Source organism: Dufourea novaeangliae, unplaced genomic scaffold, assembly GCF_001272555.1.
Source record: "Dufourea novaeangliae isolate 0120121106 unplaced genomic scaffold, ASM127255v1 scaffold64, whole genome shotgun sequence".
NCBI classification, from domain to species: Eukaryota; Metazoa; Arthropoda; class Insecta; order Hymenoptera; family Halictidae; genus Dufourea; species Dufourea novaeangliae.
In genome coordinates this window covers 920,968-993,056 of record NW_015373954.1, presented here as the reverse complement: position 1 = coordinate 993,056, position 72,089 = coordinate 920,968, and the positions used below count along the sequence as shown (strand labels likewise).

Genomic DNA, 72,089 nt, shown 5'->3' with positions numbered 1-72,089 from the left:
TTCTTGTGTAGTCTCAGGGTCATTTAGAGTGAGCGTAGAAAGTTTGGTAGTTCATTCTGAGTAGAAAATCCCACAGGATCCATTTCAAATAGTTAAAACAGTTTAAAAATCAGGGAATCCTATTACAAGACTTGATTGTTTATCAGTGGAAATAGATATGTTAGAAATGTTACATTTCTCGAAATGGAGTTGATCAGATAGACTTCTGGGAGGTTCAGTTTGAGGAAAAAAAGGTTCTCGGTGGGAACCCCATGGAGCCAACAGGACCCGACCGATCGAGAGATTGATCAGAACGGTCCCTCCACCTGAAATGTGATCGCGTAGCACGCGAAAATGGGGTCTGTGGGCGCGAGATCTGCGAGGAGGCAGAACCGGTCTGAACCGACACCACCTCGTGCCCTTTCTCACGTGGCTCCGAGACCTGTAGTGCAGTTCGACTCGATCTTGCGGCCGGATCACCGCAAAACCACACGAGCCTCTAGCTTTACGACGATCCTCTTGCATCGTACGCTGGGCTCTCCATTGGGCGGATAGTTGCTCTATTTATCGCCAGTATCGTTCGTCACTCGCCGATCCTTTTGTCCGCGCAGGAGCTGCACAGAGCCCTGGAAACCCGATTTCCTGCTACGATTGGTCAGCATCTGGACTACCGGGCTTTTAGCTGGACGTCTCTGGGACTCGTTCTGTGAGGACGAGTCCCTGTTTTGAATAGAAAGCTGCTGGTGGTTCGAGATTATTGGAGACTACCGAGGAGAATTGCACTTTTATTATCGGATCGTAGATTTTGCGTACCTGTGGCCGATACAGTCGAGTAAAACGGAATAAAATGGAAACTTTATAGGCTATATTTTCTCACTTAACATGCGAAACTGTTTGTCAGGTAATAAATTTCTACTTAAGTCCAGTTCGTAATAATTATTCCATTGAAATGTGATAACAGCTTTCAGGTTCTAGTTATTATTAAAAATAACATTCTTTGTAATAGTGATTTAAAGATTGAAGATGGTTAGAAAATTACCTGTTCAAGGGCGAAATTTTAAACAAGTTCTCTATCTATGAATTGTCATATAAATATGAATGTTCGCACGTTGGTGGTGTAAGTCGAACGGTAAATGAATCCCTCGCGACTAATTGCGAGCACAGTCAGGTGCCATTTGTTACCGTAGCGAACCCTGAAAATAATACCCGGTCGTGTAACACCTGGTCGCTGACTGGAACTTCGAAATGGTGCCTTTTCCGACCGGAACTGGCTAATTGCGAATTGGATCGCCGGCGCTCGTTACACCGCGCAGAAAATCATCGATGCGCGAATCGCTTTTCGTCAAAAGCAACGTGGTCGACGAAACAACGTGAAAATTTCCATGTACTCTTGGTACACAAAACGCGTTCGCTTTTATTTTAACGAACATGGTCAAAGAAGATACATGTTTCTCGTTAAATAGAATATCTATCTCAATTTTTATTTAGATCGACACATATATGGTTTCCTTAACCCTTGAAACGTTATGATTTCACAATGAAAGTACGAATTTTTAAAATTTTTCTGCTTAAAAAATTGTTTTGCACGTTACGAGAAAAGGGTAAAAAATTTGAATACTGTTATTTCAAAGGAATTGAAGAAATCTGTATTTTTAAGAAATCATTATAAAAAAATGTTGACTTTGGTCATGACGTATATGTATATAGGTACGTAATAACCGTCTAAGGGGTTAAAATCTGCAGAAATGTCACGATGTCGAGTAGTTGTTGGGGATGTTTCTGCGTTAGAATAACGATTCCGTGGCTTTCCTCGCTCTTTAAACGCGCCCCCCGCGTCGCCATTTTAATAAAACGTGACCCCGACGCTGAGAGGACCCTCCAACTATGTCAAATTAGCTTTTTCTGCGTTAAAAACCCGTCTCGACAAGCTGTCATACCACGGGTCAATATGAGCCGGCGAGCGCCGTCCTGGGAATGGAAGCAGCATTTTTACCCGAGGGGGTGAAAACGGTCCGCGAGGGTTCGGATTAATTACATCGAACCATTTTAATACAGACCACGGATTATTTTCACACAACGGACGCAGACTGGCCGGGATGCTGACCGTCTCAAGTTCGTTTCTTAATTTTAACGAGATCCAGTTTCGTTCAAATTAAACGAAACTCATCTCTTAAGATCCTACATAGTTCTGCCTAGGAATTTCTAGAATTTCTTAAAATATATAAAACAAGTGAACTACGCTTTTTATTTTAATATTGTAGGGATATATAGTACATCGATAAAATAAACTAAAACACTAATATTAAATGCGACGGTCGTTACTTTTGTATATATTTAATATTACTGTGTTCTTTAATGAATTTCTTTATGAAAATCCACCATGAAGATCCATCGTATAGATCATCAGAAAGGAAAACCAAAGATCTTCGCGTCGAATCTGGTTCTCATTCTTGGAGTTTCGTTTAATGTAATACGTTTGGTGCCCATAAGAAAACATTTCGACAGGGAATTTCGAAACAAGCCATCCCCTGGCGGGTGTTTTGAAAATCTCGGGTTACTCTTATGCAAACGACCGGTTGGCCCGCTTCCTAAGTGTTCCCCATCCCTTCGACCGACACCATAAAATCAACATTAGAAGCCCGGGTTACTCGGCGAAGAATAATTGGACATTATTTTTATACCCGAGTCGCTGGCTCTCGTGATCTCGGCGTCCCCGACGATAAATATCTTTTCGTCGTTCGACAAGGAATAGTCGTCTGGGGAGAAAGCCGGGAAGGGTTGCGTGGGCGGACGAATTTTGGTCAGGGAGCTCGTAAGCAACCCCATGAATCGTACGTGCTCCGTCGAAACCCCCGGGCTCCGTTGTCAACGTGTATCAAGCTTACTGTGGTGTGCGTGTAAGAGCGTCTTTGTGTACCGGCTGTTCCACTGTACGTGGTCGTACTGCTTCATGTGTGCACTAATAGTCAGTGATTTTTCCATGATTGTCATAGAATTTTATTACGGACGGTGGTGGTTGCATAAATTTCATATCAACGTCGCGCAAAGTTCGGATCAATGTTTGATTCTTCATTGGATTTTTTATTATAGAAATTTGGAAATTAATTTGACGACAGCTTGCATATATTCGACTCCAGCGATAGGCTAAATATATGTATATCCTTAATTCGATTTTAATAGAGGCCTAATTTAATTCAACGGATCGTGTAATACTTGGATTACAAAAAAAGTGTACTATAAGTGTTGTTGTAGACTACAAGTTACAAGGTACAGTGTTTATTAAACAATGCACGAGGGTTAAAACAAAACACTAGGATATTTAAAAAAAATATTTATCATAAAAATAAAAGGGTTGCTGTTAAATCATTTGGAAATAGAGGGATCAGCATTACTCGTTTTCTTCTAAGCCCTGAAACAAATTTCTTAATCCGCTTATGAAACAGCCTGTAGGTCGCGGAACCGCGGTGATTTCTGTCCTCCTTTTTCTCCCCACGCCGCGAAAATCTCTTGTCACGAAAACACTTTAGTTGTTCCCCGGAGAGTGTCGCCAGACTCTCCTTCTCTGCCCCTCCATACCCCTTAAGATCGTCCACATCGCCGGCCATTTTCACCGCAAAGTGTTGTGCCACCGTTCGTACCGTTGTTATTAACAGCGACGACAAAGAGGCCTGAATAAATCTTGATAACGCAGCTGAGTTCTAACGCAATTCTTTTCCAGAATATTGTCGCTCTGATTCATGGGTGACGCGAGGTCCTACGGGTGGTCCAGCCGCCATTTTGAAGTCCCTCGAAAAGGGAAGAAAACGCAATCTTTCACTTTAAGCTTGGCGTTAATTAACTCCGCGAGAGGCAGACAGTTTCTAACATTTCTTCGCTGTCAGGATATAGAGAGAATGAATCTATCGTTGATCCAAGTGATTATAATGGTTTATTTTAAACACTTGCAATAGTATTCTTCTACTTTTCCAATACTTTGAACCTAGGTCATTTTAGTCTAACATCCCCTCACTGTCAGGACGTAGAAATTGCAAATCTGTTGTTGAACCAAGCGAGAATATGTCTTCTTTTAAACATTTGCAGTAATATTCTTCGATACATTGAACTTCTGGGTGATTTTAGTCATCACTGGAAGGCACACCTGCCACAGAGGTATCATTCTATTCACATGAAAATGACTATGAAAGTAATACCCTATCGCAAATTAGATTCCCGAATGTATCACCGTAATGAACAAGACAACTGTTGCTCCCCCGATTGGCTACCCTGGATCTCAAAAACCTCTTCGATACCTTCGTGGGGATGGTCCTTGAAACTTTCGTTGGTCGATAGCATCGGCTGCTTCAGCACTCGCCTGGCCTAATGTCCTCGAACAATAATGCCAGAGTCCACTTCCCCGTGGCGTCTGCCCGAACGGAACCGGTGTGCTCGGTCCAATTTCAATTACAGGCGCGCACCGACTTATTCAATCGGGACACAGAACCCGCGTATCGTCGGGATCCAAAGCGGGGTTGTCCGACGAGCTGACAGCTCGGATGCACGCGTCGAATTATCTCGTTCCAGCACGTTGAGAGACTGAGAGAGAGAGAGAACCCCGGCTAGGCGCATGTCTCGACGCGAACCAATTACGATGTATTCAACTGTGTGGAAGGGCTAAAATTCCGGCCGAGTGGTTCTTGAACCTCATCCGCAGATGCGGATAATCGTGTAATCCCCGGCAGAAACGTGCACGAGTGGCTGCTGCCACGACCTCCGTTGGATCCTCAGTTCAGATCGTCGAGCCACCTATAAACGTCTCCGTAGGTTTCGCGGCCACGAGATGCTTGTCAGGGACATACACACAGTTGCAGAGGGTAGGGAAGGGTCGAATATGACAATACTAACGCACGCAGACAGTTCCAGGGGCTTAGGGGATACGGATGATCACGGAGAATCATTTGGAGGATAAGTGGGGTAGGGGGGACCGATGAGAGCTCTATTGGAAAGCTTCCCTCTGGTGTTTGTGACTCTTTCGTTGTGGCGAAATGTGAACTCTTTTTGACAAGTTAAGATATGTATGGTACAGACTCGTTTCGATTATTGTCTGGCTTGTTCTACACGATTATTGTCCAGGCGTTTGCCCACCACTGGGGAGGCCGTGGAACCTGTCAAACGTGTACTCTGTTGGCCCTTTGCGTTTGTTGCCGAGATTCGGGCAAAAAACGAATTTGCGAGGGGTTGAAGCATTTTTTCCTATACGATTATTGTCCCGGGGCGAATCCCAGTTTGGGCGATAATCAAGGGGAGTCTGTAGCGTCAATGGGTTTTAATTGGAGTCGAAGACCTTCGAGGATATGTGATGGGATTTAGGATACCTAAGCCCTAGAATCTCGATGGTGATCTTTAGGAATAATCAAGGCCTTCAATGAATATTTCTAACATTTTTTAATCTAATCTTAGTCGCACTCTGAATAAAAATATTTTCTGTTCATAGGTAAGTCCCTTGTGCAGCAGTAGATGGTGGGATTATAGAACCCAGAGTCCATTTGGTCGCAGGAATCAGTGAGTTTATTAATATATATATTATTGTTTTTTTTTAATCTGTACGTAGCTTAAGTATGTACGTAATATCAGTGTTCTTTTTTTATTGTATTGGAGGCAGTTTGGTGTGATACGTTTAATCCATGTCTGAAGAGTAATTCTTTTCATGTGTCCACGACTTGTAGCTGCCTTGTCAGCCTATCTGCTGGCTGCCAGGCACTCCGACACGCTGGAACGTATGCAAATCACGGAAATGCGCGCGGTGCACGCTACTCCCCGCGATCAAGTTCGTGTATTACCGGCTCTTCTCTAAGTAGATTTTCGGCTGAGAGTGTCGAGCTCTCAGGTGCAGCTATCGATTTCCGCAAGGGACTCGTGACGCGTCACAGCGTTGACAATTTGAAAATTTTTCCTTCCCTCAATCATTTCTTAAGGATTTTATAATTCAGATTGATTACGTTATTATCCAGAATTATTCTTGTAAATGTTAAATCCGGGAAAAGAGATACGAAATTTGGTATTTTTTCATTATTTTTGTATTCTGGAATTTCTTTCGATTTGCAAAGTCACAGTGAGAAACAAAGTAATCGAAGCAGTATCGTGTTTTCAGCAACATTCTATTGTTTAGACATTCTTATTTTTCAGTAGATTCGAATTAATATCCCAATTGTTATTTCAGTGTTTTCAGAATTCAATTTTCCTTCTTTTATTCAATTGAAAAATGGAAAATCGATAAATTGTAATTTCATAGCTCTGTCAGCGAGCATTTTATTACAGTTGTTCCCCAGCGAGGGGAACATTTTATCGAGAACAATAATTGATTGTCGAAGCAAAGAACAATCGAATGTTAATTAAATAGAGGCCGCTGTCTAATTTGGAGCAAGCTCCCCCGTGTTGAATTATTCGAAATTTCTCGTGCGGATGGAATTTTTGCTAATTAACTGGGCGCGCAACGATCGAACAGAGAATATTTTCCGTAGTCTTCCATTGTCATTCATTATTACGATCGGCATCCGGGCGGCTCGGAATTCGGTATGAGGGTGGTTCTAACATGGCCGCGGGTTTCACATGGAACGCTTTAAGCCAGATTTGAATGGCGACCTATCACGAACGTTAAATTGATACTGAGCCACGGTTTAGCCCTATCAGTAGCGAACAGACGACAATAACGTTGCTTTGTAATGTTTCCCATTGTATCTGGATATCCCGGGAGAAGACGTGCGGCCCCGGCGAAATCCATTTCCGTCCTCTGACGTTTCTCGCCAAAGAATTTCAGTTCGCGATTGTTTCTGCTTTAATCAGAGACGCTCTCGTTCGTTGGTCGTGCCTTTAATATTTCGAGGATGAACAGTGCCGTTCGAAAGTTTCAATAATTGGGAAACTAAACTGCGCTGCTGCAGGCCAAAGAATAATTAACTCACTAATTACAAGATAAATTATAATTTTATTTAATTACGAATAATACAATGAATGAACAAAGTACGTACATGTATCCACTTTTTTTTTTTTAAATCCGTGCCTCCGTAGTTTTGTCAGAAAAATTTCAATCATTGCACTGTACCTTCTAGAAAATAGATTTCATTATAGTCTCGAAATATTTTAATCAGAAGATTCCAATTAAGTTAAGATTTTATCAGGAGGATAATATCTACCAGGAAGTCATTCCAGAGCAGATTACTCGTTTATTCACCGACAAACCGCTCGATTTCAATACACCACTTACATCGTCCGTGAATCCTCGTTGTACCACGTTCGACTGGAACGCATCGAGATAAATCGAAACGCTCTCCCAAAGAAATCCCGATAAGCCCTCTGTCGCTTGATACGTGACATCGTCCTGCCCGATTGATATTTTTTTTTCCTCCCTCTCCTTTCTCGCGTGTAGGTGCGCTCCCGACACGCACGAAAATGGATTTAATATTTCCATTCGTGGCGTTCGGATCGATATAAATGCAAATTAGGGCTCGAGCGTGCGGGGTAGGGGAAACTGCTGCGATTCTTCGCGAAGGACGAGGCGAAGAAGACCACGCGGTGAAGGAGGAAGAAAATGTGGTCGATGAGCCGAGGTCCCGATCCTCCAATCGGCCGTGTTACGCAGACAACGGGATTATGATCGAAAATGGATTCGTCGCGACGACCGGATTAATGGATTTCGATGGGGGCGGGCTCGAACGGGATTTACTCTCCTCCTAAGGGAGCAATGCCGAGTTTCTTTTTTGGCGAGTGGATGTAATAATGGTCACGGTGTGATTTCTTCGCCCATTGTCATGGAACAGCCCCCTAGTCGGTTCCCATTCTCGTAGTAAGAGTCTTTTTCTGGCATCATTATTTAATAAGAATACGGATATCAATCATAACATGTACATTTGAGTTTTATAAATGAAAATACAGAAATGGTAACCAATAGGAAAAATCTGAGGGTTAAGAAATATCGGTATTGTTCTTTGTTACTACACAATCAATTTAAAAAAAAAAAAAATGAAAACGAAATCACACATTTAGGAAAAAGACAAGAATTACATATTTAGAATTTAACCCAGTTGTAGAATTAAAAGTGACGGCGCCTCCAATGGAGTGAAACTCAGAGAACAAAACCTGATTTTCGTTAAAGCTTCCTTTTCATCGAACGAACTTTCGTCGATCAATTGTTCATTCGAGCGGGATCTAAAATTCACCTATAGTCGTCCGATTAAAAAATCAGGAGACGAAAGTTCAACACTGTCGGAACGCACGTAGTACCTCCGCCAGCAAAAGTTACTGCGACGGCGGTAATTAAATCGCGAGCTCGGAGGCCGGGACGCGCTCGCGAAACGTCGAATTAAATTAATCGTGTCGATGCCGCAGCCGCGGCCTTCGTTCTTCGATAAATTCGACGTTGCTCCCTGGGCAATCAAATTAATCCCGTCGCGCGCGCAGACTTCAATGAAAACGCGCGGGGGGCGGTTCGAGCCTGTGCGGACCCTTTTTTTTGTTCCTGTTATTTGTTGATATTCAGTGCTCGTGTACGCTCTATTATTATCGAAGCTGCAGACAATTCCGTGGTACGACCGAACGGCAAATGATTTTTCATGAAAAACTACGTCGAAACACTACAATGATGTTTGGCCGGAATGATTTTTGTTTTCGAAATAAAAATTACTTTGCAAACTGATTGGGTACAGGTGCTATTGAAATAGAAGTCGCTACCATTGAATCGATCGTAAAGCTATAATTGAATTTTTTGCAATAGACCTTCAATAATTGATTGAACATGCGTGATACGCAGGGTGGTCCACTGGAAAAGGGATAACGTAACGTTTTTTGTTGTACCAATTTTATAACAATCTGTGTTAGTGAATATTTTGTAAGCACGAGTTATGAAATGAATTTTAAAATTGGATTTCCTAGGAAACCAAACCTTCAACGAACAAAATTTTATTCTGATTTTTCGACTTATTTTACTATTTAGAATAAGTATACAGACTGTGGACGCATCTTTAATACTCTGTCTTCAAGATTGTGGAAAAGACTGGCAGTCTTCAAATCTATATACCTTCAAGAGCCATTAGTGCGAGCAACTCTTTAGCCACAAAAGGTATCTTCCAGGTTGGCAAACCATTCTATTCGTCTGATTTGGCTCCCTGCCATGTTTTCTGTTCCTCAAATTGAAAATTAAGACAAAAGCAAGACATCTACACAGTACTATTTTAGTTATTCAGAAAGGACAATTTCGAAAGATACGTATCAGAGCTGGGAACGTCAAGGAAATTCAGACTGCATAGGGCTGACTTGTTACAGCCGAGCTACTCCCTTTATCCCGACAGGACACTCTATCGTGTATCTTATTTTTGCTCATCCTCCGGCGCTCCCCGCGGAGTTGCATCGACGTTTCCAGCCAGTCTTTTTTCCTTTCTTTTCGTCTTGCGCCCATCGTCCTTGCCTCCTCGTCGACCGCACGCTGCTTCGTGACACCTAATTTTCGCTTGTATTCCGACGCCGTTACGAGAATATCTTCCGCTCGAAAGGGACCGTAAGCGTGAGATGTTAGTTTCGAACAAAGTGTTCCGTTCCACGTAAATTACCGGAATTTTTTCACGTCCAATATGTCAGCCACCACGAACTACATTCTCAATTTAATTTTCACAAGATCGTAAATACAGCAAATTGTTTTAAAAACCCGAAATTGTTCGTATTTTCTATATCATCAATTAAATTAATTGTTTTCACTCGCATTAAACAGGCCCACTTCCATCAATCTATCTCACGCAGAAAAATTCACGTCTCAGTAGGATGAAAAAAACACTTTCAGGCTACTTCAGCCCGTAACAAGTTAGTTAATTAATTAAACGACCGTTTACTGTCCTATCTGAAGACGTTTATCGCCGTTCTTCCACCTCGCTGTTCCCCGTTCTCCACGCCTCTACCACGAAATTTTTAAGACCGCCATTAGCGAACCGACTTCGCAACACTTTCAACGCACTATACGTATACACTCCAGCTCATAAGTATTAGGACACCTGTGGTCTGTCTTAAGAAACTGCGATGTTTCATAAAAATTATATATTGTGTTGAACAGAAAGTTTTCCTTTTTTTTTTGTTAGATAGAGTGGAGTGTTTCACCTACACTTAATTAGAATGCATTAAGCTGTGATGAGTTATGGCACTTATCGCCATAAATCATTTGCACATATTGCCTTTAACTGTACCAAAACTACTGGTGGCTCAGGCAAAGGGTTAAATAAATGTAATATACTTTTTTATTTTTCATTCATTATTCGAAACTCTTTATCCAGCTAATGAACTCGCTCATCTCTGGCCCTGATACTTATGAACAGGAGTGTATACACGCGTCCCCCGAATCCCTTCGGTTTTTCGGCTCGCGCGAGCAGAGACGCGCGGATAGGGGCAGAGGGGCCTCATCGTGGAAACGAATGAGCGTATAAATCAGCGTTAACGATCGCTCTGCAAACAACTCGGGAGGCCGGGGGGACTGGTCCCCAAATTAAATAAGTCCACACCGATCGCTATCGGTTCAGTTTTGTACGTATACATACGAAGCATAGAGAGACGATATCCAGCATCGATTCCAATACGGAACGCATTTATTCTTTAGGTTCCTGGAGCCTAGTTCCTACGCCGTCGCTGCTTTGCATATAACAGCAATAAAGCGTTGATTTATGCATTTGATACAATAACCAAGGCGATTCCGATCGGGTCGTGGCAGCAACAGCTGCCTCCTCTCGGTCGGACAGCCTCGGAAGAGTCTTCGCGGTGTCACGTGGTGTGGCCACCACTCGAACGGTTTGCAAGAGGTGTATCTATGATTAGACGCCGCGCTGAGGGTTGCTGGGGGATTTATTTCTGAATGGAACACTCCTGAAACGCTGTTCCTTGGGATTGGTGCTGTTTTGGAGTATAAAGAATCGATATAAATATCGACTTTTAAGAATATACATGTTTTTTTTATGATTCATTGCAGGGGATGTTTAACCCCTTCGATTAATGTTTACGACTATTAGGTCTCGAGGTTGTTCATCCGATAGTAATGGTGCCTTCTTATCCACGATTGACACAAACCGTGTTAGTGGATTTACATCTGAATGGAATGTTTCTGAACCGCAGTTTATTGGGGTCTTTTGTAGAGTACAAAGAATATCGATTTTTCACTAGAGTATTCTGTCTTTAAAGCATGCTTTTTATGATCTGTTCAGAGGAAGGTTTCACTCCTTTGATTAATCTTGTCATCTATTAGGGTCCAAGGTAGCACATAGCTCAGCCATTGGACACTATTGGTGCGTCGTTATCGACGGCTAGCACAAGTGTCGGAGGGTCTATTCTCTGCCATTCCGGGATCGAATAATTGAATTAAGAATCCCTGGTATCCATCATGCAAATAACCCGACCGTGGTCCGGATTCTCTGCTCAGATTGTCACGATTGCTATCGACGCCGAGGAAGCAAATTCCATCGGGGGTACGCAATAAAGCATTCCGCTTGGATTTCCTTGACAATGCAGATTTATGAATAATAGGGGTGTTTCAATGTCCCAGTACAATGAATATTCAATTAAAAAATGCTTTCTAATTATTATACTTATCTACATTACAAGTTATAGACAATTCTGTCCTCAACAATATTTTGAATACACGATTGAATAATAAATCAAACAATAAGGCAAAAGTAAATTCCTTATTAATCTTCATAAATTTTTAGGAAAATTTATCTTGGAAGTTATTTGTTAAGAATTTTTTTTCATAAAACTTGCGTTCAGTTATTTTACTTTTTTCATTTCGTGTGTCGATGATCGCGAAAGTTCTCGAAACGAGCGTAAACGGAGAACGAGGATCGATCGTCAGGATATATTTTTCCGTGGAGCACTTTTCAGAAGTGGACAGGTTTGACAGAACACTCGAGCCGGGGATCGCACGTGGTCCCTCTCCCGTCCATTAACGAGGAAAGAATTCCCATTTCCGGAGTAGTTTTAAGCGGTTCGACACTCTTTTAGCGGCGGCCTCCGTCGAACAAAATTAGACACCGGGAACGTCTCTGCGTCCGCGGCATTTATGTCTCGTCAGCCTCCGCGTTAAGTATACACGCTCAGTCGGTGCATTTGCGTTCACGTGAGCCCATTGCGCAGAGATAAATGAATCATTATGGAGCAGGCGTTGATATAATTCTGCACACATACGGATAAATTGACAAATGAACGTACAAGGTGTTGAAAAAAGTCGGACTAAACTTCAGAATAATACTATAGCATACGCTAATATTAAAATTAATACGTTCGCTACCACTACATATTGTTTCGATAATATTCGTCACAGACCACGCTAGGTTTCCATCCATTCTATTAGTGGAATGTTCTTACCATCTTGATTAGGCAGTAAAAACATGCAATCGAGATAACGAATAACGTAAAGTAAAGGTGAATATTGCAAAATACATTCTGTTTTCATCTAATAATGTACGCTGAGTTAAAAATGTAGTTTGTACTCGATCATACTATTTGACTTGTATTTCTCAGGAAAAAAAAAAGTTCTAAACGTAACTCGTATACATGTGTCGGTGATAATGAAAGCGGTGTCAGTCATGTATGACAATGTAACATAAAATGCGATAAAACCTAAATTTCTTTACCTTTTAACTTGCACCACTTTTATAATCAACGCCACACATGTGTTTCGTAGGCTGTGTACATGTTCACCGTATCAGTTTTCTATTTCTTCAGTGAAAATAAAGATACTGAATATAAAAAGACATGAATTTTCCGAATGACCTGATAACTGCCATTACTTCTTCATGCTCCGAATAAATCAAACGTCAGCGAATATGTTAATGTTCCAGTCCTGCAATATATATACCAGAAAGAGAAATCAATTGTCGGTATCGTACAACACGACGCAAAAGTCTGGCAGCTTTCACGTCGAACGCAATTTCCTCGATCACCCGTGGAACCGAACGCCGCGTCGCAATTCGATCGTCGAGACATCTTCGCCGAGCTTTCGACTTTTATCGCGGACTCTTGGCACTCAGTTTCAAATTTCCTGCGATACCAGGAGATGTCAGAGGGGGTGGGAAGCGTAGAAGAGAAGCTCGAGTGGAAAGTAAGCGGATCCGCGAGTCGCGAAATAAAAAGTGCCTCCGAAGTTCCGAAGTGTGACGAAGCTTCGAATTCTCCCCCCATCCTCGATCCGATCGAAAGTTAATCCTCGAAGTTGGTCGTGTTCATAGTTCGCGATTCTAACTGGAAAAATGTTATTTCTTTTCCGATCTTTAGTCATTAGTAGACTGCGGATGTTTACGGAAATATAGAACTTTTTATGGAGTAATTTCTCGAAATTGGACGCGAAGAAAATTTTATTTATCCTGTTAACGGTTCTAATAGGTTCGAAATAAAAATGAGACCTAGATAAACTTTCTGAAACTTTCTATTATACTAAATTTCAGATAATTGGATATTCTATAAATTTATAAAATCCGCAGTCAGTAGATCTTTATGTATTTATAGCGTCTCCCCTGACTTGTAAAACGTGGCGATATATTAATTCTAGTAAAATTTATACTTTTAGTAAAAAAAAGTTTATTTTGGTATTGTTGATCGTGATATGGTAACTCGGTGATTATCGGTGATCGAAAATATCGACAAAGAGATTTTCACGGTCCAGCTGGTCGCGGAGTGCTGCTCGCTCGTCTTTTCAGGCGCACGAAATCCCTGTATCTCGTTTCACGTGCCGGCGAAATTCGCAAATATTTGCGCGACGAAGGATATTTGCAAAAATGCAGAATTCCGGCTGAACCGGTTGGTTGTCGGCCCTGTGCAATACACTCGAGCTTAGGTATAACAGGATATTGGACGTTTCATGTAAATGAAACATTTGTAGAAATTGAGTCCCGTTCAAACTCAATTTAAAAAATTTTGTTATTTGCCCCGTTGGATGGTGTGTTTGTCGGATAAAATATCGAACGGTGACGCACTCGAGACTCCATCTGGTTTTCGTTTACCTTAAACACATTCGATTCGGTTGGGTTTTTCATTCCGAAGAACGATCAAATTTCAGCTGTTGTGAGATATTAGAACTATTATTGAAATTAGAAGTAAATTTTTCTTCTTAAATATTTATGAAACATCAAGACATTTTTTATTTAAAAATCAAATATGATGGAAGCTATCAATCTGTAGTATAATAACAGTAACAGAAAAGTATACATTACACAAAATTTATGAACGGACTTCAAAAGAGCATTTAACGTTCTAAAAAAGATTCGAAAACCCATTATAAAAAAGAATATTAAATTTTTGTATTGTCTATAGTTAGAGGGAGTTTACAAAGTTTGTTTTTCGAATACTGAAAGTTTTACTTCTACCGACTATGATCGTTTACTCCTTGAACTCTTCATACGTTTACCGAACTGAAGAGTACTGTATGCTTCTATTAATTTCCGTAACAGAGATTGTGCTATCTTTTTTTTTATATACATAATTTTTATCATCCCCTAACAGCGGGAGAGAGCGCCGTCGAAAAAAATTTCGAAATATCCACGACGAAAGTTTCAGCCTCGATCAAATATTCCTCGTCGGCTGTTCTGGGCGTCTCTAGGGCTTCTAATAAAAAAGCAGATGGAAGAAGAAGCGGGCTGCAAGTTTCTCCGCTAAACAAATTTCAAACACTCCGACGTTCCTCGAGCCTCCCGCGGAAGCTCCCAAGAATCCGTCGGCCTCCCCCGGTTGTTTTCTCGTTATTTCATATTACACTTGCAGCCGTTTCATTACTCTTTCGCTTGAACCCGTCGAGTCCCTACCCTCTTTCGACGGAGAATTTTCGCCGAAAACAGGAAGCTTTATTACGTTCCCGCGTAATTTCCCCCGCTCGCGGACGTAATATAATCCCGTATGGTCACTCGTGTGCTATCTGCGAATTGCGTAAGGGCATCTCGTGTGTCAGGCGGAAATATTTCATTTAGAGAATTCATTATTTATTATTCTGAACGTTGAACGATCACTGGACTATGGAAGTTTATGCAGATTGGAAATTTTGGGCATAAATATATAAAAGTTAAAATTGGAATTTTATATCCTCTACTAGAATAAGGCACAAATAACATTAATCTTTATTAATATATTTATTTGATTAGGTTGTATCATATGTTTTGGAATAATATTGTTAACCCTTTCCACTCTAAAACTCTCTTATTATAAACGACTTCTGAAACGTATGTTTCCTAATAATAATTTGTAAGATTCACAAAATTTAATTTAGCTATTTTAGTTTGCGTTGTAATAAACACCGTAACACCGTGACGATTAAAAAAGCTTTTGTCGAATGAGAACTATTCGAATATCAGCAATTTCATGTGGTACAATTTAATACTATGCTTTGAAAATTGGGAGATGTAATGTAAATGTATAAATATCTAACATCGACGTATGTCTTGTGTCTTTTCAGGTAATTACGAATCCTCATGGTACATATTCAGTTTGCCTGAATTTCAGTCGCGACAACATCCACTCCTCGGATCGAGTAAAGGGTTTACGAGGTGCGTAATTAAACCTGATCATCTTAACGGGCATTGTGGCGGGCAGATATCGTCCCCGTCTTTAGACTATAAATACTTACGATAGCCTTTTAATTGGAATTCATGGGGTCGAGTGCATACTATTCCCCATCCGATAATCTTCGGGCTTGTTGCGTGATATCGGGCCAGGCCGAGCTGTGCGAACGATAGACGTATCTCTTGCAGCCTGTTGCTCAATTACTGTAAATTTCGATCCGGCTATTAATTAAAGTCCGAACTCGACTCGCCTTCGTTCGACTCGGTTCGTCCCTTCTTGAAACTGGTCGAGATCATCGACGTCACTAAAAGTCGGTCTCCACTTGGAAATAATGCGTCAGGTTTCTGACCATAAAATGTCTGATTTTACTGAGTGGTATCACTGACTATAGGCTGGCCATTCCATAAATAATATATTAGGTATACCAATAAGTGATCCACTATTTCTTGACGAAATTGGTATTCGTTTCTACATATAGAAGTCAAGGATCTAGAGTCTAGATTTTAGTCTATTCGGTTTATATTCATAGTGGTTTACTTGCAGGATATATTTATATTATAAAATATATTTTCTCAGAATTTAAAAAATAGTGGATCATTTATTGGTTTACCTAATAGTTTCTCCTCTTATTGTTGGTGTAAGTATACTGCAATAACGATCCATAGATAGAACGTATATTTATGAGTTACATAAGCCTAAATTACTCTTAGTTGAACGTTCATTAGCTGAATTAACATTAATCTTACTCATGCCCAGTTGCTTCACTGTCTGATTGATTGACCCGCCGAGATCAGATTGTCGGATCTTAATAGTTCCAGTAATTGTTAGTCCTCTGTTTTTCATAACAACGAAACAGTTCCAGTAAGTCTTAATGAATCAATCGTCCATTAGTCTTCGAACGGCGTCGTTTAGGTCCATTTTCACCTTGGATTTCAGAAATGTCGTTCACCTATTCAGCTTCCAAACACCATGCAAGTTATTGCAGTTGCTTGTATTAGCATTTCACAGGAAGGCCTACATATTTCGAAGAAACTCAATTCAAAACAAATCTAAAGACAAATGAATAATGGTCTATCTAGATCCCGATATCGTCATCTTTTCAACCATGAAAAACATCCACTCTTACAAACAGAGAGAAGGTTAAACATGTTCTTAAGCTTCAGTCAATGTAACTCAATTTAATCTATATCAATCTCTGCGCAATTTTCAACTGGTACAATTTTCTTCTCTTTTCGTATCTGCGCTGGATAAAGCAAGATTCTCACGTTATATTATCACAAGTAACAGCGCAGGACCACCTATATCTCACACGCGAGTTTCTAATCGGCAGGGGCAAACTCCGGGGTACCCATCGCAATTTCGTCGTATCCCTCCGTCTCTCCAGCAACGGCGGAAATCACGGCGTGCAGGGCGAAGAAACTGGCCCCGACTGACATTTGCAAATGACATTAGCTCCGTATTAACGTGCCGGCTCTATCTGGCTCGAGACAAAACGTCTTCCTCTGACTTGGCGGCGGAGTCGTCTCGTAAATTAGTTCCAAGTTAATCGGTGAAGGCGTAGAGTAGCGGCGGGGCTCTTCTGGAAATATGGCCGTGCGAAAAGAGATAATTTGCATTTTAATTGCGCCAGTCTGCGCCACGCCGCCACCCCCAACGCCGTTCCTCCACCCCCCTTCATCTTTCCTAACCGTTGACACCCTTGCAACCAACTCTCGCGCCTTTTCTCCGCGAGCTGTCCCGTCGCTGAAAGCTTTACACCCGGGGCGTAGCGGCCATTGTGCGCCGATACAGCCTCCTTTTTCTTTGAACTCTCTCGCCCCCTCGTCCAGGGTCGCCGTCGGAATCGCCCTGGACCGTTTTCAACCCCCTGTTCGCGGATCATTTCTTCTGAACTCTGCTCGAAATAATTGGAAGACCTTTTTAGTCCACGCACCGTATAGAGGGGAGCCTCTGATGATTCTCGGAACAGGGTACATATATCGCGATCGATGCGTAAACTGTGCATGGTTTGTCAGGAAACTTTTCAGTGAGTACTTCTTTTTTTACTTCTATTTTTCAGGGAAGATTGTTCGTAGTTTCGGTTGAATCATCTTTCAGCGAGTGTACTCGTAGTCTTTTCCTTTTTCTTGAACTTTTTTCTCGTTCCTGCGGTTTCTCATCTCAGTTCCAGAAGCTCCGCTCCCAGGGAACGTAAGAAACCGAGCGCGTTTAATTATAAGTGCATTCAATTTACTCGGACGAATCCTTTCTACGGACTTCTTTAAATTTTCCCCTCGGTGCTGGTTTTCACCCCTTTAAGCGGAAAGGGGGCGAGGGATAACCGGAACACAGACACGCTTCAGAAGTTTACGCGGAGTGAGAGAGGATGCCCGCGAACTTTGCCTTCGGGCTCCACCCCTCAGCGGGGCCATTAATAAACGGGAGGCTCTTAGAATAAGTTGCGTAGAATAATCAATAATTCGATGAATTATAGAGCGGAGCGAATGACTCGCGCCAAAATACGACCGACTGCGGTAATATCTTACCTTGGCCGATGGTGGTGGTTCGCGGAAAGTTTTACTGAAATTGTCGACCGTTCATGCTGAATCATTCGGATTACGGAATGATCCGATGAGGGAGGACATAGCGTACGTGGGACATGAAAACGTGAAAATTATTATTTGTTATATTTTCCGTTTTTTTTTATACACAAATAAGAATACGAACAATGAATTTAAGTACATCAATAGGAACAACTAGTTAAATATACAGCATGTCAGTATTATACTCAATCGTAATATGTACACGATACAACATTAACGCTAAGTAAATGCATGTACGTTTGTATCCGGTACCAGCCACTGTTACAGTGAAGGATTACTAGTCCGACAAATATAATTAACTAATATTTCACTTAACCGATAGAAGATCGTCCGATCGAATGGTTACATCTATGGGTCGTTGAGTATCTATTACACTAGCCAGCTTAGGTCCAAGATACTTTCCTGTTAAATATTAATTTTCAAATTTAATTCTATCCACGTTCACCTTAAATATCGAGGGCAGAATGTGCTCCCGTATTCCTGGCAGGAACCTCCTCCGTTGCAACTGTCACCTGAACAGCAACGGGTTTATGGTGTCCCTGTTCTCTGTCGCTGGTACTTTTACGACCCTTGCTATTGGCTGCAGCGGTTCCCCTAGAGGGAAGGTCGATACTGGTCCTCGCGGAGTATATCGCCGTCTGGTTAATATTTCATTCCTATAATTTTGATCTCTTGGTCAGTTGTCCCTGTGCGAATATCTGCGTAGCCTAAACTTCGTCGTATACTCGACACGGAATAAGTTATTCAGTTGGATAATTGTTTGAAGCTTGTCCACATTATGGAGTTTTCATAGCACCTTTAAAGTTTCACCAAGTTTACGACCGTCACACTAAAATTCTTAATGGATGTCTTTCAGGCAACAGTTTATAGTCTTACACCAATGCACAAGATGCTTATCGTGTCCTACACTGTTCACTTAACTCTCACATAATGACGATGCATATAATTGTTTCAGTATCCAGTCCCATTCAAACAGAATCAGACTTAAATACATCCATTACCCCAGCAAGCACACCAGGGTACACTGCCACTGCTGGTGCTAGCTTTTCTCGATTTGGAAGGAGTATCTCTACTGCTGATAGAGTTTGTCCTTTCCCTTTCCGAACTCATCGCCGTGTCCTTATCTTTCGATATGTCCACGCTCCCACTCCTGGTAGTCTTCACGGAAGTCAGAGAAGGTCTTTTCTTAGTATTGAAGTACAACGATACCCTTCTCATCTGATCCTTCTTAGGAGAATCTTGGCCAGAAGAAGAAGATCTGCTCTCGTGTTTATCCTCCTGGCCTTCTGACGTGGTGGTCGTGGTTATACTTAATCTTCTGGGTCTCTTTCCGGCCACCTTTACGCCGGGGGATTCAGGAACATCTGACGACGTCACGCTGATCTGTTTCTTCAGCCTCTTTTGAGCTAACGGGGAAAGATTCTGTTCCCTGGCCAATCCGATTTTTTCCTTTCTGATCGCCTTTTTCCGACGTTGGCCAGCTGGTGTACTTGGTCCACTCTCCTCGTGCGAACACATTTGCTCGTCCTCGTGATGGGAATCTCCGTCGATCGAGGTTTGCGTCTGAACCGGCACCTTCAGTGTTAAGTTATTGTAGTACATCATCCCCCGCTGTGGATACAAGCCTCCCCTCGGAACGAAGGGCATGTTTTGGTATAAGTTCTGACTTTGAAGATAAGGGTTGGTGTTCAGTCTTCGTAGAGTGTTCAGTTCGTACGGAGTTGTCGAACCGATTAGGGTGTGTGGACTTGGCTTCTCGAAGGAGGTCACTTGAATATCGTGTTTGTTAGCCGGCGATGCCAGTTTCCCATTAAGCAATTGATTCGAAGGGATCAGAAGGCGGTTCTGATCGGGTTGGACAGGTCTGTATCTCGCGCCTAGTTGGGTTCCTTGGTGAAAAGGGGCGATGTTAGGCTGTGGCCGATAATAACAGACATTATCATCGTTTACTTGAACCGATAGAGGCCTCGTGACGTTGTTCTGGTCTTTGTAACTGCACGTTGGATCGAAGGTTCGTAGAAAGGGATTTTTGAACAGTCGATAATCCATGGAAGGTAGCTTAGGTATTTCTGGTGTGTCGGGACTGGCCGTTTGTTTGAACTGTGGCCTCTTTAGGGTGACACTTAAATGAGACCTGTACGGTTTGGAGTCGGATATGTTGTCCAAAGTGTTGTCGCTCTGAGTCATCATCTGTGGTCTGCCTTCGGTGCTGATCGAGGTAGGCTGGGATTCGCTGGGCAAATCTTGGCATGACATGGATTTCATAAGTTGATTGCCTGTATTACTTCTCTCATCAGTGATCAACAGATTTTCCGTGCTGAGGAACGTCCTCTGTTCAACCTTATTCCTGTGAATACTGTCTTCGCAGGGCACAGCTCCATTCACGCATATATCAGCCGATCCCTTTTGAAGCATCAACTGGCTTTTAGACACCACTGTAGACTCAGTTTTACCGCTACAGGAACTGCTTCCTGTTCCAAAATGGCTAACCGTTGGCGATGGTTCCTCAGATTGCTTCTTCATCTTCGACGGCAACGGAGCAAAGAAGTGCTTTGGTTTCCCCTCTGCATCTTTCGTTCTCAAGTCGCTGGGACTTTGATCCTGTAGAGGATTCAAGTTCAACAAATTAACGTCGAAGCCCCAGCCATTCTCAACGACCATTTTTTCGGGGTTAAACTGATTTTCGAAGGGTGTCGCGTTGAAGGGACTATCTGATTGCTTCAGGCCAACGTTCCTTCTCTGAATTGTTCCAGAATAGTTCGGAAATCCGGTTGCAGAGGGCGCAAACCGTTGCTGATCTTCCCGATGAATTCCTCCGAACGCTTCCAATCCTGAAGGAATAGCAACATCACCGTATTCTGTCATCTGTTTCTGAGGTATTATCAGATTGCTCTGCCAGCCTGCCGGTGGGGCATGCAGAATCTGATCGTTGACCTGGTCCAGGTTACCACCAGTTAGGGTTGGGAGCAACGGTTCGGTGTGCAATCTGGGACACGTGGTAGCTACGTCTGGCACACCTGGAGCCATCATCAGATTCAGGGTGCTCGGAAATTTAAAGGGACAGTCGGCGTAGTAACTTGGGCCACTCAGTCCGGGTGGTTCGTAAGTGCCCGGGTAAAATGGGATGTTCTCGTGCAGATGTCTTGGCTTCAGAAACGTGAAGGGACTCTTCTCGTCCTTCAGTTGCTGGCCATCTTCCGAGGACGTTTTATCCTTTTCTTTCTTTAACTCTTCCTCCTCCTCGACCACGGATAGGTCGTCGAAGTCCACGTGTAGTCTGTGCAGGCTGCTGGTCATCTTCTCTGAGGAGATTTTCTGGTTCTCCGCGTTCTCTAGCTGCTCAGCTTTGTTGAGCTCCTTGCTGGAGTCCTGAGTGGTCTTGTCCTCGTCGAACTCCTCGTCCTCCTCGAGGGAATAGTCCGACTGCAGGCCGTCATCTTCGTCGGAGCGAATCTGAAATACAGGATTCTATTGAATTTCGCTTGGGCTGATAATAATAGAAAAACACAAGTCCATGGAATTGGACTGCGTAAATATTACGATTGTTTTAAGTAACCACGAATTGATAGATACTACGATTAAATGATACAATGGTAGCAGGAACATCGGAATCGGATGTTTTCGGTATACATTCAATCGATTCACTGGGGATAAACGAATCTCGCAACAAGAAAGCTACGAAAACCCTCGACACCGAATTATCGATCACTCTTCACCCTTATTATACCCACAGTTTCCCAGAAAGTTTCTCCAACTACCTCGTATTCTTCGCTTTCTCCGCGGCTCTTCTGCCTCTTCAGGATCTCCTCGAGTTTGTCGTACTCGTCCCTGAGGCTCCATATCTCCCTACGCAGCTGCTCGTTCTCCTTGCGCAGCTTCTTGATGTCGTTCTGACCTGAAAATCGAAAGAAAACTCTATAACGATCTGCGAATAACGAACTCCCACACCTTTCACCCATACAGACACACATATGTTCTTGCCCTTCACGATGTTTTCCCCGTGGAAATCACTTAATCACGATCCCAGACCGACAACAGACGGTCTGCCCGGTGCACCTATCGAAACGATCGATCATTGGTCAAGCCTTGGCAACAATTTCTGCCCTCTAACCCCTTCGTCTTTCGTTGCGTCAAGGAACCGGGTGATAAATCACCCCGGGGCCCAGACCTTCCAATTACTTAACCGGGGAGATACGAATGAAGTTCGGAACGCGCCTAATCTCGCCGACGAAAGGCCAGTCTGGCGCGAAACAAATGAAAAATCGCGATGGCCATGGCACTATGTATGTGTGTGCGTGTGCGTGTGTGTGTACTTTCCTATCCGACACTGTTTTTGATCGATCGACCCCGTGGACACCGGAGAGATTAGAGGACCGATTAACCGGACTTCCAGTTTGCTTCCTTTGTGCGTTCCTGCCTCTTTCGCGTGATTAATGCCGTGTTCTTTCATGGCGACAGGAAAGGAAACGTGGGCTTTAAACGCGAACGCTCGAATACAATGCAGTTCAGAGATTCAGGATTTTGATTCGCTAACATTGCTACATCCGTTATACTTTCCGGTTTCTTTATTATTTCTCGAGGAAATTGATTTTGTTTATTAAAGTTATTACGATGTTAACGTAGTAGTCGTAGGGTGATTTCATTTTTATAGTCTTGTGTTGGATCTACTGTTATCGCTGTTCGAAGAATTGTTGTTTAACGATTTTCTTGAAGATTATTAGGTCGTCTAGGAATGACGATCGATGACATTTCCACTGTTAGTAGATTTATAAGGATTCTACTTGTGTATTTGGTCGTTTTATTTCTAACAGTTGATATATCTAAATCTTTTTTTGGATCTAAGGTTCTTATGATCCATGATGCATTCACTATCATTCGTAGGGTTATCGATTGTAACACTTCCAATTTACTTATATGACCGATGGCTACGATTCCCCATAATGGGATCCCATTGAACAATGGTGCAACAAAATTCCATTCCTTCTTCATCTCAGGTATCCTCTTCCGGAAATGTCACTACTAAAGTTCGAAGACCCTTTTGTCCAGTTTCCTGGGACGCTTATCGGGCCGCATGAACGCGGTGCTCTATAAGCAGTCGCGCGATAACAGGTCGGTTAATCTGCTCGGCGTGCGCGCGAGCCCTACGTGTGTAACAAGAAAAGCCATGTGGTAAATCAGGATTAAAAGTGGGAGGGCGCTCTCCTGGCCGGAAATTTAAATAAATTAAATCCTTCCGGAGGTTCATAAATTCGGATTTTCCGCGTGGACACCGACGGCTATTTGGATCGTATTAAACCTCTCTATATACCCGGCCCTCCGTTCCTGTTTCCCTTCTTTTTTCTCTCACGTGTCGAGAATACTCTACCCCCGCGGAGGAATCCACGGAATTAGCCGATATCTCGCCTGACCCGATGCTGATATTCAAAGGCGTATTACGAGCGGCTACAAATTAGGCGGATCGCTCTTTCGTCTGAACAGATGCGAATTCTTGCTACACTTTTTGTGAACGTGGTATTTTCGATGGTATTTAAACACATCATAGACGATACGATTTGTCGTAGAACTGATAGTATAACCTAGGTCGTTTTAATCATTTGAACGACAGTTGCAAACGTTTGTGGCGCTGTCGTATCGTATGGCACTATAGCAGGCGAAAAATCTGTCGTCCCAACCTTCTCTCCAACTCTATATCGTTTATCGTCTATGGGAACATTTAGCTGAAATGTTGTGGTGTAGACTACAGTAAATCTTCGATTAATGCTCGAAACCCGGGCCTACTTTGGAACAGTTATCGTAGAGGGATACTATTTCGGCACCTTACAAATTTCCTTCAAGATAAGCACTCCTCCTCTTCAAATAAATAATTCTTTCTTTTAATAAACATTGTCTTTATTTATTGGAAGTCGTGCCGCGCCCACGCAACAATATTTAGGTATCGAATTGTTTGAATGTCATTGATAAGCATCGTATCAGTCCCATCACTGACCAAAACACACACTGAAAAAACACGTTCGTTTTCAATCGTAAACAGCCTTCAAAGTACTATCTCCCCTGCTCGTTATGAGTTCTCGATATTAATTATTTCGCCAGCAAGGAGTTGCTTTCCCCGGAAGAGGTGTACATAAACAGAGACGACGTACATTAACCGGGAGAGATTGGTAGTAGGCGCGACAGAAAAAGGAGAGGAAACGTCAGTGGTGGGCGCTGCGATTTCACCCTCTTTTTTTTCCGTAGCAAGGAGCTGATCAAAGCGAACGTCGTGGCGAGCCGCATATTTGGTTTCGTCAAGTTCCCCATCGGTTGCTCGCGTTGGCCCCTTTGAAAAATGGAAATTGCTTCCGGGACGCAAACGAACCCGGCGGAGGAGACCGCCTGGCCCCTCTCCCCCGTCTTTCCTTTGAGCGGGGAAAACAAGAAATCGCGCGTGAGCCCCGGCTGATTGAACCCCGGGCGCAGAAGTTCGCGCCTGTTTGCCCGGCGAAGGTGAAAATATTTACGGGGGCACGATATTAACGAGCCTCTGGAACTCTCCCTGGTCCCTCTCCCTTCCGTCTGGCTTCTGCCTATTGGTTCTTTCCATCGCAAGGATGTGTTCAGTCGGTGAGTTTCATTTTTCGAAGTAATTTAAGTTCTCGTTCGAGCGATGAATGTTGTAGGAACGGCATGTTGGGAGTGCAACATTTTGAAAAATCTCGAAGAGGTTTATTCGATTATATTTAACAGAGTTAGCTAAACGTTTCGGAGGTTTTCAAGTACAGTGACTCAGAAATTTGTTCACATTCATAATTTGAATGTAAAAAATCACTATTATAGATCGATCATCGAGTCCATTATAGAAATTTCATCAGACTGATCAATCTTCCGTTGAAAATTGCAACCACTCTCTCATCACGTTCATGAAACATCCACCGGCAATCGCTGGTTAATTACACGGTCAATCGTAAGCTGTGCAAGCTCATAATCGAACGCGACAGGGTGATGCCAGGCCACCGGCCAAAATTAGATCACGCCAATATCCACTGGCAAATGATCACGATCGAGCTACAGGGGAACAACTCTGTCAGCGGTGGTTCGATGAAACTCGAGGAACCGATTACCATCAACGCCTGGATCGCCTTTCGTATTTATAACACTCGTTTAATCAACACGTCGTGAAGATTAACTCGCTCGACCGAGCATCGGGAACGTTCATGTTTCTGCGGGATCGATGAACGATAAATCGGGAGGATCAGACCTTAATGGCAGCGAACCATCGTAGAATTTCACCCTTTACAACACAGTGTTGCGCGTTAGCAGCTCGCACGGGGTGTGTTACGACACGTGAGGACCATTATTCGATTAATTTATTAGGCGTATCGATAAGTAGGTAATCTACTATGGTTCCACTATACTGGGAATATAGCTTAATTCAGGATACCTTTCTGATTTCCTGTTTTTGGTAAAAATTGCGGATAATGATTTGTTAAGATGGCACAGAATTTTTAATTGTTTCGAAATAAATACAAAGATTCACAAGATATAGTGGATTACTTACTGATAGAATTAATAATTTAATTCTTGAATGGAAGATAAAATATTTTATCGAGTTCTAATTAATAACTCGTAGATATATCAATTATCTAAGTGACGATTAATGAGAGTAATTTGTTATTGAATAAAATTAGTAATGGTGAAGAACGTGTAGTAGATTAATGTTGATTGTACAGTGCTTTTAATAACTGGAACAGTAATATTAAGTGAGAACCATTTTTCCAAGTTAAAAATAGTCTGAGTCTTTTAGCAGAATGACAGGGACAGGACTATCTCTCCGGGGCAACAGTTCCATGGACAGAATAACTAATGTTCCGTGTAGTCACTGGTTACTCCCAGGCCGTGTATATCATAGGGTATTTCCTGTTTCGATGCTCTCTCGAAGCCATCCAGTTTCCTGCCTCCTGGGATTCTCATCTTAGACTTTGAAATTGAGCTTTAAATTTTTATGCCCTGATAGATAAACTTGATCCAAACGACACTTCTCTGCTGGGTGAATTATTTTCCCGTGACGAATGCTGTATTGTCATTTACAGCATGTGAAATAAAATTAAAATACCAATGATATCTACGAATGTTTTTACTAAGTTTCTGATCGTTTTTTCATTTTGTTAATCTATGAAAACACGTTTCTATATACTTTTACAGTTTCTGGTCGTTAGAGCAAACTTTGGGTCCAAACTTCACTTAAACATGGTACTAATTTTGACTCTACTTTTTTTTCTATTTGTCTACCAATAGGAATATTAATATTAGGCAGGATTCGTGTGTGGGCTCGGTATTGGGTTGGTTACACCTGTGAGAAAGGGAGCTGGAACCGACAGACATAGGCGTAGCCAGCGTCGTCGAAATAAGAGATCGTTGTTTATGGTTTCGAGCAGCGGACAGGCTTCGAGGTATTCCTGCGCGCGCTGAGTTTTACGGCCACTAGACTCTGACACTAAATTATCGCCGCCGTCGCGGATATACTAGGTGTCCTGATAGAAAGGTGATTCCTTCGACGGTTCCTTAGACTTTGTGTCACTCACTTGGACATTCAGTTACGATGAAAGTTAGTTTGCCTGTCGTTTGTTTCATTTATGTTTATACAACAAAATAGAGAATTTGTATGCAAACCACATTGACAGAGTGAATTTTGGTAAAACCTGTTCCATTATCAACTGATTATGGATTCCATAAATCTGCCATTTTTATTGAAGAATCATTAGTACATATTCATTCAGTAATTGGATGTAATATTACGTCTGACGACTTCGATAAGTGAATTCGATCGAGTAAGTTAAATAAATTCCAGTTTATGTAAATTAATCCATAAAAAAAGGAATCTACATAAATATCTACAATTCACTTATTTCGTATCGTTTCATTTAATGACTGTGATATCTGACTGTCATTATCCTTCATCAAAATTTTTCTCTGATAATAAAACAAAATATCTAATTTTCTATACGTTCAAAAAGTATGTTTTATAATAATCCCAAGGACTCCGAATTTTCATGTAAAATGAAATTTTATAAAATAATTCATAAAGTGTGAATTCCTACTTCTTTCAAAATTGACAATAAAGTAATTCAGTTTATAAGAAACAATTCATAAAGACAAAAAGAAAGTTATGTCTTTGATTGCGTTCCATATGCTCTACAAACTGTAAATGCATAAATCCAAAGTCCAACGACCTGTTCAGCAGTTTCTCGATTCAAGGGACACCCTGTGCATGAGACACGTTGTATTCCCAGACACGAAGTTCCATAGAACGTTGGATGACGTCGTTCCTGTGCATGACCATGTCAAAATATCCACTTGCATGCCTTTGAATAATTACCATCGACGTTATTTTTAACCCCTGAGAAGCTGGCGTTCAGCCGACCGAGACGTTTCGTTCACGGGGAAACGTTTGTAAAGTGTCGCGACACCAAGCTCTCATTGAAACTTCAGCTCGTGTTTGCGTTGTGAAGATCAGGTAGAAGTCTCACGAAAGATGAATACTTTTTCTGTCTGTAAAGTCACGCTGTTATTTTCGCCACTGATCACCTTTAACGATTGGACATTAATAATTTGTAATATCAATTTTCCGTTGCTTGTTTAAACGTCCACGTATATATGTTGAACGCAGCGTACTCATAATTAATGGATTTTCAATCAGCCTCTTTGTGTACACTGTTTTCAAACAAGTTATGTTTTGATAGTTCCAATATTAACTGTGTGATATGCTTTCATATGTTATTTTGCAGTAAAAAATTGTAATAGTCAATTAACTCAATTAATCATTGTTATAATAAGCGCTGGTAACAATAATCCCTTTATTATACTTCATCTATTTTCTAATTGATATACTAAGCAACGGCGTGTATTGAAAACTCAATTAAATTAGCTATAACATTTTAGAATTAACCCTCCGTAGAAAAACTGGTTCGTATACGTCCAAGCCTAATTTTTCCCATTTTTTAGGCTTCCAAAAATCCTGTACCCACTAAAAATCTGTAACACTAAACACCTATAAAATGAAAAATTTTAATTCCACGTGTCCAATTGATTAATCATAAAATCAGTACGCACGCAATAAAACATTTCTCGACCAATAAAAGTTAATTCGACGTTTCAAAGGTCTAAAAAACCGTCCAGTCTTTCTATAAACTTACTCACGCTAAAAAAAATTCCAAAAGAAACCGTGTATTCCACAGTGGCAACACGAACCATGAACCCGAGTCCCGAAAAAAAAAAATTCGACTGAATTCCACCGTTTCACAGACACCCGTCGAAAAACGCGGAGGTATCAAAGGCAGGTCGTTAAAATGCTGTTTCGAATGCAACGCCGGGAACACCCCCTGTTTCGTTTGTCCATCTTCGGATCGCGAGTGTGAAGCGATACCCCCTCCCTCCGAATCCTCCCCCGACCATGGCCAGAGACAACGTTTTCCATCGTCGAGTGGCCGCTGCTTTCGGTGTTTTCCCGGTCGGTTGGTCTCGAATCCGTTAGTAAAAGCTCTTCGGGGGCTGTTTTCACGGTTGACGCGAGCCTAGTGCGCGCACGCTGGATCCGGCGGGAATTCAAAAGACTGGTAAAAGGGTCACGTTGCACCGGGCGCGTTTCGAAACGTTGCTTCTTCGTCGGGTAGGCGCATCATCGGCGAGTTTAGGTTTCCAAAGGCCCACAGAGCCCCCCCCCCCAACACCCTGGGTTCTCGAGAAAAACGCGACCCGTGAAAATAGAACACGATGGTTCCTCGACGGCAATTTTTTTCCCCTCTTTTTGTCTCCACCGTTTCCCTCCCCTTCTGACGTTCGCGAACAGGGCGTCGAATTAACAACGTGGTCTTCGAGGCCGACGGGGATATTCTTGCACGCGGTTTTCTATTTGGGAAAATTGCGCGCGACCGAAGTGCATGTATTTTTGCGGATGACGTTCCGGTACGAGGATTTACCTACTTTCCAGCGGTGGAAATTTTGTCGCGAAACTGTCGAGCGCCCTTTTTTGGGATGTTCGTTGGTTGGATGGTAATTCTAGTTGGGTGAAACCACAGACTTCTATCGTATACAGGGTGTTCGCGATAATTTGTACCATCGTTTTTTTCGTAAACGGTCAACATTAGAAAATAACCGAAGAAGAGGAAGTTGTAGTATATTTTACGTATTTTAGTACTTCGTAGTTCGTAGTCTTATTAGTAAATACAATATTACGAAATGTTGAATTTATTTCTTTTATTTCTGGCCTTGTATGAAAAAATTACGATTTTCGGTTTCTGAACAATTTGCGGGGTGTACTTAAATTCTGCTAAGAAACACGTAACACCTCGACAATTCTCTCACTCGTAACGCGATGACTAATCGCGTTAGGAGAAAAACCCATTCCCATTGTCGCTAAAATTAGTCACCGGGTTGCAATATTATAGCGTTTCCCCGCTCTTGGCAAGATTACAATCGCGCTTCTACACGGGGACTACAAAGACCTTCAATTTACTAGTTCAGGCTCCGCGACGTTCCTCTGGAACAATTAACGAAACCTAATCAGCTACTTCGAAACGCATTGCAAGGGGTGCCTGCGAGTCTGAATGATGAACTTTTGAAGGAAGAAGTTGTGGAAATTATTCTAATAACTCCAGTTGATCGTATTCTCGAAAACTTTGTGATCTTTTAGTACGAGATCATTTGTATTTTATTAATGGAATGTGTTATTAAATTATTATCTTGGAAATATTGTTATTAACTTGAAGCTGGAACGAATTCAGAATTTCGAGTATAATTGTTCAAGGGACATTGAGTGTCAAAATTTATTGAGCTTTAGGTGCTTTTGAACGCGCCTGACCATGGCTAGTTTATTCTACTTGGAATATACGACGGTGAATGGTGCAGTGTTCTCCACAGATTTTATTGTAGTTATAAAGTTTCTTCCCATTGAATGATCGTGAGAAACTAATGCATGATGTCATGACGATAATAATAATGTTTGTATAAATTAATGCAAGTAAAAATGATCGGTAACTGCAGATGTATAAGTCTTGAAAACAAAAAACAATATAGAAAGGATGTTTCCACGAACGTTATAACACTTGGACAGTATTCCCATGGCGATTGTTTAAATATTTTACGTAAGTAAACAGTATGGTATCGAAGAAATAGTTTTCCAATATGAAATTATTACGTATACCAATAAATGATTATTTCTAGACGAGATCAGTATTTTATTCGTCCTAAGTCAAGGATCCATATCGTTGAATTCCTTTTCATAATGAGTTTCCAAGAGCCTACAAGATTCTTACCGAGTGAAATGTCGGTAATATATTTTATATTGAACATATATCACCTTATAATTATAAAATACAGTTCATGACTTGATTGTACACGTAGTAAATTAGGTCATAGCAAAGCTGAAAGAATTTATTTGAATTAAGATACGAATTCTTGGATTAGTCACGATTTCAAAATAGTGTTAGAAATATTTTGTTTTCAAAATTTTACCCTGAATACCCGAAATTCGAGTTTCCCGCGCATACGCGCGTTTGTTTACTCACTGTCCTGCATCCGTCGCGTTTGAATCACTCGCGAGTTTTCCCGCGGATCGACGTTAGGATCTATCGATTGGTCCGACAGGGATCTCTCCCGTCGATCAGAGACACAGACCCCTTCCAGCGCTTGTCGAGGCTTCTTCTTCAGGAGTGGCGGTTCATTGTCGCGATGTCAAACCGCGTTTCTGGCGATTCCCGGCGTCGGATCGCTTTTCCCGACGTATTCTAATTTTGCTAGTACAGTCACGTGCCTTCGAAATACGACTGCATGTGCAGCGGGACGGCCGCGTGCATCGCTCGGGAGTGCACCGTTGCGCGTCCTACACACCCGTCCTCGTCAGAGTAAGTGTTAGTTTAACGCGAATGATTTGTCGTATTTGTAGAAACAGCTGAGATTCTACGAAATTATTTCAAAGAAATGTATATTAGTCAAAGTGGACATGAGTGAATTCTGCACAACTCTTTTAACACTAGAACTACCAACGATAAACGCATATCTTTTTCGATCGGTCGATAAATATGGCAAACTTTTGAAAATTTACTAATTTATAAATTAACTAATTCCTTTAATGTCATGTCGCAATAAAAGTTACAAAAGATCTGAGAAAATGTATTGTTATAACATTTTAATCGTCGTAGATTTATACGAAGTCATTTAAAAAAAAAATGTAAATTAGTCGAAATAGTCATCGGGGAATTCTGTACAGTTTTTTTTAATAACGTCTTGAAGTTAAGATTCATAATTAAAATACAAATACAGTAAGAAAGAAGTTGAGTGGAACTTTGAATCCTTGAAGACTATAAATTTTAAGTAATTGGACAAGAATCTGAAAACTTGAATTAAATCGTTGATCTTGTTAACCTCGATCTATTTTATATACTTCATTCGTGTTTCATTTATGTCAGTTGTATTTATTCATAAATAATGACTTCAATTACAGCTTATTATTTTAGACGTAAAGCAGAAGTTGTTTATGAGTTCGCCTTCATAATCGTCAATTACAAGTTTAGTCAAAGTTCTTTCCTGCGAATCTTTGTACAGCTTTCACTTCAAATTAGAATCAATTTTACTTTAGAACCCGGTGATTTTCATGCAGCCTGGGTGGGAAGTTACCTTTCGCCACTTTCCTTTAACGATTTCCAACCAAGTTAATTGCAGTTGATAATTACGTCCCGATATTATTACATCGTCACTCGCTCAAAGAATCCTCCAATATTTCGTCGGTCAGGTTATCCTTGATAGTTTTCTAGTTATTGCAGCATCTATTAAACGCGCAGAAGTTTAATTAAAACAGCGTAATTACTGTTTGATGGAATATTTTCATTTTTAAACGATAGTCTGGATCATTCGTCATTTAGTATTTTATTATTTCCATGAAAATATAAAAATATAGATAGTTAAGCACCAATCGAGTGCCTTGCCACTAAATTTTTGAAAAAATTTAAAATGTGGATCTAATCAAATTGGCCAATATTTAAACAAATATAAGGAAGAACTAGCTCGAAATATCCCCTCAAATATCCCTAAGTTAAAATGAACACATTCTGTTATTAACAAGTTGCGAATGTTTATACAAATATAGATGTTTCCAAAGACTGGAGTCGAATTGAAATGATTCTGCCTTATCAAGGTTCCTCTGCGGTTAAACAGAAAATAAAAAGCTCAGTACACTTTATTAAAAATTTCGCCCTATTGACTTTCAGAGAATTCTGTATAAATGCAGAAAATCCACAGTCTAGTAACAGACCGGTGTACGAATGAAAAATCAGAGAAACTGTGCGAAAAGCGAAGGTACAGGCTATACGCTGTTACGAACCAACCATAGAAAATATTCGCCCGAGAATTTTAATATCGCGAAATAAACGATAATTTCACCGTGAATCCTTATCCATGGGCCTGGTCGACACGCTTCTTATTTCTCTCCTCAGGAAATTTGCCTCCCACCCCTTCCATGTTACGATCGAATGATATCTCCTTCGTCGCGAAAAGAAACGAAAAGCTTTCGCAGATTCTATCAACGAGAATCATATCCACCTGTGCCCCGTGGTCATTATCGTGTCTTCGTTCCTCTCTTTTTTCGCCTCGCGATCTCGTCGAGGCTCGAGCCGGAGCGCGAGGCAAGAGAATATTAAAAACTTTTTCCATAAAGCGTCTTCGCGGGCCGAGCACTGTTAGGCCGAGCATGAAAGCCGGTTTCTTGCAGTTTCAAGCGTATCCCCGGCAGTTTTGCGGAATTAGTTCAGATGGTTTCGCGTTCTCCTGTTCCCTTTTCTATTCTGTGGATCGCCGCGGGGAAAACGAGCGCCGAGGGATCTTTTCTTACGTCTGTATTTTGCACACTAACCCTTTTCGGTAACTACTACAAAAACATAGCTTTACGAATTCCTATTAACCGGTATACATCAACGCAATGTAACATACGAGAATATTGATCGAGGTTCATTAAATCATTAGAATTTGGAATGTCCTAACTTTGGACCATAAAGGGTTGACCATATGGGTTGAATCCGTCAACCGTTTACTACTGAAACGTACTCCCTTTACCATCCTTCCTGCTTTGACCCCTTTCTCTTCTCTGCATGATGACCACCCCCGAGTCGTCTGTCCATCTCTCCGCTCGAAAATCGCGGTCGTGTTATCCCCGAACGCTCGGCCGGTCAGCGAGTTATAATTCTGGCCCCGTGACGGCGGCGAGCACTCGCGATCTAGGACGAGAAGACACACTGGCCGGCCGTAGTCATTCCGGCGGAGAGTCATCAGATAATCCTGGGCAACGGTTCGTCAACAAATAAACGCGCACCTGAACGTCATCGCGACGCCCGATTACCGAGAATCGTCGCCGGCGATGGAAACGCGGCCGTCCCGGTTTGATGGATCGCCGTGCAACGTGCAACCCATTCATTTCCACCGACGTCGAAACACAGAGCCACTTTGTTGGCTCTATGTCCTTGATCCAGATCCCCCAAGCAGTTTGCTACCCAGTGTGTTCGACATGTGCTGGGAAACTTCGTTTTCCTTTCGTCCACTCCTCCCGAGGGCGACTTTGAATTCGGAACATCTTCTCGGGGGACGATATTGGTCGATCCAACGGACTCTTTGACGTTCGCAGAAGTCCTTTGAGCTTGAAATGTCCCAGTTTTCTGACGGTTCTCGCTTTGAAATGCGGCGATCCTCTAGACTCCACGGCTTCGAGTATTTGGGTCCCAGATGTGAACATGTAATCTGGGTGGTCCTGGTTGGCAATTTTATGAATCTTCAGGTTAGAGTTCCCTCACGTTTTTCGATATTTCAACGATTATTTGCATTCTTTTTCGAAAAATTTCGTGATTGTAGGTTTGACCTGAGAGCCCAGTGTTCTTGATCTATTCTTTACGAAATCGTTGACTGATCCAATTTTTAAGGGCTACTCAGAGATTCTTTAGTCGAGTTTCGAAATATTCTCATCGGTAATTGAAATTGTTCAACTAGATCCTTCGAATTCCAGTTTTCCAGTATCTTTCCAATTACTGAATCTTGTCAGTCTGTCCACCCCTAGCACAAAGGAACTGAACAGCAAGTTAAACATTCACCTTCATGTACAGACACTATACTTTCGCCACGAAGATCAGGTATTAACACTAACAAAGTCTTCTTTCAACTTTCACTTGTGTCAGCTAATCTCTATCATTATTACCACTTGACACAAATCGATTCAATCCTCAGTGGAATTTGTCAACAACACCCACATCCTTTTACACGTAACACGCTCGATCGAGATTCTCGAATCGATTGCTTGGAACTGTCGTTTCGCGATCCACCGGTGAATTACGGGCATCGTGACGTCGCGAAGCGTCCCACACGCACGAAAAACGAAGAGTTTCCGGTGAAAGACCGCGGCATTGCTGGTCGTTTTGAGCCGCCAGAGAAAACTAGTCCGCGGACGTTACATCGTTCGATGCCTGACGGCAGCCCACACTCCATTGGAGCCGGCGCGGCTTCTTTCTCGCTCGCGCCCGCGACTATTTAAATCTTTTGTAGTGGCTTGCTGGCCCGTCGAGCCAGCTTCGAGGAAGATTCTTTCGTCACACGTGGACCAGAAATGTTGGAGGTGCCTGAGATTCTTGGTCTGGCCCGTCACGGGAGTCTCTTGGAATCTGGGGGGGTGGGGGAGGGGTGGCTGTGTAGGTTTCCCCCTTGGTTTTAGTACTAATTAGGAACCGAACGAAGCTGTCGAAATCGTGAACGTTGAGGATTGGTCGAGCTTTAATTTTTAGATTGCGAAAAGGGTAATTGTCTACTGGTATTCTGGATTTTAGTACTAATTAGGGATCGATGGAAAGTGCTATTTCGTGAACATTGTGTTTTAATTTTTACGTCATGTAGAGGATAGTTGTATAGAGGTGTTGTTGATTTTAGTACCAGTCAGGAATTAAACGAAACGATTAACTTGTGAATTTGGGGAGTTTTAATTTTCAGATCGTGTATAGGTCGGTTATTCGCTAATTCATGAATGCTGACTTTAGTCTACTGGTTTAGTCTAATGGTCTAGTTTAACTAAGGTATTCGAATGTAAAAAGGACATTTTTCATTGATTCGAATATTTGCGTTTAGAGCCTACTAATAGTAGCACTTATCTCTTAGTTGTCGAGTATTTTAAAAACGCCTTAAAATAATCTGTGACGCAAACGGCGTCTGGCTTTCGCCAAGAAAACAGACCCCTTGAAGTTACGTCGTTGATATAAGTGTAGATGGGATTGAATTGGTCCGAGTTATTCATAAAAACTGTGCCGAATACCTAAATACATACGTATATACTTCGAATAGACGAGATGCTACGTAATTTATAGTAAGAATAAGGAACCTTATTCAGTTAGGCTAATATTAAATGCTAGATTTTAAAAAAAAAAAAAAAAAAAAAGAATTGATTCATTGTAATGTTGAAACGCTATTTTAGCTGGATCAGAGTTTAACAAAAGGATAATATCCAGTGAAGTGTAACTTGTTCAGTTATCAAAATTTAAAAATTCTTCCCTCCGACAGCCATTGTCAGTTTCGAGTACGAATATTTAAAATAATTCATAATTTTAATTAATTTTTCGCAAATACCGGTAAAAGACGTTCGACTGCACAGTTAGTGGAACCGGAAATTCACGTTTTATTCCAACGTTCGCGCACTTTTTTCCTTCAGACGGTCATTTAATATGTCAGTGCGCCCCTGCCACGTCTGTCAAAAGCTCGAGGAAAAAAGCTCCGGCTCATGGCCAACGAAATATTGTTGTTTTTGCCACTGTTTCTCTGGAGCTGATTTAATTACTCGGCTATCTGCACGTGTGGAAGGTCTGGGAATGAATTCCGAGAGAAAATTGCAGCTCATTCTGGTGGTTGGTAAATGTAGAAAAGGTACAATATTTCGAAAATTCAAAGAACTTTTGTAACATATAATATAAGGTGCATCAGTAAACAATTCACTACATTTTGCCAAATTTTATGTTCATTTTTCCGAATATCGAAAAGCCTGTGCCACACAAGTGATATATTGCATCTTTGGTCTCGATCATTTTCCGTCACTTTTACAAAAAATGAAGTTGGAATATTATCTAAATTCAAATTGTACTACAATTGTATTCAAACAGAACGATTCATCAATGACTTATCGACAATTCTACCAAACTATGTAGTAAAACTTTTCAAATTTTCACTACTTCAGTGAACGAGATAGAACACTATCGCAATACGGAAATTTCAAATTACTATTCATCGAATTTTCGTTATTCCCGGTGCAATTTATTAAATTCCCTGCAATTTGAATCACAGTTCCTCGTGAACTTACGTACAATTTTCGAAGGGAAATCTAAAAAAAAATTCTTTTTCATCTTTCGTTGTAAGTCTGAAATCTCTGTGGCGAAGTTTGTAAATAATTTCACACGGTGCAAGTTTCCGCGCGGAGTTTCTTCTGTTTGTTATCGCCGTAGTACATGAAGTCTGTGATCGACGAACGACCAGTATTACGCCGTGAATGATCCCAGTGGGTTTGCTTTGAACTCGATCTCTCCTATCGGAATATATCGGGGGCCTCGGGACGCTTTAATAAATCTTGGGCAACGTCAACATTTCATCCCAGGGCCGTCGAAATTGTTTTGACTTTCGAGAACCACATTTCCGCGGTGGCTATAGGGGAAGACGGATCGCTCGTGTACGAAGAGCGTATACCGTATCGCGACGACATCTGGGTTTCTAGAGCTTCGAACGGACAACCAAGATCCGTGGGGGAGCAATGGCTGCCAAAACAAAGCTTTTCTTGGCTCGGTGGGTAAACAAATTTCGAGGGAATCGCCGGCTTTTCACGTTTCTTCGCCACTACGATAATATTCCATCGCGGTATACACTCCGCCATGATTGCGTCATTACCCTCCCCTTTCTTCGCCGTTAACCACCTCTTATCCCCGTTTTCTTGGCATTTTATAATACAGCGATCCTTCGTTCGCATAAAAATAAAAATCACAGAGTGGCGTGAAAATGTTAATACAGGAAATTGGATTCAGAAAAAGAAAACGAAACCGTTGGCACGAAAGTCATAATTTTTTAGTGACAATGGAAAAATCATTCTCAGAACATAGATTTTTCTTTGTATTTAATAGTATTGTCCATCTCATCTCAATCACCTTCTTGTACGTTTGTTCCTTATATTGGAATTTCAACGTATTGTTTAGAAATGTTCCTGGCAACGAATTATCTTCAATTTTTCTTACTATTCTTTGATTATTCTTTTTATTCTAATTATTCAGTCTAGTATCTTCTAGATCAACATATTATTCCTTTTTCGTATTAAAAATATTTTCTCTTTAAAATTTCTAAAGTTTATACTAATTAACTGATTACTAATTCCTAAATCTGTGAAAAATCTTGTCAACTTATCCATAAAAGTCTAGGTCTGTAGTCAATCATCACTCCCAACACTTACCATCCTCAGAGACCTCGAATCATTTGTCCAGAAGAGCAATCAATTCCATCAGAACATTAATCTCTCCACTTTCCGCGTTCCTCTTCATTTCCGTTCCCTCGATAACCGACACGAAACGCGCGTTTCACTTTCAAGCGATCATTCAACCAGAAACTTCCTCGAAACACACAGGTTATCAGAATAAAGAAGAGAAAACAAATAGTCTCTCTGTGTTTCTCTCTCGTACCTAAAGGTACCGCACAAATATCATCGTTCCCCACAAATATTACGTTTCGCGAAGCATGGGGGACTGTTTAGAGCGATAATTTATTGCGAATTGTCCGTTTAAAGCGGTCGCTAAATTCCCGTTCGAACGCTCTCGAACGGCTGGAACCGCCGGCACGTCGGCCGGGCAAGCTTGGCGCGTTTGGCCAAGTTTCGAAAATAGTTCGCAGCGTATTCGACGCACGGTTCTAGTGTACGACGGCGTCTATTTGTGGATGGACGAAGAACCAGGCCTGCCATACTCCCGCCTTCAAAATTACTAGTCACTGTTCACATGTATTTCTACGAAATCGCAATAGAATCGTCCGTTAGAAAGGAAATTTCCATAAACGTTCATAACTTGTTGCACTTACGATAAATCTAATGAATACTTATCTATTATTGCCGTAGTATCGAGTTCAACTTCCCAAAGTTTTGTTTAGCTTCGAAACACTCCGTTTGCAAGAGGTTAAACTTCAGTAAGCTCATTATTTTACTACGCTTGTTTTTCAGATTTTATATTTCAGTAAGCTTACTATTTTACTACACTACTTTTTTAGATTTTTTTTTCAGACTTTTCTAGATTTTTGTCAGATCTTTTTCACATTTTTTCAGAATTCTTCTGGGTTCGGTGATGTTAAAAATGCATAAGCATTCACAGTCTAGCTATCGCTGGTGTTACACGAATAAAAGTTCTTCCAAAGTTTCTGTCTTACCTTGTTCTACCTCAGCGTTGATATGAATGGTCCTCAGCCTCAGTTCTTCGTTCTCGTAGATCATCCCTCTGGAGGACTTCCGGTCGAGTTTTCTGTTCGGTTTCACGCTGACATCCCTGCGCCTGGTCCTCAGCATCGCGGTCCCACCGACACTCACCCCAGTACCCGCCATCATCTTTTTATCCTCGTTTTATATCAACAACACTGAATAAAAATTCCACTTCAACTAAACGTATCGAATACACCTGTCGATATACAGAAGTCTGTGGCATCGTTCTCCACGTTCAATTGCAAGTTTTTTCGTTGGTAAGATACGAACAGAATAAGAACGAAGTTTTCAGCGTGAAGAAAATAGGGTGTCTCTTCTATGGCGACGTTGGAAGTGTCGTCTTCACTTTGATGTTCATACCGTCAGCCGTCTGGTATTTTTACGGTTAGCCGTAAGCTCTTTGATGGGGGTTCTCGTATCCATTTAATGGCCACAAATACGTTAAATTGTATTGCGCCATTAGGAGTGAACGTTAAACTGTTTTGGTGAGTGGAATAATGTGTACGAATAACACTTAATATTTAGGTGAAACTTGGCTTTACGGTGTCTGGGTAGTATCCTTCAAAGTGACTTTCCATTAGTCTGTACCTTTTGACTACTTGTAGTTACATATTTATTGGATCACTACTTCCTAATTTTTCTGAAGATCTCCAAGATTTCTTTGATCTTCTCTCATTTTCAATTCTCTTCTGGATTTATTCGTGTCCTTTTTTTATTATCATCTCATTCACCGTATTTTACACGTCTTTCAAATGCATGGACCCCTTATAAAATACTTACAGATTCTCAAGCACGCTTTTTAAGATATTCTGAGTTTTTCTGTGTTTCTTATTCTTCTTCTATTATGCCCCGTTTTATAAATTACCCTTTTTATTCTTTAGAATTCTCTGAAACTAAAAATCCCCTTCTACAGAATAATTGTTAATATTGATAATTGTGATGTTCCTAGGGTGTTCTGTCTCCTCTTGCCTCACACTACTGTCAGATTTCTTCTTTCTCTAACATATTTTTTTGTATTTCTCAGGATCATAACCTTTCTTACACATCTATTTAGTACTCCCTTTAACCCATAATTTCTTCTTTCCCTTAAACAGGCCTTCAGTTTTTTTTTCCTGTAGATATCCTCTCAAATATTTCCAGTTCCTCGGACTCTCCAACCGCTTCAGGTATTTTCTTCTTCCACAGATTTCCAGCTTCTTTAAATCGTCTTCAAATCCTTTCCCTTCAATTTCCTAATTTAATTTTTCTTACCGTGGCCTCTACCCTCAACGCAGCTTGTTCCAATCTTATCTCAGATCATCCCCCGAAACTTCTCTAAAATTTATCTAAACTTTCCCTCAGGTATCTACCTTTCTTCGAAATTTTTCTTCCGAACACCCCTTTACAAACTTCCCACTAGGAACTTTCTTCGCCAAGCTTTTCCCTCTCAGTTCTCTCTCATCCTCTAATCTCTCCTCCCTTTAAAATCCTCCGGTCCTGTTGTTCCTTTTCTCCTCAATAAGACTCTCTAAAAAAATCCACGAAAGATCAAAGATGCTGCGATATCATCCGACATATATTTCGAATTTCCGATATTTCGAGTCGTTTCACGTCCTCCAATCAGCGCCACCGGAAGAATTCTCGTGGGTGGTCGTTCGTTCGTCAAGCGCGGGCAATTCGCGTCCCCATTACTCACTGTTTATCAGGCGTTCTTTTTTGTTCGCCCCCTTCCCTGTATTTCTTTCAATTTATTCGCGGGTCCACGGGAATTTATCCAAGCGATCTTCTATTCCCTCCCCCCCCCCCCCCCCCACCGGCGACTCTCTCTTCCGGCATCCGTTTCGCCCTTCGACGCGCCCGAGGATTTATTCGCGCCGCTGATCCGAATTTATCGTCGTCCGAATCTCTCGCCTCCTTGTCCCGCGAGAACAGTGCTCCATCACACGCCTTCGATGAAATTCGAATTTTTCCCTCGTCGCTGGTTTCGACAGGATTCGACGAAACCGTTTGTCCACTGGTCTGAACGGAGATTCCGAGAAAATTTTTGGTGGAACGGCATGGATCCTCTGGATCGGTGACGTTGCACCGACGGGATTTTGTCCTCACGATGATCGTGGCGTGGTTGGAAGTATCTGAAAATTGGAATATTTAGGCGGTGTCGATGTTACGGCGAATTTTTATGGAGACTTTTCGTTATCGATACCGAGGAAGATGTCTTTCTGATGTTGGAACTTGGCTGAAGTGGCTGAGACTTAGAATTTGACGATGGTTCAGAAGAGAAACATGTATCGAAGTATGCTTTGCGTTGGTGGTAGAGTTGCTCGAAAAACAATTCCAACGGAGTCGTTCTGTTGATTGGTCAGTCTTCCTGTGTCAGTCACTCTGGTGGTCACGATAATCGATTTCTCCCTTCTTGTCAGTGGATTTTTCCAGGTCTCTGCTGCTGATCTATCGACGGCCTCTGATCTGAAAAATCACAAGAAATAATATTTCCAAATATACTTCGACACTATCTTAACCGCATGCAATTTGTTATACATCAGAATTACAGGGTATCTTGTATATTACTCAATGTATTAACACATTGACTGCTGTAGGAATGACCATCGTCGCCATGACTAATTAAAACATATCAAATAATCTGTAAAATTTGTATACTTTTCGATACCAATCCAGTACACTAAATTTGTGTCTTTTTTTAAATCTGTGGTTTGGTGCAAGAAATACCAATATCATATTTTTACAAAAATGGGCTCATAAACAATTGTACATTCTACATCTTAGAAACGAAACTCGAAACAGCAGAAATTTCTGTGTCAGGAATTATTCGAACATATCTTTAACTGCTAATATCCGAACCTCATAAATACTGACATCGAGAAATATTAATTTAATATTCACACCAGCTTGTCATGAAGCATCGGAGGCAAAATCGCGCCGAAGACTTTGCAAGCACAAAAAAAAGAATGTCGACAGAGACAGGTTAAACGGATGAGATCATCGGAAGAAATTCGCGTGTTCTCGGACGGGGATACGAGGTGGACTCTCTCATCAGTTGCCACGTTGAAAAATCGAGGTCGACCACACACAGGTTCATCATCGTTTGAAGCGACGTGGGCTGCCCTCCCCTTGTCCCCAAAGGATCGACGATTAAAGCGTTCGCCAGGAGGGGGGAGGCCGATTTACCCTTGGAAAACGCGTCTCGCCGGCCGGAGGGGGCTGATGCTACTCGCGTGTCTGCTAGGCTGCTGCCGGATACATGGAATAGGAAAACATTCTCGCCGTGCCCGGTGGAAAGCCGCCTGGTGAAACGTAAATCTGCGCTTTGAAGAGCGTTTTTGGTCGCGTCTCTCTGTCGTTTGCCGTTCTCTCCTTCCCGTTTTCGTCTACCCAGGTACATAGGAGAGAGTCTGGGCAAGTGACATCAAAGAGGCATACGGTTCTCTCTAGCTGGCGGGGACCGCGATAGAGGGGGGGAGAGGGCATGAAAGCGCACAGGTGCATATCGTCGACGTTCGTTTGTGGGCTGCGTTGGGTTCACAGAGTGGGGCAGATTGCGAAACAGAAGGTGGATAAAAGGGAGAGTTGGGGCGAGAAGATGGAGGAGGTGATGCTGCGAAGGAAGCTGAGCGAAAGAACTAGATATTATGGTAAACAAGAGAGATATATTAGATGGAATAGTAAGGTGTCCCAGTGCTTATGAATTGGCAGTGTATATATTATTTATAATATAAGGGGAATCAATAAGAATGTATGTATTATTTATAATATAGTTTTTTCAGGCTGTTCTCGAGTTGAAGTGTTCGTCTACTAATGTCACATTGTAGAAAGAAACGGTTGGAATATTTAAATGGAAGCGTGTCTACGGAAAAGATTCTAAATCTCATGGAAGTGGGAGGGGGTGGGGGTGGGTCTTACAGAAAGGAGAGTCAAAAGCCAATGGATTAACGATTGAGAATCCTAGAAATGGAGAAGGTCTCGAGAGAGACACATGGATTAAGGGAAGGGGGCAGAATGAAATGAAGTGGGATTAAGAATTGGGGATCTTAAAACGGGATGGGCGGCAGAGGAGGGGACGAAAACAGAGGGGATGGTTGAACAAGCAAAAGAGCGACTCAAAATGTCAGATAACAAAGGTGGAGATCAGGAGGAGATTAAAGGGATCAAATCAGGAAAGTGGGATACTGAAGGAGAAGGAGAGACTGTGTTACGGGGATTACATGGACAGAGGGCTGTGATATAAAAATATTCGATGGTAGGGAGAGAAATTGAAGGTTGAATTCGAAACAAGAAACGTACTATTATAATAATAGGTTGCAAAGAAATAGAAAGGAATGGCTGATTTAATGCAAAGCGATATTTAATGGAAAGAATGGCTTATTTTTCCAGGAATTCTGAAAATTCTTCACAATGGTCTGTTCTCACGGTTTAGTATAACATCGAATGTTATTACAGAGTCTGTTCTTTTCTATAATACAACCGAAACCACTTGCAAACTCAGACTCATTTGTAAAATCGGATTTCTTGGTGTTGCTTAAGCAAGTGTATTATGATACCTGCGTTTGGTTAAGCATTCATATGAAAAGTAGTGAACAAAAAAGATAATGAAGGAAGTAGAAAATCTCTCGTACGAAACTTGCTCGCAGGACATGTCTGACTATAAACAGTCTTATTCTACTGAGTCTGACTTATAAACTCACTTTCTCATAATAAAGTGGAAGAAGAGATTGACGATAAAGAAATTCAACATTTTCATGCTATCACATTTCTATTATATTCAGTATTACGAATGATATGTCGAATATTATAATTTTATATACGATATGTTAACGTTAGAATATAATATTTCCACTGTGGATTTTATGCTTTTACAGAATATCCGATCGTCGAAAATTCAGTATACATACATAGTACAAAGTTCCAATAACTAAATCGTTTAATAATAATCCTCTTTATTATTATCTATCATTAAATTTTGTGTACAAGATCATTAAGATTATCTGAATAATCTTAAATCTTAACCGAGTACATTGCGGAAACGGTTCGCCGGCGAGGAGGCGCGCGGAAAATCCCGAAATCCCCCAAAGAAAATTCGTTTGCTTGTTCGCCGTCCGGGAGTGTTTCTTTTCTCCGGATTGAACGGAGTCGCATTATTGTTAAAACAAACAGGTAGCGCCGCGGGGAAACCGCGAGGATCGAGCAACAAACGGTTCAAGCCGCAATCACGAAGAGTTTAAAAAGTTTTTTTTTTCAATTCACCGAGAAGTTTCACCACTGCTCACCCCCCAAACCCCTGTGGCGGTGAAACGAAGTTCCGTCGTTTGCCGCGCCGAAATGCCTGCGACTGTAATCACGTTCATTTGAACGCGGATGCATTTTAATGCCGCAAGAAACTCGATTCGAAAGTTCCGGTCCGCTACCGGGCAAAAACTTAGGGCTCGTTAAGGGCCCCGTGCATTTGCATGACACTTATCACAACTCTGGCAAGGACCTTTAAGATACACAAACTTAAAGGGAGGAAGCCAGAATAAGGATTAACGTCTTTCAACACATTACTCGGTGGCACCAATTTCCATGAAAATTGTATACAGTCGAAGGAACTTTTCTTAATGTAACTGTGACTTCTGAAGTTAGGTTTGTCTCTAGACTGTTTATTTTAGGTATATATCGCGTAGACTACTCTCTAAAACAAAGTGTAATTCAATTTTTAATCGAATTTACCGTGTCTTCTGTTGAACTGTAAGTTGAGGTAACTTTGACTCAAAGTCAGATAATGATCATGTTCGATTTTGCAGCTTTTCTGCAAGTATTTATTATATGAAATACCTTTTCACGTAAAGATCAATTTAATTATTTGCACAGCAAATTTTGTAATAGAAACAACGAAATGAACTGATTCTCAAAGCAGATTCCGAATCTAACTGGTCAAAAGCATGGTGTTTGTAAGACTCCGTGAAATACTGCAATTTTATTGTCGATTTATACTTGCTTTTGTCTAACAACTGACGCGGTTTATATACGTTCGGCGTTCTGCGAATTTTCTTGTACGATTTCTTATTTACAAATCGATCGGGATCTTTTATTACCGCCCTTGCAACTAATTCTCTAAATTTAAACCGTGAACGGGATCGTGGGAATTGAAATGTCTGATAATATTACTGGAATTCTGTTGAAAAATAAATGATGTTAAATTACGGTGAGAATAGTATAGGTAATCAATGTTAATTAACGGTTAATCGTAGTATAACCCTATTATTTAAATATATAGTTATCAAGTCTGTTAATTGATGACTGGAAACGATGTTTTAAAATTGTAATTAAAAGGTATATTTATGATTTAGTGTTTATACCACTGAATTACAATTTTATACCACCATTTCCGGTCACCGATAAACACACTGGGGCCGAAGAATGATTTTTACATGTTAATACCGAAGAAATCTGTGATTCGGTAGATTATTAGAATAGGCACACGAGGAAGTAAACATCGTCGAAGCATGTTCAGCACCGTTTAGTGATACTGTACCAGCGGTTTGGTCCAGCGACATTAACGATTTCCGGTCGCTGGTTGATGCGGGTATCGATGGCCGAGCGTTACGTACGATCGACACGATGACGTAAAGCAGATGACTCGTTACGACGGAATTACCCGACCTTCCTTTCGAAGTGAAAACTTCGTCTTCTCGTATACAGCTTCGCTGGAGTTTCGAGAACTCGATCCAGCACCGTAGTACCCGAAGATCTATTTCCTCGCTCCGGAAATAGTAGAATCTTTTAACCAATGAAAGAATCTTACCCGAGGAGAAATTGTTCGGTGTTCTCGAACAATCTCATTTCAATAACAACTTTTATTCGTACATCATTCGAACAGTATATTTCGCAAAAATTTACTCAATAAAATTTCATCGTTTCACTATTCCAGTATTTTCCAACCCATCTTGGATCATTGAATAAGTTTAAAATTAATAGGTGCTCCAAATAAAGAACGACACATTAGGTAAAACCATTGAATCCTTGAGCTGAGGAATATCAATAATTTAGTAATTGCCCCCCAAAATTATTCAAATTGCTCCTCGGTGAGGCGTATTCTCCAAGCCAGTCGTGCCGTGGACTTTATACCACAACAGATATCTCGCAAAAAAATAGAAAAACAGTTCCGTTCAGTCCAATATATTAATTTTAAAACCCCACAATTCTAGAAGAAACACTTTTGCCACGTTATTCCTGGGACGCCCGTTTTGTCGTTCCTGTTTCGATACTGGCGTGTATTAGTCCGAAAAATTGACTCCTCGAGGAACGGAGCGCGACGGAATTGGCGCAGATGCGAAGTCGTCCCAGTGAATCGATTGCACACAGAGACCGGTGCGTGCCGATGACGGTGCGCATTTGTGACACGGGCCGAGGTAACGACAACCCATGGATTACTCGGGCGCGACACGTGTTGCCGACGTTTACCCCCGCGTCACGTTAACATGCGCATCGGTGGGGGGGTTTGGGGGGGGGGGTGGTCGATCCTGTTGCGGATGATTTACATGCGGTCGCATAACGCCGGCTGGGCTCGTACCATACCGAGAGAGGCACTCTTTCGTCTCCCCTCCGTAAGCTTTCTAGAAATTCGTTCGGTTCTCTGGGAATTCTGAGACATTCAGAGGATCGATATTGATCCCACATAATGCCACGGAGAAATTGAACGGTTGGTGTAAAGTGGAAGTGAACGAGGGAAAGTAAGCGAATATGTTGTTCCTATGGTGACTGTGTTGCATTAACCCTTTAACACCGAATGTCACGTATACGTTACATATAGAAAATTATATTTTTTGTTTGAATTAAACTAGTTGCGAGGAATAAGTTTTTCCTCCGAAATAGGTGTTTGGACGTTAGAGGGTTGAAAATAAAAGAAACAAAATTTTTTAAGTAGGTTGGTTTAATATTGATGTTTTTGATTTCGAAATGACAAGATAGAGTATGTGTATCATTCTTATAATTTTGAAATAACGATTTAAGGCGTTATACCTATTGAGGGATACTGGCACATACATGTGTATAACGTTTAATTGATTTTTCATTTAATAAACCTCCGAAACGAAGCCTCGTAATTTCATCGTTTTTGATTTTCGTCAAATTTTCGTGCGTAAAATCCATCCTGCGAAAGTGTCCCATATTTTTCTCAACACCTTGTATACGTATCTCGCGAAACGTTCAGATACTCCGCGGAACTTTGTCCCCGCGGTATCGCGAGTCTCGAGGTCCACCTACCCACACCATCCCCTAATTGAATTCGATCGAAAATACTTGTCTAATTGCAGCATCGAGCGGGGCGCCCGGAAGTTCGTCCCCGTCGGAAAGTGGGACTGAACTTTCCAGTTTATGGAACTGAATCTTAAGTGGCCGACCCTCCAATTTAAACTTTGGTTACCGTTCTCTGTCCTCGAAAGAGTGAATCAACCCCCTTCCCCTCTTTAGGTGGTGGCGCCACACCCCTCTTGCCGCGGGGAAAACTGTCGCGCGGATAAATTGACCGGGGGCTGTTTTTCTGACACGCGGAACGATTATGGAGGTCCTTTTTTTTAAAGGGATTGTGCATGATGTGTAGGTCTGTGTACGTGGTCTGGTAGCTTGATAATGGTTTTTATCTGTCGCCCTTGAATCGTTTTAAGGTAACGTATTATAACACGGAATAGTCAAGTAAAAGTTGTAATTTTCAAAAATAAAAGAATTAGTAGTATTTTCAAGAAATGTTGCAGTGATATCGCGAAACAGTGTAAGATAATATTCAACGTCAAATAATATTTATCTTCAAAATAGACAAATTAAGTGTACGGAATATCCCGTTTACGAAACAGTGAACTCTGTCCGCTTCTCCGAAAATATATTTGTCTAGCCCGTCAAAAGTTTCACGACCCGAAAAAAAAAACCGTGGTGATAAAGTTCTCATCGACTCGGGGCGATTAATACTTCTTTCGTTGCCGAAAGGCGACGCGATGAAAACTTGATCGATCCTCGAGGAATGGGATGCCTTCTTTTTTCAACGTGTGTCGACGATCGGAACCGAAATAGCGTCGCGGCGCCGTTTCAACAGCTGGAAAACGAACATCGACCACCCGGTCCGCTTTCGAGCGACGTATATTTGATCTTTCGTAGTACAAAGATCGAAATTTGTTACATTTCGAAAGTAAACATTCCCGAGACTGTCCTGTCTCGACCCAAAAAACTAAAACTGACAGGGGAAAATAGTTTGGCGTGTTTCTTTGAATTGCTTCGCGTAAGAATTTGTCCATCGTTTTTGGAACAAATTGCTATTATTGAGTTAAAGGTTTTAACTTAAAACTCCTCCTTCGTTCTCTACAAAAGTAGAAAAATCGCTTAAATCGTAATACGAACAGTAGATTGAAAACCCATATTTTCGTGTGCAACAGTAAAGTATTATTGTTATTTTAACGGTTGATATAAGTATTTTTTTATTCTTTCATTTTAAAACATCGACCATGTGTGAATAAAGCAGTAAATGTATAAAGTAACATATATTCTGCTATCACTAAGGATGAAGCACTTGAAATTATCACCTTGATCCACTTAATTTTCTCTAGTGTCGATTTAAGTCGCATGGTTTCAATCATAAGCGTTCGACATCGAATATGACTTATACGATTTTCTACAGAACACTTGAGACTAGAGTCACAGCGTAAGAAACATTCTTCGAGAATGTACTAAAAAAGCTCGGTATATCTTTCTTTTTCACATTTAATCTTTTGTGATAAATGATTCTATTATTCCCATTTGTAGGCGTATCTATCATATTCTTTTTCCTCTGATCTATGAAATTGCTCTTAAAATTTCGATTTCTACGTGTGTCTATATCTCTGCAACATAGCTGCTCATGGGTTAAATTTAATCTTCCACAAATCCCCGTCGAAAGGTGTATGCAAACCACTTTAAAAAGAACCAGTATACTCGAACCGGTCAAACCCAGAACAATCACACCATCGTCGAAAATTTCCTCCTAAAAAAAGCAGAACTGCTTCAAACTAACGTGGAATCTACTTCTAAAAAAGTTTCCATTTTCACGGTGAGGCCCCCCCCCCCAATTAACTTCATTAGAAACACACGTCGAATTCGCCAACGCGTCCACGTGGTCGTGGGAAGGAAAATGAAATTTCCGGGTGGCGGGGTTGGGTAAACGGGAAAACCAAGGGAATTGCGTCAGAAAAATGAGGCAACCTCCTTCCCCGTCCTTCGCCACTCTGTTTCTATATTTCAAGGGTGCAGTCCGTGTTTCGACCGGCGCAAAACCGTGCAAAGTCATTTCGAGACCGTTACAGCGCAATAAAAATGGGGGAAAGGGGGCAGCAATAAAAGCCAGTGACGCGGGTAACTGAGAACAAAAATTTTCTATTTTTCCGTCCCGGGGATAGTTATCGTTGCGACCTCTGTAAGGGATGTGTGCCTCGGTGGCCGAGGACTCGCGACAGTTGACGGACGGCGTGGACAATTTGATTTTCTGCTCCCTTTTCGCGATCTTCGTCGAGCTGACGGCCCTTGTCACGGCGAAAAATTTCATTGTTTTCCTTTTATGCGAGCCTTGACATATTGGAGTGTTTTTGTCGTTTCGAGGAGAGTGAATTTAGTTGTCATATGTATTCTAGTCTACATTTTCAGGTAATTTTTGTTATCTTCTTGATTTAATAACCAGAGAGATAGAAGAACCTTGGGCTAGAAAAATATTGATGGGCCTTTGTTTGATTTAGGATCTAGAAGAACTCGTTAACAGATCAAACAAATTTTGGTTCGATTCCAGTTTCTTAATTGATAAAAAATGAGGATCATTTCATCGAAGTGCGTGGGAAATCCATAGATGTACTATACTTTTCACGTAACAGTAACAGAAACCATCGAGGTTTTACATATGTATTAAATTTCATATTTTCATCTGTTTAGGGCTGTTTTACCTTTTTATCGAAGAAACCAATCAATTACTTCTAGTATCACAATTTTTTTAAATTATTGCGTCGGTTTTATGTGTTTGCAAGAAACCATTACGTGTACAATTCAGAGAAAGGGTGGTAACGCTCATTAACGAAAAGGAAATCCAGAGGGGAGTGACGTGCGCATTTCTCCCGCGTTCTGCACGTAACAAACGGCCCGAGACAAGAGAAACGCGCGCGAGGCAGGCTGCACCGTCGGGCTCGCGGCCGGAAAATAAATTTCTAAACGAAGGTTGCATTCTTCCTGAATGAAACGCAAGGGAAGACGTATGTGCATTCCTAAAGCCGCCATTCGTAATCCAAACAGCCGCGGTATTAATAGGCAGGAAAGAAAACAGTGAAAATTTTCAGCGACCGGAATCTGACAATCGTCGAACAGCTGACAGCCGATCCAAAAATACATTTTTTTTTCTTCTCCCTGTCACACTTTCTGCCGCACGATTCGATATGTCCAACGCGTTTACCGTTGCAACCTGAAAATCTACAACGACGGTGCACCAACACACAAAACAGAAAGAACCCAGGATTATAAAAGACGCTTAGAGTATCTGATTCTAAAGTGTAATCAGAATGTTCGAAAGGTTTCCTCCAATGAAATTTCTTAAATTGGATCGTTGAAATACGATCGATTTTTTAAAATAGTTTGTTCAAAAGGGACAATTAGATATTTATGTGGTCATTCCAAATTTTTCGACACATTTTTTGAGACAGTCCACACAACGCCTATCCTATGCTCAACACGTTGAGTACCAATGTAACATCCATGGAAAGTCCACGAAGTGAACGCAATTCTTTCAATGATACGGCTACTTGTAGACTAAGATTTGCCAGAGAAGTTATTATTCTAACCTTATCGAATTTCGTAGGTCTTCAGAGAATTTGTATTGTTCAGTGTCGTGCCATAAAGATTAATTTTGAATTGGGGTAAATATTAGAAAACTTAACGAATATCCAGTAAATCTTACAAGGCCTCACAAAATTGCCGAAAGTCCGAAATAAACATTGTTTAGAAGATATCGAAGCTTATCTCACCATGAAGTAATAAATATAGCCTAAAATATATTATTTTTACGGAACATCTCACTGCCTTCGTGCATACCAGGTGTTCTAATACTTATAAACGGTAGTGTACGTCGAGTGTTAATATTTGGACTACAAATAACATAACAAAAGAAATCATTTCCACGGTAGTCTGCTATGTCCGATCAGAACACACGTGACTACTGAGAAGGTTAAACAAACATAACTCGATCGAAAGAAGCTTTTTACCACCACGTGGGTAATTCTATCGGTGTTAGCGAACGTGTCGAAAAAAGAAACCGATTCTTCTATCACTGTCAATCCCGCCCCATCGAATCCCGACGATACCGCCGCGTGTCGTAAATACGGGTCATATGATTGCCGGACGTCTCTGAATCATCGCCGCAGAAAATATCCTCGACCCGGAGGGGAATCGGCCGCCATACATTCAGCACCTTCCAATAAGATCCAACCCGAAAAAAACAAATCCCCGAAATCTCGACGAACCGTCTGTGAACCTCTTCGATCCCCATTTTCGCTCCCTCCACGAACAATTTTTTCTCCTCGAGCGCCCACGTGAACTTCGATCGTGTTTGGGTCTTTCGAACGATCATGACCGGGTGTCTTCCGTATGCAAGAGCGACAAGGACACCCCGAGCCACGCAAAGAAACAAAACGGAAGAACGTCTCTTCTGGACGAACGAGAAAAAGACACCACGAAGACGAGACACACGCGACACACATTCCACTCGACCGAACAGAGGGCGAAGGCAGAAGACGAAGAAACAAAACGACAAAAAAAAAAAAGGAGACCGTGTAGGGGGGACCAGCTCGAGGCAACACACAATGCCTTTTTCATCCTCCTTTTACTGGCACCTCACTAACGACCGGGAGCACGCTGGTGTTCCAACGTTCTTGCTCACTTTTTTTTCTTCCTTTCTTTCCCTCGAGTTTTTTGTCCCACGGACCAGGTTGGGCCTCCCTTCGTCGAACCCATCGTGTTCACCCCGAACCCTCCAGCCCCACATCCACCCCCTCCCCCCTCAGTGTATGTGTTTTTTTTTTCTTTTTTCTTTCCACCAGTGGTTCAGGAAGGCAGGAAGTTTCCTTCTCTCGACGTACCTTCGGTTTTTCTCCCCTCACGCCTTCCTCCAGGTGTTGTTCTTTCTCACCGGCCCACCAGCCTTTTTCCACCGAGAGACCACTCTTATTTTCCCCCCGTTCCACACCACCTCCGTCGACGTCCTTCCCCCCCGTCTCCTTCGGCTGGAGGAGTCGTCCTCTTCCTCTTCCTCTTCTTGCGTTTCCTTCGTCTCGCGGCCACGGCCGTGCGGAATTCGAACCGGGGTTCGATTTGGCGGCACCCGGTTTGAGCTGGTCGGCATAACTGCGTCCGAGTAGCACCACTCGCTCCCGGACCCGTTCGTCCGCCACCTCTGGTGTCTGTGTCCCTCTCTCTCTCTCTCTTTCTCATTCTCTTCGTTCCACTAAACGTTCCGCTTCGACGCTCTCTGTTCACCTAGCTGCGGCCCCCTCTCTCGCGCGCGTGCTCCCGGTCTCTCTTCCGTCTTTCGCCTCCACGCGGAGGTGTCTGTTTATCACTGTCTTCGTTCGGTAGCGATGGCCTCGAGATGACTACGATCGGGTTGAACTGATAGATCCTTAAGGGGAGATTCGAATTTTAGGATGTAGCTTTTTTTTAAAGGTCTTTTAGGACGTGGGGTAACGTGGATGATGATTCCCGAGAGATAGGATTACGAGGAACGTGAGTGGTGATCGACGGTGATGTATACAGGGTGTAACGAAAGTGTTGTAGAACCCTGAATGGATCACTCGATTTGGAACAAGTTTTTCCGTAGCAAAAATGTTATCCGAGGAATTGTTAACGACATATTAACGAAAAACCCCGACCAATTGCATTTGCCTGCCGAGGCTCTTTATTTTTGAGAGCAATATGTTCATTTTAATAGATACCTAAAAAATTGCATATTTTCCAAGGTACTTTTGGACGGTACCCGGGAAACTTGTAAGGTACTATAAGGGTTAACATCGAAATCTGAATGTAATCTGTATTTCCAGTATACAAATTGTACTCACAGTGAATTACTTATTGGCACACCTGATAAAATAATGTAATGCCCCGAGAATGACTTCGAACACAGGATAATCAAAAGATCCCTAGCCACGTGTCATCCCCAAACCGTCGGGTTTCTCCGTTTTCAGGTCGATTCCGCCGAATCTAGGTCCCGCGTTTATCAGGTTTCTTTTTTCCCCCTCTGCGACAATTGAATTAGTTCCATTGCTATCTTCACCCTGATCTTCTCCTTCGATTCTGGCCTTGTTCTTCTAGGAGGAACGCGTTCCCTCCTTTTTCCACTGCTCTCGCTCCTCCCACCCCCTTACCCTCTCCCCGTTTCGTTTTCTCTTTCGTAAACAATTCCTGCGCCGCGCTAAGGCGGATACCGATTTTCTCCGTCGGCCTTTTTTAACCCCTCCGCGATGCTTGTTATTCCTCCCCGCGCCTTCCGTGGTTCGCTCTTTCTCTTCCCTTCTCCTTCCATCATCCCCTTCTTCCCTCCCCCCATTCTGCGTGTGTCCCACACACTATCTTGCACGATCTAAAATTACCCCAGAAACGAGGAACAGCCGAGAGAGCTTTTCTCGCTCTCGTCGGGACGATCGTCTCGCTCTCGTGCCGCCAGGCAGCAGCCGAGTAGACCGAGTGCTCAGCCCTACCAGGTGGAAAATCGCTGGATCAGCCCGTGGATCCATGGACGTCGGATATCAGTTTCGGGGTCGACGGTGTTCGATACGGCCTTGGGGGAGTATACAGGCTGCCGGTTCGCCGAGTATTTACCTTTCCAATGGAAAGAAATTTAGCCTTCTTCATTTTACATTCCACTATCCAAAGTGTGAATCTTGCTTTATGCATCCCTGTTGCGATGAAAACACTTGGTCTTTGGAGAAATTTGGTATACCTTGTTTTTAGTGAAGTGAATCTGATATTGATGGGCAAATATTATTAGGTGCACTAATGTTAGAGGGAGTATCATGTGGAAGGAAGGAAGAGAAAATAGTAGATTAGTTGGGAAAGGTAGAATATAAAATAAGGAGATTTAGTGGACTACTTTTGGTACACCTGTACTTATGAACAATGAGGAATACAGGGAGGTTGAGGAATACGGTGGTGGCAAGCGTTGATCTCACGTGTTGGATCAGTTGGATGATTCATAAGCATTTCAGTTTATTTTGTTACGTGTGTAGGGTGTCCAGCGATTAGTACAACCAGAAAGCAGATCAATCTACTTGGAAAAACACGAATCTTTGATGGTGGAATGAAACTTTGTTTCTACTGTGTTCGAAAAAGAATTTAATTTTAGAATTTTTTTTTGTAACTTCAGGGTCACTTAGATCTTGTGATTATTTTTGTTCACGTTAATGTAGTCTTATTTCAATAATTTAGTACAAAATTATTCGGTTTCCATTATAATTTGATATAATGATAGGTAGGGTCAATACGAAGTAGAACATGCCGAATGACCGTCTGTGTTTATTATAAGTAGAAACAGCGGGTTACGAACAGACACATTAGTCACGCACCAAAGCCCCTTGACACGACGAATTTTCAACTTCATTCCCCTCTTGATTTTTCTCTTAACACACTGTCGACCGCTAACGAAAAATCTACAATCACTTATATTTATTCTTTATTATTATACATATTTCCTAACTAACCCTACATATTCCCTTTCACTTACTATTTTTTTTACTAACATCCTATCACTAACATCGCTATAATACGAGATATCTCGTGCATTATTTCCTCATTACTACATTTTCTAGATAATCATGTTTTCTTACTTACAACTTTCTTTTTTTTTTTTTTGTTAATATCGTTATTACTGACATCACCACAGCAAATTTCAACAAAACCCCATCAGTGATAAACACCTTCAAGTGACACTGTCTCGAACGTGTGTGTCGGGTTCGGTGACATATTCGAAGGTAATGATTAGGCTGACAGTGAAAGCGTCCACGGGTCATCGTCGAGGATGGGTACACGGATGATTCACGGGTTGACGACCAGAGATCGGCGAGTCTGTTTTTAACGACGTCACACTTTTCCGGCCGGGGGAGTGTCGTAAACGTCCCGCGTAAGTTACGATTATAAGGTACGCGGTACAGCGCGCGCGCGCGTACGGTATGTAAATTCCCGCGGTGCATTTCACGCGCCATAAACTTATGAATGAGTCGGGACGGACTGTCGTCCGATTTGCACGACGGACGCGTCCGTCGACGGACATCGAGCGGAATTGGTTCACGGGCATGTAACACACAGCAGTTTCGAGCGATTACGGTCCTCGTGACGCGACGGGGATCGATTGTAATTATGACCGTGTCTATTTTACTTGACGGGCTGCAATTTGTCACTGTCAATTCGTCGAAATTGGCGGTTTAAGAGAAAGGTGATGTATTCCAGGGTTGGACACGATTTTATTCGAATGGTGAAAAGCACTATGATCTGACAACGTTATTCTGACCTTTAACCCCTTGCTTTATGATTTTTTTGACGACTGTACGCTCAAAAATTACTTTACTGTTAATCATTTTCCAGATACAAAAGGAATTTTATTCTTAGGGCAAGTGTAATGTTTACTCTAAATCTTAAATATTAATACCAAAGATAATTTAATAGTGTACATGTTTATTAAATCCAGTTTGAAATCGTCGTCACGTGTCTGACTCGATGTTATAAGGCAAGGGGTTAAACATTTAAGATATTCTTTGCCAAGTGTTTATACATTCAAGAAGAATGTACTATTTTATTATCAAAAAATGGTATTTTAAGGTTTCATGGTCGAGACTTTCAAGTTCAAAAAGACACCATTTAATTAAATTATTTCGACACTATTTCAAATTAATCTCGAAACCATGTACATATTTCATGTCGTTTCAGTAAATATTCAATGAAAATACTGACCTCCAAAAGTTGCTCCGACCTTTCCCAAATCGAGTGTCAGTACATTGTACAGCATCCAAAGATCCTTCAACACTTCCGGGGGATTTCAACAATCTATTACAAACACGATAAATGTTTAAGCTGCATAAAGAATTTACCTTTTACTTATCCTTCGAAGGATCTCCCGTAATGATCCAGCGTTTTTAATCAGTTTTCACCGTCAATTTCGTCGGAGCCTTCGGATCGACTTCAATGAACTAAACACGCGTTGCCCAGAACCGGGCCAAAATCGATGGCATAACCGACGTCCAATTTTAGTGTGGAATCAGAGGACCGTGTACATGTACAAGTCTCAAGAATAAATCGGCCGAATTCGACCGCACCTGTTCTCTACCTCGATCCCCTATCCCCTCCCTCCCCCTCCGTTTCGTTTCGCGATCAGCACACTGTCCCCGTGCAAACGTGCGTTCCGCGAGAGCGGCTCAGTCGGCGATCCAAACGCGCGCTCGCATGACACTGCCTGGCCTACATTCGAAGTTAAATCCAACACCGTGGTTCCAGTCTATTATAAATTGGACTCCCGGCGCATAACACACCGGGGGGAACCGTGTGTGTGGAACTCTGAGAACGCTTTATTATACCGTTTCCTCCTCTCCCCCCATTAGGAGGAGGATCCGTACGGACGATTCTTTGAACCTCTGTTAGACGGCCTCTCGCTACCCTGGGTTCTCGACGTTGAACGATGATGGAGAGAGCGTGCACACTTCGGATCTATTCCGATTGTTAGTTTATCGTTCCGTAACGGAATTATGTCGTGATTCGGGGTGGTACCCGCGCTTCGAGTTCTCGTGATAGAAGGATTCTTCGTTTTTTGAACGTTGGTGGAAATACAGTGATGGTAGTAAGAACTTTTGGAGGATTTTTGGTATTCTTAATGGACCTTTGAACAGTTAATGAAATAATTGTTTGCCAAGTGTCTATTCATTCGAGAAGAAGTATTATGTTATGGTAAAAATGGAAATTTTCATGGTTATGCCATTAAAAATGGTGATATACTTTTTCATCTTTTATTCGTTATTCGAAATTTTGTATTTATATAACGAATTTGTCGACAAAAATGAAGAATAAGAATGAGAATTAAATGAATGTTTGTCTTTTTCTTGCATTTTGAGGGTTTAATGATGGACTGAGGAAGTTATTGAATTTGTATCGATATATTTTCTTTCCTTCATCTTTTTACTTAATTCTTATTTTTGTAAACTAAATTTTCTACTTGGATGTATGCGATATAATTTACTAAAGTTCGTATTTTCTTGTGCCTCCTCCGGTTGTACTTGCTACAAACACATGAAACCCGAAGTCTTCGAGTGTTCCACTTTTCCAGCGTCTGAAGAGTCCACACAATAGAGCCTTGATTATCTGAACACCGTCCGTCCGAACAATACCGTCTAATTGTCAGTGTATTAGAACACGTTCCAGATGGAATGGGACAAAGAATTGAAGATTGATCTTGAATCATTGTAGCCAGATGAAATATGTATGTTCGAAAAATAATTTTTTTTTAATTAATGGGAAACAACATTTCGATTTCCTGTACGTGTAGAAAATATTTTATAATGAGATTTCGTACTTCAGAAATTGCCTTTTGGATATGTGTAACAAAAATTTCACAGTCGTTTTTTTACAGTCGTCCGTATCGCCAAAATTATATATGTATCTTATGCTTAAATATGTAGTTAAATTATTTTAAAACAGCCTTTTAAAATACTGAAAAACAAATAAAATCATGTGTTTCCATTGACATAGAAAATACATATGTATATCGAAGTGTCATCGACTTAAGGAAACGACAATTAAACAATACAATAATTATTCAACACGAGCAAGGTGTGTGTATTACAATGCAAACTAAATGAACTAATTAAAATTTTTCAAATCTTCTAAATCATTATTAGGAAATTTATACGTTTCAGAAGCGATACAACAAAGGTATCCCGAGGTTTAAGAAAAGGGTCTTGGAGTGAAAAGGGTTAAATGGTAAATTTGCGACCATTTTAAAATAAAGAAGATACTAGGGTACCATTTACTATCCAGCAAACGTCACTAGGGTCCGAGCTCTAATAATTCTATAGAATCTATTAATGCAGCTATACCAATGATGTGTCCCCAGTTCAAACACCACAGCAAAATGTGTTTGTCTATAAACATTTAGTCACTGTAATTCCTCGGACCGCTCCTTTTATTCGACCATGTTCGATTCCCAGCGCGACGATTAACAAAGCCCCTTGCCGCTCGTTTGTCCCCGCTTCTGCAATCTCCCTTGCGAAAATTCGCGACACGCGCGATCACGTAGGACGGCGACGAAGAAAAATGCAATTTCGCGGCACGGGCACCGATTCAGGAATTCCTGGACGCTGGCAAACAAACGAGTTAATTAAAAGCCGAGTTGCGTGCTGGAGGGATGGTGTGGGGGATGGAGAACGAGGGGGTACGAGTCGGTTTCACCCTTCGTTTCGGGGGCTGCGTGTGTGCCACATTCGAGGCTCCAACGGTCCCCACATATATGCATATGCATATACGCATCCCTCCCCCCGGAAGATGCAATTTTTCCCCCCTCCTCCACCCTCCCCCAGTTGAAATGCATATTCCGTCGATCACAAGCGGAGCAATTCCGGACAAGCGAGTGCCGATGACTGGCTCCTGGGGAATTTTTCTGTCCCCGGTGGCCACTCGTTCCTCGCGGCAGATGCTGACGATTTCGGGGGGTGTATCCGATGGAGCAACGCCGGTGAACGGTTATTTGCTTGGAATTTTTACCGATAGACGACGAGTGGTCCCGCGTCGGCTATCATTGTGGAAGCTGGAATGCTCCCTGCCGAAGGTAGCAAATGAATCATCGGGAAATTTGGTTGTTTAGAAAGAATAAAATATTGAAAAATATTCATCGAAACTCTGTGCGCTACGAGGAAAATGTTTGAGTGTTCTCTTTGTGTTGGATTGTACACTCGTGTCTTTATGAATTTAGGGAAAATTTTATCTAGGATTGTTCGGTGACCATTTAGACTGCGAATTTTATGCATTTATAGTACATACGATTCTATTTAATTCACTATACTTAGGAGATTGATTAATTTTGAAGAAGTTTGTATTTTCGTTGAAACCTAGTAAAATAGTAAATACAGCAAGTGGATCTTGGTTTTCTATGATTTAACCCCCGACAATGTAGATTTGCATGTAAATCCTGCAAACCTGTGCTAGTGTACGGTTTGTGTAGAAATTTCAAAAAATTCTTTACTAGGACAATGCACGATCGCATATTGGACAAATTATACGAAAAGAGTTGATTGAATTAAATTAGGTAATGCATCTATATTCCCAGGATATTACACCATGGGATTCATCAAGCTCTTGAAAACTCTCGAGTCGTAATGGATGAAATCCTGGGCTCAAGAGTTAATTATTATGTTAGTTATTCTGTACATTCCGTGAATATAGAATCAGTTACTATCGTAAGGTGTAACACGCCATCAGGGCTGATATTCGTACAGAGAAAACAATTTTCCTGGTGACAAGTTGTCCCAAGGATTTCGTGGTTATTTGGCTGCGTCCGGAGCGGGCCGACAGGCTGTTATAATCGCAAACAAATGAAATTGCGACACGCGCATTCGGTCCCGCGATTTACGTCGCGAGCGGGGAAACTCGTTAAGCACCCATGAAAATTGTATGGAAAATAAATTGCGTGGGGCCCCGCCACGCTGAATTGCCCCGCGCACACGCAGCCCGGATTCATGGGGGTTAATGAAACTTTCAGCTAATGCACACAAAAACCAGCTATAAATTTGTCGACGCCCGGTAGGAGATAACGAAAACCCTGACACAGTTTCGGAGAAATTTTTTTCTCAGAAAACGTTTTTCAATTTCGTAATAATTATTCTTTCGCCTTCGTTAATTCACGTCGTTAATCGAGTTGAATTCGTGGTAAAACAATTTTGAAACTGAATCTACCGTTATAAATATTTATTATAATTAGACTGTGTATTTTTAGGTAAAATGTCATTTTATGATGTGATTGATAAAGATAGGAGAAAAGATAGAAGATTATTTTAGTGAGATAAAATTCAGGTAAAAAAATGATTAACCCTCAAATTCAGACTTCAATGTTTCGATTATATTCTTTATTGGAGACAGTTGTAAATCAATTTTAACACTAGCAGTTTATGTGTACATATAACAATCAAGAGTTAGAATAGATAAGGTTATATAATAGACCAGGTTTAATTCAAGGAATAGTAATACCACAATTTATCGAACAGTGCATAGAAACTAAACTCTATCGAATCATTTTCCTTAATTGTATTTCACATACTCTAATATTCTACAAATACATAAGATCCTCAGTCTAATAATAATATTACAAGCACTGTATATTTCGCACAAGTCGACTTGAAATGAATCTATCTTTAAAAGTAACTTTCGACGAACGAGCTAATTCATCATCCGAAACACTTTTTTTATTCCAGCCTTTATTCGAAATAACCAACCTTGAACAGCAAATCAAGTTCGTTACATCTGTTTTAAACTTTCCCACGAAAGTACGTAGCGTGTTCCAAGGCGTTCGTATCGTAAACTCGATCCAAGGGAATCTTAAGACACTCGCGGCGTTTTTACGTTCACCACTACCCCTACCGAAAGGCGTAAAAAGTTGCATGTTCGTGACTCGTCACGTTGCACAGGTGGGCTATGAGTTACGCAGGGGTTTATAGGGGATTTTGGAAGGTTTTAGGAGTTGTAGAGGGTTGCAGGTGGTTTTGGAGGATTTTAAGGCGTTGTAGGAGTTGCAGGGTGTTGCGTTCTTGGGTCGAGCAGCAGAACTTCTTTGATCTCGACGCTTGTCGGGCACTCTCCCGCAAACTTCGTACGATCGCAGTAGATTGCGCCGTTCCGGAAACGGTCGATCGATCTTCGGGAGCGACTGTTAATCCTTTCGGGCCGAATGACGGCTCTTGATTAGCGTGCCACGAGAGCACCATTCAGCCGGTGATTCTCCTACCGTTGAAAATTGTGTTTGGGCAACTCTTGGTTCGGTCGGGATTGGACAGCTCTCTGGGAACCGTTTTACGTCCGTTTCCCCCGATCGGGAACCGCCCGACTGGTATTGAATCTCTCTTTGATTACGTGCTCGAAGTTATCGCGGTGGAACGATTAATAGAATCGTATGAAATGAAGTTTGTCCTGATCCTAAAAGTATTTATTATATCGTGTGGTTATCGTACGAATTTCTTACAGTTAGTATCAATATTGAGGTAGTGTTACCTTTTTTATAATTACGTAATCAATGACAAACATGAAGAATCGCGGAACCGCGCTATTTTTGAATGAGAAACATAATTTCCACAAGGTTTGATTAACATTAAACTGCGGAAATTCATGCAAATTTACATTCTCGGGCATTAATAAATGAAAAATGGAAACAGAATTTTGTTTCCTGCACTAGAGGTTTTAATGTGTTAATAATGATACGTGAATGCTATTGAATTTTACAAACAGATGTGCTGCATCATTTCCATTATTTAAAACTGAACACACCAGTAATCTGTAATGTGTAGTAATTAATCGTTTGTATTAGAAATTTATAATTCAAGCGTCAAGGTTTTAAAGTATATGCCTCTAGAATCAACCGAGTTCGCATCCCTTGCAGCATAAATTCCCGTAGACATCAAAGACCTTCGGAGCATTAACCAGAACTCTGGACACTTCAAGCCAGTAATCCTCTGAAAGCATTTCCTGGTTCCCGATGAACGGTCTAGAAGTTGAAAACAGCGGAAAGAAAAAACCGTAAGAACGAGCGAAGGAAATCGTAAATGTCGCTGCGAACACGAACGATAAATCACCCGGCGTAATATCCAGTCACGCCAGGGTCTGGGTCCCAGACGCGACCCGAAGTCTTATTCAATTCGCGTGCTCCGAAGAACGTCGCGATTACATCGCGTGACTCGATGCACGCGGAGCTCGGATTACACGTGCCCGAAGGGGATCCCTGAGATATCCTGGTGGATCCTAAATCCTGTCCGCCCTTGTCACACCCTGGGCCCCCGAGGAACTCCGAAAACGACGTGGGCGGCCGTTCTCGGCGGTATCTTGGCGAGACGAAGACCTACAGGTCGTTTTCCTAATGGTGTGCATCTTGGAATGCATCGAACCCTTTCAAGAATCTCGTCTACAGGGTGTCTACATTCTTCGAGACACTCCATTCTTTGAACATTTGTCGATCACTTGTGGGGGTTGACTACGATTTGATCGACGTAATTATTCGGGGCACTACGGTTCTGTTTGCGTTAGTATATTTATTTCAACAACAAATACAAAAACCACCTAAAGAATCTAGTACTTGGATTATGTTGTACACCTATCCCGAGGAGATTACAAAAAAGATCATCCAAATAATTTAACCAGCATTAATCGTTAAATAGATACTACTTACTGAAAGCTTTGGAACCATTGGGAAAATACCTGTATGCTATTATCTCCGATATGGTACTGCTGTAAATTATAACTAGATAAATAAAAGAATAAGAATGGATCAGAAGATGAGATGAAAGAGGAGACGAATTGTGTGTGGTATATTGCATGTCTAAGAGATGAAATTTTATGTAGTTATTCTTTAGGAAAACTGATTCTACATAGTTATATTTAGGAAAACTGATGGAGTAACATGGTCGATTTTGAGATTATAGATCGTTTCCAGTTACTTTGCTTCCAGTAATTTTTCATCTTATTGTTCTCTCTTTGAGAGCAGAAGATTACGCGGAAGGTAATCTTCCTCGTCGACCCATTTCTCAGACAATTTTCACTTCCTCCGCGATTTTCTTTCTCCACCCCCTCTGTCTTCATTGTTTTTGTCGTCGGCGGGAACCAAGGGAGAACATTTTGCTTCGTCGCGTTTCATAAACGACCCTTTTATTCGTGCGCCAGGGGCTCGTTTGTACTACAAATTGGTCTAAGAAGATTTCGTCGTGCTGCGCCCTTGATAGCTCGCCTAGATCCTGATTTATGCTTCTCGATCTACGCGTCAGCAACCGTGGCCCGTTCGCGTTACTCTTCCCGGGAAATTTCTTCCCAGACGCTCCTCCCTCCTCTTGCAACGTGGAGGAGCTCGTGATATTGAAGAGGTTTCCTTGAAACTAATACGTTTGCGATTACCTTCGTCTGTTAATAGTTCCATTAATTGCAATGATAAATCATTTAGAATTTGCTGTGTATGAACGATATTTTGTAACATGTTTAGAAAATCTGAAAAAATTCTGGAACACTTATCAAGGTCTCTACTACATTATACTTTTTTTTAAATAAAAATATAAATTATGGGGAAAGTTTAGGAAATATAAGAATTCACTTTGGTCGGCAACTGAGCCTCGAATTCATTCAAATTTGTGCTTTCTTTTTTACAGGTGAGTTCTCGTGTTTCAACTGGAAATGACACCGCAGAAATCGGAGTCCTCTGGTACCAGGAATCAGTGAGTTAATTGATATCAGTATCATTATTCCTTTATATTAATCTTACATTTTCTTGTTCGGAATCTTTCAATTTCTCAATCTTAAATTACAAAATTTCAATCCATAACAGATTTTAAAATTGTAACGATCACTTTCAATCTATTCAAACATTCTAAAATCTCTTTTTAATTCACATTTTTCTAATTTCCACATAAACATCCACTGTCAACTTATTACTCATCCCGCTAAGAATTTCACCCTCTTCGGGTCAAAACCGAAAATCAATCGAACTGAACGTTCCGCCTAAAATGATCAGCGTAATACCGTTTCCCAGAGCACTTGGAACAAGTTCATCCAGCGAGTAGAAACGTCACCCCGATATAAACCACCCCCGAGGGAGGGTGGGAGGGCTCGGAAACTATCGCTTCCATTGAATGGCCGCAATACTGAAACCGGTCGTTTCTTCCGTCGTAACTAGTCGCGCAAGGTAATTCGATATTTTCGCCAGTTTCGTAATCCTAGATTTTCCGAGCCATCTGCCACGCCACGGGGTCAATTCAAACGGGGGCGGGGGTGAGTTAATTTTCACGGGCCCCCGCGACCGTTTCCTCCTTCGTATTTTTGGAACAATTACTGTACGAACGCAACGAGGGGTAAGATAGACTTGTCGGTCCCTTTTGTGGAAAACAGCGAACCAGGGGGTGAGTCGACCGATGGGTGGAGGGGAGATATGTTGTTAACGCGAGATTCCATCTGACCCGGACCTAACCCTCGTCTTCTGTGCCATTCAAAGACACCAGGCATAAAATTGGATAGAAGTCCTGGATCGTTTGGTTTCGCTCGCGGTCCGAGGTGTTTCGTTTCCCGGAGGGTTTTGAGGGTAGATTGGTCCGGTGTTTAATGGTCCTTAAGTTTATTTCGGGGTTGGCTGCTGGCTGAGTTGTTAGACGTACCAATTAGGCGATCTAGTACATTATTAATATAGTAGTAGTATATTATTAATATTCTTTGTGTTATTAACCCTCGTATATCGTTTGGGTCAATTTGATCTGAAATTTATAGATTAATTTTATATACGTAAGTAGTTGAGGTATTTAACTATTAGGTGAATATATTCTTTCGGTTCAAGTTTGGCTTGATTTCGTTTAAGTAGACATATTTTGTTAACAGTGCATAAAGGTTAGCAGGTATTCTTTGATACAGAGTACAATGTAATAATGAAAGTTAAACACTAGTCAAGTGCTCTAGCATTAAAATTCAAAAAAATTCAAAAACTGGAATTACTTTGGCCTGCGAACGACTTATTTATTTCATCCAAAACAATATAAACACGTTATTAACTCTTGATAAAATTTTCATTTTAATATATTTCGAACCATCGAATAAGTTATATGCATAAAATCCACAATCTAAAAATAACTGATAATTTCTGATCCCTTCCATCTAGAATCACTACATCGAAGAATATTTTTTTTCGACCAATTTTCTATTGTTGTCCTTTGTACTCCTCGTTTATTCTCGCAGAGCAGTCTATAAAAACATAAATTCGAATGAACGTTTGCGGTCGACCGATAAACGATCAGCATCGACGAGACATAAATCGCTCAGGTGTTCGATAGGCGAAGATCGGGGCGTGTATGGGGTGAGAAAGGAAAAGGGGGTGGTGGCAGGGACACACGTATGGTGCTTCATTAACCCCATCGGGCCTTATGGCGTGTCCCCCGGACGTCGAGAGCGATTTCGAAACCCGTGAAATCCCCCGGGTGCCACGAATCGCCGATCAAGCGACAAATTAACTCGAAATCCCGTCGTAGATCGCCCGCGGGTTGGGACTCGTTAAACGTTCGCGGAACGGCGACGACGACGCGTTATCGGCCGTTGTTTTCGCGGTGTCAGATCCCATTTGCAAACAGCACATCCGGTCGATATGTGGTTGTTTCTGAAAACTGACTATTGCTTGGGTTTGGGGAACGATTTACTTTCAACATTCTTGTTTATCGATCTATTAATCCGATCCCTTTACGTGCTATTTCAACCCATTGGCGGCCACAGTATTGAAAAAAGTGAAGATCGATGAACATCGGACTGCTTCATAGTTTCATTAGTGAGTTCATAATTGAGGGTTAATAGCTGAGATTAGTTGAGAAAAGTGCAAGAAGTTTTTGGGAAAATCGGTTCGTGACTTCTAATATAGATTGTTAACGTCCCCTTAGATCAAAGATGGGCGATTTCATTATTTAGATTCTGGATAAAGAGTTTCGAATAACGAATAAATTATAAACAAAAAGAACGTCGCCATTTTTCATTGATTAAATGTGGAGGTTCCAATTTTTCTAATAAAATAATATGTCTTCTTGAATGAGGAGACACTTTGCCATCAATACTTTAATCTTATTAATAATCTGAAGATCATAATCGGAATATAACAGAAATATAATCTTTCGTAGTTCACAGCATCAGCAATTTCTACGTACTATAAAATTTCGAAAGTATCACATTTTCTTCCCCTTCAAACCGCGTAACCCCATTAAATCGTATTACCAGTGGATATAAACTTCCGGGGGTCGATCGATCCAATTTTACAATCCCCGTCGACATTTCTCGAGCAAACATTCCTGCGAAGGCATCTTCACCGAATACACACTTCCCTTTGAACATCCGGAAGTTCCTTCTCCGAGCGTAGAAAAGGGAAAAGAACAGGGGGCGGAGGATCACCGTAAATCTTCCTCTCTTTACGTGGTTCGGTCGGTGCACGCTCCTCGGGATCCCTTGCGTTCCCGGAAGATAAAGTCAATACGATAAAGGGAACGAAGTTCCGCAGAGTAGTCGGAGAACGTCACAAAGAATACCGATGAAGCATCATCGCCGGTGTGTGTCTGCTATTGTTCTTGATCGGATCCGGAGTTACTTTGCTTCGATTTGCGATCCTCCGTTGATCCCCGTGGCCGTGGCTCCCCTGGGAGGCGAAACGATGGGAGCAGAGCGACGAAAGCTTGAACAACGGACTCGTTTGAGGATCTCGACTCGGGAGCTCGAGAGATTTCTCGTTGGATCGGGACGGTGGTCGAAGTCGATAGAGATTTCCGCGACCTTTATTGCGGCGTTCCAGATATTTGTATGTGCAGATATCGTTCTAGATATAGCTGAATCACTACGATCCACTGGGTGAATATGATAGAGCGTCTGTGAAGTAAGTTAAACAAGTAATATTTTCTTTCTTAATTTATCTTCACTAGTTTTAATGTTATTTTATACATTTATTATATGCATATGAAGTTGTAGGAAATTGCTGTTTTACTGTTAGATCGAGGAAACCCTTAATATGTATTTTGATTTTTCACGATCTAAATTGACTCATAAGTGTGTATCTAAATTTGCATAAACATTTGTTGTTTATTTGTTGTGAACAATTTCTAAGGAATAACTTCAGCAGTGTTTACTTGATTAAAGAAAAAGACGTAGGCTGTCAGATATCTACATAGTTATAAACAGGATGATATTATGATTTCTTTTATGATCTGAAAGTTTTATTTTCAGATAGTACCTCGATTCTCAGACATTATTGAATGAAATTCAAACGTAGTAGTTAAAGTACTGTTTTAATCGATTATTAGAAGTAGTATGATTCTCAAGAATTCAATCAGCACCAGAGAAAATTAATACTCTGTAGATCGATCAAGTTCGAACAACAAGTCAAGAAGTTTTATCAGTCTTCCCACGGTGGCATTGGCACGCCATTATCGTTCCGCTTCCCAGAACGAAAATCACCATTCATTACTATTACACAGACGACTCTACGTGACGATTCCCGTGAAATATTCATTGGCATCGGCCGATAAATTCGTCCTCGAAGCAACAGGTTAAACGTAGACGCTTCTACCCACTGACCTGTCACACTTACCCTCTTTCTACCAACGGGACGATAAATAATTAAGCTCGAATCGATAGAGCGAAATAACGGCTACGGTTCGCATCACTGCAACACAATTACTTTTGTAGTCAGAAATTGTCGAATACAACAGGCAATCATAGAATCACTAAAATTTATTTCTGGTATTAGATTGAAGTCGATAAAATTTCCCCAAGTGTTCTTACGGAGTAACTAATATCAGCATATATTGAATTAACCCTCTTGTGATGGATCGTGCAAATCAATGTCCGAATTGACATTTATTGGATACATCCCCTTTCCTCAAAAGATCGCAGCATACTGAACGAACGACCCAGTGATCCTCATCCAAGGTTTGAAAATCCATTACAGCGGTCAACATTTTACCGATGATCTTCCATTTATTTCCCCCAAATATATTACAAAAATTTCTCTTTACTTTTCAAAAATTTCCATTATATTGCTCCACATTTCGTGCCTTCCACCGTCCCGTTTCACGAAGGAAGGTGTCTTATAAAAAGAATTCTCATCGGGCAAAGAGGCGAAACTTCATAATGCCTTGACAGTCTTCCAAGTTCCTAAGCAACCATCCAGGCCAACGAGGTCTTAAATTCTGCCCGAGTTGAAAGTAAGCCCTCCTCCCCCTCAGTCTGTGTTCACCCGTAGGACCAATGGGAACGTTCTCCCTTTCACGAAATGCGAGCTCCAATAACGATAAAACTGTCCGAGCCATTCCGCGGTTGCAAATTCGGATCGTGGTGCAGTCGTCCTGGTGGTGGTGGGTAGTTTCACATGGAAACAGCTTCTGATAACAATTCTAAGGGGGGTGGGGGGCACCAATGTTTACCGGGACGGGTTACCGCAAAGACAACCCTCCTCTTCTAGCTCTCCTTCATACGTACGAACGGCAACGGAAAGAGGGGACAGGATGCGAGGAGGGAACTTAAGACGCATCAATCCCCCAAAGGGGCGGACAGGAGCCACGTAAGACTCCGTGCTCAAGCAGCCCGTGTCAGGATTACGTCGTCCTCTGACCAGTGATTGTTTAAGTTTAATAAAGCCGCATCCTGGTTCTTCATGGTTCTCCCGTGTGGGTTCGCCACGAGTGATTCAGCTGGAAATCTTGTTTCCACAGTGGCTTCAACATATTAGGACGAAGAAGACGTAACGATTTTACGATCGATGACATAAAGATTTTAACACGGTCAACTGTTTACCTTCTTTTCTCCTCCGAACTCTTTAAATGGTACCAGGACAAGATATTCGTTGCATTTTTTATGTTCGATTTTAGGCTCTTTTCGTTATTCCTTTGGAAATGTTCAAGGATCACAAAGTGGTAATATTATCACAGTTGACAACGCATGAAGCTTTTAATAAATAAGGTGCACTGCTCGAAATGTTTAGGAGACTATTTCTAATTGATTAATATTATCGGTATTATTGTCTGTGTAGTTTTAGCTACCCAATTTTAGTTCCCCAATACATATTAGCTACCCAATGTTAGCTACTCAAGAATTCGAACCGATGATGGGGCGTAACGAAGCGGTACCAAGCTGATAGAATTAGGAGTCTTGGCTGGCTTTATTTTATTCATTTCAAGAACTTCCGTCCAACTGAGGGGGACCTTCCTATGGAGCAGTTGTCCGTCTAGTCACAGCCGGCTTCCTGTTACCCTTTTTGTCCCCGGACCATCTTCTTCCTATCCATTTCCTGCCGTAGCTCTCGATCGTTATCCAAACGATTTCGTACGCTCGACTGGCGACTCTGCGCAAGATAACGCTCTGCCAGGATCGCTGGTCCTCAGGACCAGCCTGAACGACCGTCTGGATTCTGGTTCCCTTATCCGGACGGACCCTTTCTTCCTGCCGAGGCAGCAAATTAACTCTTTCCATTGTTACATTATTAGGTGACCCCTTGCGATAAGACGTCTCGTAGGGACCTTTTCGGACACTGATCCTCCATTTTCACTTTAGTCTCGCGAACTTTATATAACGAATTAACTCGAGACGGTCACGTGAGAGTTAATCGCGATTAATTGATACAATAACCTTTCTTCGGATAGGAGGATTCATCAGAAGACGATTCCTGTAACGGTATTTGATATTCTTTTTAACAAGTTCATGCCATGCTTTGCCATTGTTATTGGAGCATTCGTTTTCTTGCATTGCCCGAAATTCATTCGAAATGAAGATACTGTCAGTATCACTGATGTAACTGAGTGACAGTAGGCTCTGAAATCCTTAAATCGCGGACGAACCTTGACTCATTTATTATTGGTGACTTTTCGTTGTTCCATCGAAATTCTTTTCAACCAATTGGCTTCACTTAAACATAGGAATTGATAAATTCACGTAAATTCGTGGAACACATTTTCAATTAATTCTCATTTTCCAGACACGATTCCACTAACAAGATCACCAGTGACAAAGTTAGGAGGTGTTCAAGTACCTTCGCGAAACTGCGCTCGATCCGTTGTCAAACTGGTCCCTTGTAAAAGGAAAACTATTCCATACCAGGGGAGAATAGGTTCGCCGCGGAGAAGGACGGGCAGAGGGGAAGTTTTTAATGAGCGACTGCGTATTTGCATACGTCTCATTAGCGATCTTTAATTGCGAGTGGCCACTCGTGGGCCTCCGTCGCAACCCTCAGTTTTCTTCTTTACGCCCCCGAGAATGAAGATATCCGTTCGTTCAACAATTAAGGCGTCACTTCTGTCCACGGTCGGGATAGAGAAGAGGGAATATATATTTCTTGTCGGTGACTTGTCCTGCCACCGACTTCTATGTTATCATCCCGCTGATAAGTGGCCTCGTTGCTCGTGGTTATCATCCGCTAATTGCGCGACACGCATCTGCGAATTGATCCCAGGCGTGTTCTCCAGTATCTGGAGAAGCACGTCTTGATTGATTTTTTTATTCACCTGAGTGTTTGCTGATTTCTCCAGAAACACTCCTTCTGGTTAATTGCATCATTTTTGTGGCCGATGAATGGCTTAAAAATGTAGTTACCGATACAAAGAGGATTGAGAAGTGTTTTAATGTGAAATCATAAGGGCGAATCGAAAATGAAGTCGAACCCATCGAAATGTAAATTCGCGTTTCGTCACGGAGCCATCATTTAAGGAACTGTATGGCCATAATTGGGTTTCAATGTTAATCAACTGCAAATCCACGAATATAATTATTTTTCTGAACTGTTCAGGGTCTCTGTTACTCGTGATAATAGATATGATCGAGGGGCACGCGGAGAATTCACTGTAATTAGGCATCCAAGGCCATGAAACACGATATCCCGTCTATCTGCGTGTAACCAGAGATTCTGCTGCGTGCGAGGCTTTAAACCTTAAGCCACTATCTCTTCCTGCCCTGTCCACTAAATTCGACCAGGTTAATTTCCGCACCGAAACAACATTATGTTCTTTGTACCGTGGCGCGGCGGCGAGCCCCCAGGATCTTCTTCCTACGCCCTCGCATCGACGAGTTACGGGCCCTCGGATAACTAAACATCGGAGAAAAATTGCTTAGGAGGGCCCTGCCCTCGCGGATCTTAAGGGGGAGAACGATCAGTAAGTCTGATATTAACACGCTGTACGTCAGAATGTTTTTATTCTTTGATACGGTATCGTGATAAAGACACATTTGTTTAGATCTTTGTTATTAGCGATATCGATAGTTGCCCGTTGGCCTGAACATTCATTATTTTTCATTATTACTCTACTACTATTTATATTTGTAAAATATTACACGTTCCTGTCTTGAAATTGGCGTGTGGATATACATATATCAATACATATATCTATATTTTATTATTTTTAAATAACGGTTTAACCCTTTGCCATACGATTTTTTTTACGACTTCACTCTCAAGAATTCCTTTATAGTTAATATTTTCCCAGACACAAAAGGAATTCCATTCTTACGGTGTTACACATGTTAATACCAGCGAAACAGTATTTCACGTCGGCTCAAAGAAAACTAATATTATACATGTTCACTATTTTCAGTTTGAAATCGTTACCACGTGTCTGACTCTATGTTGTAAGGCAAAGGGTTGAGAGTCTGGGAGTTAAAGGGTTAAATAAAAAGTTTTCTATTTAGATGGAAAAATTCTACCCAATATCTCACAGTGTAAGAATTTCTAATTACAGAAACTAATCAGTATAATGTCCCAGAATTCCACAGGAATATTTTTCATCGGGATAACAATTTTATTCCGTGAATGCGTTCGTTCAACTTGTTCCAGAAGGATCAATTCCATTTTTCGAAACAATAGCTCGGAAAAGCCATTTCGAAACAGTGACACACCGAGCCTCGTCGATCATCCACGATCGATTTTCGAGTCTTCTTCTCTCGGCGGTTCGTTTTCAACCAGCAGTCTATTAAATCGGGCTCGTAAAACGACGCCTACGTGTTCCGATGTCGTTTCGAAAAACAAAAAAAATCGCGTGCCCCATCCCTCTCTCTCCGCCGTTTCCGCCCCCGCGAGGGGACCCCCGTTGGGTCACACGCGATGATTCACTCGATCGCGTCCGGAAAACGAGCGGATTCGTAATGTCCTGCGTGTCCGACGACGATAATGATAAGCGTCGAGGACGGCGGACTTCGTAACGACGATAAACGAACGTTTCGCTCGGCGGTCACGTGTTGCGATTATAAACTTTCTTCCCACAAATAGAAGTGTAACAAGTAAACTGTCGATTTTTTGCATTTGTTGTAATCATCAATGTGCAAAACACAATACAGTAAAAATTCTAGTCAAAACTGTTATAAATATTATTTTATCTTGAATCGAAAAAAACCTTTTGACCCATTGCACATCTAGACACTATTATTGTAAACAACTAGAAACCTAAAGATAGCTTTGTTGTGTACGTTCTGACACGTGTAAATATTACTTTTCTAATAACGTTTTATTAGATCTATAAAATGTCAATTTTGTTCGTTAGTTGGATTGTAATAAACACCTTCAGATCCGTAGTCTAGTCAATTGTCGCCATTCACAAAAATTCCACGCGTCGAGATCGTTTGTCAATCGAAACCACGCGCTACCAGAGTTCAATATCTTCTCCAGCCTCGGAGCCAAAACGACGGAATCCAAAGGATGCGCGTCCATTTATCCTCCTCCGTCGTTTCTAATATCAGACACTCCACGCACGAATCCGAGGCTCTTTCACCTT

The 72,089-nt window shown here is 41.5% G+C and overlaps 1 protein-coding gene across 1 annotated transcript; it reads right to left on the bottom strand.

The window, feature by feature from the left end:
- Positions 1 to 19,091: 19,091 nt before the first annotated feature.
- LOC107186235 lies at positions 19,092 to 38,715 on the bottom strand. The gene is made up of 3 exons (XM_015574061.1): positions 38,541 to 38,715; positions 21,866 to 22,002; positions 19,092 to 21,560 (listed from the first exon to the last, which is right to left on the bottom strand). The coding sequence occupies exons 1-3, from the start codon at positions 38,713 to 38,715 to the stop codon at positions 19,092 to 19,094; spliced, it is 2,781 nt and encodes a 926-aa protein (XP_015429547.1).
- Positions 38,716 to 72,089: the final 33,374 nt, after the last annotated feature.

Coding starts and splice junctions, on each gene's coding strand:
- LOC107186235 (XM_015574061.1), bottom strand. CDS start 38,715: ATGATGGCGGGTACTGGGGTGAGTGTCGGTGGGACCGCGATGCTGAGG. Junction 22,003..38,540: donor CAACGCTGAGGTAGAACAAG/GTAAGACAGAAA, acceptor TTCGATTTTCAG/GTCAGAACGACATCAAGAAG. Junction 21,561..21,865: donor GAGAAAGCGAAGAATACGAG/GTAGTTGGAGAA, acceptor CCTGTATTTCAG/ATTCGCTCCGACGAAGATGA.